Source organism: Acomys minous (genome assembly GCF_964271855.1).
Source record: "Acomys minous genome assembly, chromosome: 2".
NCBI lineage: Eukaryota > Metazoa > Chordata > Mammalia > Rodentia > Muridae > Acomys > Acomys minous.
In genome coordinates this window covers 70,547,213-70,615,398 of record NC_140484.1, presented here as the reverse complement: position 1 = coordinate 70,615,398, position 68,186 = coordinate 70,547,213, and the positions used below count along the sequence as shown (strand labels likewise).

General features: G+C 49.3%; 4 protein-coding genes and 1 long non-coding RNA gene across 19 annotated transcripts in view; 4 read left to right on the top strand and 1 right to left on the bottom strand.

Moving 5' to 3' along the window:
- TGFB1I1 (transforming growth factor beta 1 induced transcript 1) overlaps positions 1–5,475 on the top strand; it is an 8,330-nt gene extending 2,855 nt beyond the window's left edge. The window contains exons 2-11 of one of the 5 annotated variants that reach the window (XM_084764825.1): positions 15–130; positions 255–307; positions 409–551; positions 720–807; positions 931–1,036; positions 1,156–1,350; positions 3,831–4,004; positions 4,219–4,300; positions 4,513–4,661; positions 4,848–5,475. In XM_084764825.1, coding sequence (XP_084620951.1) covers positions 15–130; positions 255–307; positions 409–551; positions 720–807; positions 931–1,036; positions 1,156–1,350; positions 3,831–4,004; positions 4,219–4,300; positions 4,513–4,661; positions 4,848–5,114 — 1,373 coding nt within the window. In that variant the 3' untranslated portion in view covers positions 5,115–5,475. The remainder of the gene's footprint in view (positions 1–14; positions 131–254; positions 308–408; positions 552–719; positions 808–930; positions 1,037–1,155; positions 1,351–3,830; positions 4,005–4,218; positions 4,301–4,512; positions 4,662–4,847) is intronic. The other 4 variants (XM_084764826.1, XM_084764828.1, XM_084764824.1 and 1 more) reach the window with 4 other exon arrangements.
- An 11,222-nt stretch (positions 5,476–16,697) lies between these two features.
- Positions 16,698–23,243, top strand: SLC5A2 (solute carrier family 5 member 2). Of its 3 annotated transcripts, XM_084758409.1 has the most exons (14): positions 16,698–16,850; positions 17,366–17,437; positions 17,524–17,628; positions 18,402–18,566; positions 18,862–18,967; positions 19,783–19,863; positions 20,013–20,242; positions 20,540–20,675; positions 21,135–21,242; positions 21,369–21,519; positions 21,637–21,805; positions 21,882–22,097; positions 22,587–22,716; positions 22,800–23,243. In XM_084758409.1, the coding sequence occupies exons 1-14, from the start codon at positions 16,719–16,721 to the stop codon at positions 23,021–23,023; spliced, it is 2,025 nt and encodes a 674-aa protein (XP_084614535.1). In that variant the 5' UTR covers positions 16,698–16,718; the 3' UTR covers positions 23,024–23,243. The 3 variants fall into 3 exon arrangements, with proteins under 3 accessions (XP_084614535.1, XP_084614536.1, XP_084614537.1); XM_084758410.1 differs by lacking the exon at positions 17,524–17,628; XM_084758411.1 differs by lacking the exons at positions 17,366–17,437; positions 17,524–17,628.
- A 23-nt stretch (positions 23,244–23,266) lies between these two features.
- RUSF1 (RUS family member 1) lies at positions 23,267–46,641 on the bottom strand. The gene is made up of 13 exons (XM_084758437.1): positions 46,283–46,641; positions 45,746–45,860; positions 39,318–39,363; positions 37,145–37,177; positions 36,934–37,039; positions 32,540–32,641; positions 26,755–26,825; positions 26,489–26,673; positions 26,348–26,405; positions 24,926–24,996; positions 23,964–24,107; positions 23,786–23,863; positions 23,267–23,405 (listed from the first exon to the last, which is right to left on the bottom strand). The coding sequence occupies exons 1-13, from the start codon at positions 46,574–46,576 to the stop codon at positions 23,308–23,310; spliced, it is 1,401 nt and encodes a 466-aa protein (XP_084614563.1). The 5' UTR covers positions 46,577–46,641; the 3' UTR covers positions 23,267–23,307.
- Positions 44,316–51,561, top strand: AHSP (alpha hemoglobin stabilizing protein). 8 transcript variants are annotated; one of them, XM_084758451.1, is made up of 4 exons: positions 44,316–45,012; positions 50,592–50,766; positions 50,943–51,017; positions 51,230–51,561. In XM_084758451.1, exons 3-4 carry the CDS (start codon positions 50,943–50,945, stop codon positions 51,461–51,463), a joined length of 309 nt encoding a protein of 102 aa, XP_084614577.1. In that variant the 5' UTR covers positions 44,316–45,012; positions 50,592–50,766; the 3' UTR covers positions 51,464–51,561. The 8 variants fall into 8 exon arrangements, with proteins under 8 accessions (XP_084614577.1, XP_084614581.1, XP_084614575.1 ...); XM_084758449.1 differs by lacking the exon at positions 44,316–45,012 and adding an exon at positions 46,743–46,888; XM_084758454.1 differs by lacking the exon at positions 44,316–45,012 and adding an exon at positions 46,743–46,888 and having other exon boundaries at positions 50,592–50,818.
- A 950-nt stretch (positions 51,562–52,511) lies between these two features.
- On the top strand, positions 52,512–63,158 carry LOC311592955. 2 transcript variants are annotated; one of them, XR_014777549.1, is made up of 4 exons: positions 52,512–52,783; positions 57,885–57,948; positions 60,614–61,799; positions 62,125–63,158. It is a non-coding gene; the product is annotated as an uncharacterized lncRNA (long non-coding RNA). The 2 variants fall into 2 exon arrangements; XR_014777550.1 differs by lacking the exon at positions 52,512–52,783 and adding an exon at positions 57,030–57,372.
- Positions 63,159–68,186: the final 5,028 nt, after the last annotated feature.

Genomic DNA, 68,186 nt, shown 5'->3' with positions numbered 1-68,186 from the left:
GCCTCTCACCGCAGATGCCCTGCTCTCTGATCTGGAGACCACCACTTCACACATGTCAAGGTTAGGGGCTCCAAAAGAGCGCCCACCAGAGACACTCACACCTCCCCCACCCTATGGCCACCAACCACAGGTGAGATGAGATTCTGGGGTCTGGGGCAGCCATTAGGGCCTGGGTTGGTCTGGGTTTGGGGAAATCGGCGTCTGAGTGAGGCAGGGAAATATGACTGTCCTACATATGTCTCTACTCTCTATAGACAGGGTCTGGAGAATCTTCAGGTGCCTCTGGGGACAAGGATCATCTATACAGGTGAGGGGCCTGGGGACCGGGGCATGGAGATAGGGAAACCAATTGAAGTTCAGGTGAGGGGACTCGCCTACTCTAAACCCAGGTTCCCTCCTGTCCCTTAGCACAGTCTGCAAGCCTCGGTCCCCAAAGGCTGTGGCCCCCGTGGCGCCTCCGTTCTCCTCTTCCAGTGGTGTCTTGGGCAACGGGCTCTGTGAACTGGACCGTTTGCTTCAGGAACTTAACGCCACCCAGTTCAACATCACAGGTACTGGGGTTACTGAGCCAGTCTCTGATGGGGTCGGGGAAGGGCAAAGATGGGCAAGGATCTAAGGGATGTGGGCCTTTCTGAGGAGGAACCCAAGGACGTGGAGCCTTCACTGGGGGGATAGGCTGAGGATGGCTCTTTGCCAGTGTTATTCTCTCCTCTCTCCAGATGAAATAATGTCTCAGTTTCCATCTAGTAAGATGGCAGAAGGGGAGGAAAAGGAGGACCAATCAGAAGACAGCAGCACATCCACTGCGTGAGCCTGGGGTAGCTGGCAGGGCTGGGAAGGAGGTGACGGGGCCTGGATGTCTGAGTTACAAGAGTGTGGGGGGGTGTTATGCGGGCAGGCTCTGAGGTTATACCACTGTGTTCTCCACAGGCCTCCCAGCACATTCCAGGTCCCGTCAAAGCCTTCAGCCACCTCAGCCACTCTGGAGCTGGACAGACTGATGGCGTCACTCTCTGACTTTCGCGTCCAGAACCACGTGAGTCTGGAAGGATTTGGGCTGGGCTCACTAATCCTGCTTTGATGCTTCTAAATGGTGGGGTTTTTTTTGTTTGTTTGTTTGTTTTTTGACTCAACTTCCATGTCGTCTGACTGTAGCTTCCAGCCTCAGGACCACCTCAGCCTCCTGCAGTGAGCCCTACCCACGAGGGATGCCCGACTCCACCAGGACAGGCTGGCAAGGGCAGTCTGGACACAATGCTGGGCCTGCTGCAGTCCGACCTCAGCCGCCGCGGTGTTCCCACTCAGGCTAAGGGCCTCTGTGGCTCCTGCAATAAGCCTATTGCTGGGCAAGTAAGTGCAGCCCTGAGAGAGGAGGCATGTACTTGTATATCTACCTCTGAGAACCAGACCTGTGTTTCTCCCTTTGAAATATTTTTTTAATTCGTTGAGAATTTAATACATGTGTATAATGTATTTTGCGTCTATCCAACCCCTTCCTCTATTCCTTCCAGTGCCCCCATAATTTCTCCCAACTTCATGTCATCTTTTAAAAACTTACCAAGTACATGTATTGCTGCCAGTGTTGGTGGGGGTGGGGGTGGGGGGGCGTTGCAGGACCATCCTTCAGAGCATTGCACCTTCCAGGGCCACATGCCTGAAAAAAACAGAAGCACAGACGCACCCTTGCCTGGCAGCCAACAGCTGCCAATTGTTCCTCTGCCGGGGGTGGGGCTAACCGAGCCCCCCCTCCCCTTGGTGTGGTTTGAACTGGCCTGGGACTTGTAGGTCTTGTGAAAGATCCACAGCTTCTGTGGGTTCATGAGCACAACCCCCTTGCCGTGTTGAGAAAGTGCTGATTTGCAGAAGTCTCCTCCAAATTCTGGCTTTTTCAGCCTTCTCACCCCATCTTCTGATGATCTCTGAGCCTTGTGGGGAGACTGTGTGCGACAAATGTTCCATTATTCTCTTTGAATGAGCACCTGTGAAATGGAAATTGTTTTTTCTTGTGATGTTGAGGCCTGAACCCAGACCCTTACATTCTTTTTTCTTTTCTTTTTTTTATATTTTATTTTTATTTTTTGACAGTGTTTCATGTATCCCATGGTCTCAAATTCAATATATCATCAATGATAAACTCCAATTCCTGATCCTTTAGTCCTCCCCCTCCCCCCCCCCAAGTACTGGGATTATAGACATGTACCCCCACACACACACATACAAGTTTATTAGTTTGTGTATGCTAGGCAATCATTGTACCAATTGAGACACAGCTCTAGCCCAATCCTTGGAATTTTGAGACAAAGTCTTACTATGTAGCACATCTAAAACCCACTAAGTCTTGCTTTTAAGCTGGGTGTGGTGGCGCACACCTTTAATCACAGCACAGGAGGCAGAGGCAGGTGGATCTCTGTGAGTTCAAGGTCAGCCTAATCTATAAAGCAAGTCCCAGACAGCCAGGACTACAAGAGAAACAAACAAACAAACAAAACCAAAAAACTGACCAACCAAACAAACAAGTAAGTCTTGTTTTTACCTCCCAATTCTAGGATTTTCAGCATATGCCACTATGCCCGCCTAAAGTGGACATTATTGCTTATATTTTCTGTGTTTTTTAAAATTATTTTTTGAGGTAGTATCTCAACTGTAGCCTAAATTGACCAGGAACTCACTCTGTAGCCAAGACTGGCCTTGAACTCACGGCAGTCCTCCTACCTCAGCCTTCTAAGTGCTGGAAGGACAGGTACGAGCCACCATGCCAAGCTATGTTTGATGTTTTCTTTCTTTCTTTAAATCGTATGTGTATTGGTGTTTTGCCTGAGTTAACAGACCTCTGTGAGCTGCCATGTGGGTTCTGGGAATTGAACCTGGGTCCTCTGGAAGAGCAGCCAGTACTCTTAACTGCTGAGCCATCTCTCCAGCCTCCTATGTTATGTTTACTTAGTTTAAAAAGTTGTATGTGGCCTAGGGACTAAACCCAGGGCCTTTGCACACGCTAAATACATCTTTTGCTGTAGAACTGAACCCTTAGCGCCATGCCTATTTATGGATGAGAAAACAGAAACTCTTAGTGATAAGCCATAGGGTAAGAATTTCAACCTGGCTAGGATCTGGTGTGGCCCTACTGTGTGCCAGCCACTGTGCTAGTTCCTTTTCATAGCCCCATTCCGTTTACTCTTCCCCAAAGGCCTATTAGTTTTGCCTACTGTCTCTGGGCTCTCTTCCTTTTCAGAGTCTGGTCCAAGAGTCCTGGTTTTGGGATCACGGGTTGAGCAGATATGATCCAGAGTAGCTGAGCCTGGTGCCTTAAGTACCTGACTCCCATAACAGAATTGCTGATCCCAGAAGGCAGGGTGGTATGACTTCTGTGAGGCCCTAGGTGCCTCAGTCTTCATAGGTTGCTCCTCTACTAAAACTTACGTCTGCATTGGCATAAGGATCACTCCTTTCTGGCATGGTGGTGCTGCCTTAAGTCTAGCATCCTGGAGGTTGAGAGGTAGGAGAACAGAGCTACATAGTGAGTTTGAAGCCAGCACAACTTAGAAAGACTGTCTCAAAACAAAACAAAACAAAACAACAACAAAAAACTCCCTACACAAACTTTAAAGTAACTAAGCCTTTGAAGGATTGTGGTCCTAAATACACTATGCCTTATGTGAATGTAAACTCTTGGAGTAAAGCTGGAAGGCCGGCTTTGAACATTTGATTTTTTTTTTTCATCCTGATCCATCAAGGTTAAGACTGGGGAAAGGCCAGGTATATAAACCTTAGCTCACCCGGCACCTTTCATGTGGAGAGCCACTTTGACAGAAACCTCCCGTTCACCTTCGCAGGTGGTTACCGCCCTGGGTAGAGCCTGGCACCCGGAGCACTTCCTTTGCAGTGGTTGTTCCACAACCCTGGGAGGCAGCAGTTTCTTCGAGAAGGATGGGGCTCCCTTTTGCCCCGAGTGCTACTTTGAACGCTTCTCCCCTCGATGTGGCTTCTGCAACCAACCCATCCGACATGTAAGCTTCCCACCAATTTACCTGTTTCACTCAGCGAGGATCGGCCTCTCCCACCTCCAAGCCTACCGTACCCCACATCTTCTGTTTACCCACTTTAACCCCAAATTCCTTGAATTCCTTGTTAGTTCTTCAGCTCTCTCCAGGTTCCCGGAGGGAGGAGGCCGAGGGAAGAAAGGACCGAGGCAACAGTAGTGTCCTTTTTCATTTTCTGCAGAAAATGGTTACCGCTTTGGGCACCCACTGGCACCCTGAACATTTCTGCTGCGTCAGCTGCGGGGAGCCCTTCGGAGAAGAGGGTGAGAGCTGATATTTAAGAGCTACAGGCCCACTCTTTTACCCAACAGGAGTTTCCTTCTACTCCGCCTGCCCCTCCCTATTCACCCATGGGCTCCCACCCCCTCCCGCCCTTTCCTAGTTCTAGACCCTGCCCTTCCCTCCCTACTGCCCACACCCACTGCCCCTCCTGGATCTTTGTAGTCCTGCCCACATCTCCTGTCCCTGCCCCCAGGTTTCCACGAGCGGGAGGGCCGCCCCTACTGCCGGCGGGACTTCCTGCAGCTGTTCGCCCCGCGCTGCCAGGGCTGCCAAGGTCCCATCTTGGATAACTACATCTCGGCACTCAGCGCGCTCTGGCACCCAGACTGCTTCGTCTGCAGGGTTCGTGCTTGTGGGGAGCCGGCAAGGAGCCCAGGGTCGGGGGGGGGGGGGTGTGATTGATCGATCGGAAGGGCTGCTTCACTTCTGCGGGGAGGCTGCCCGAGTCAGGGCGGATGGATGTTAGTTTTCCACGCAGGTTACCTGGTCAGAGATTTACCTTATTTTGTCAATACTCCCTTCTGGTAGGAATGCCTCGCACCCTTCTCCGGAGGCAGCTTTTTTGAGCACGAGGGGCGCCCGCTGTGTGAAAACCATTTCCATGCCCAGCGCGGTTCGTTGTGTGGCACGTGTGGCCTCCCCGTGACTGGCCGCTGCGTGTCTGCTCTGGGCCGCCGCTTCCACCCAGATCACTTTACCTGCACCTTTTGCCTGCGTCCGCTCACCAAAGGCTCCTTCCAGGAGCGAGCCAGCAAGCCTTACTGCCAGCCGTGCTTCCTGAAGCTCTTCGGCTGACCTCCTCTTGGGATCACAGATCTCCAAAACCAAGCCGCCAAAAACCCATTCGTGAAAAAGACTGAGTCCCCCCCAGGTCCCCAGCTCTGGAGCTACCAGACATCCCTGGCCCTCTCCGCACTCCCGTCCCTGCTGTGGCCCAGCCACTGGACAGACCTACCTACCCACAGGCTTGTCAAGCTCTGAAAGGGCCCCACGCGCCTTAAAAACCGCACTAGCCTGGAATGTAGACCTCACTCTGACCTCATGCTGGTTCTTGTCACCCGACCTATCAGAGGTCAGGATGTCCCTGTCCCTCCGAGGCTCACTATTCTTGTACACTTTTTTTTTCTACAAACATAAAAACACGCTCCACACCTCACAGTGCCGGAGAACCTTGCTTTACAACCCTTGTCCGGTTCATACTCTGAGGGCTCTAGGCCACAGGCCTGTGGAGGAGCTGGAACTGCTCTCTCCCGGTTTGTTGGGGTGACAGCAAACATCAGATGAGGCCGTGGAGAGGCATGCCTGTGATCTCAACGTGGAGGACGGGGCAGACTATCCTCAGTTGCCTAGCAAAACGGAGGCCGGGTTGGGTTTTGAGACTATCTTAAACAAAACAAACAAACAAAATCCCCAAACACCTGGCAGTTCCCACTGCAATCCCAGCGTGAGGGAGGCAAGTTCAACACCCGTACAAAAGCAGTCTATTTGTAGATGGCGAGTTCCAGGCCAGCCCGGCTCTGGGGCTATGATATAAGAGCTAGTGTCAAGAGGGCCGGGGCGGAGCAGCGCCAGAAGCCCCAGGTTGGGTTTCTAGCACCCACAGCCATCTGTAACTCTTGTTCCAACGCCCCCTTCTGGGCTCTACAGGCACCAGGTGCATGCACGGCGCACAGACATACACGCAAACAAAACAGCCACACATATAAAACACACATTTTTAAAAAGGGTTGGAGAGATGGCTCAGTGGTTATGAGTGCGGCACATTCAGAAGATGTGTGTTCTGTTCTCAGCACCCACACGATGGCTCACAACGATCTGTAACTCCAGCTCCGAGGAGTTGAGGACACTACTACTATTTTGTTTTGTTTTGCTTTTCAAGACAGGGTTTCTCTGTGTTAGCCTTGGCTATCCTGGACTCGCTTTGTAGACCAGGCTGGCCTCGAACTCTCAGCCATCTGCCTGCCTCTGCCTTCCAGAGTTCTGGGATCACAGGTGTGAGCCACTGTGCCTGGCTTAAAAAGGCTTGTTTGTTTGTTTGTTTGTTTGTTTTTTGAGACAGAATTTCCCTGTAGCCTTGGCTGACCTGGACTCACTTTGTAGACCAGGCTAGCTTAGAACTCATGAAGATCTACCTGCCTCTGCCTCTGGAGTACTAAAGGCATGTGCCACTACGCCCAGCTAAAAAGACATTTTTTTCACATAGGACTTAACCACGGGGTCAAAAAAGGGGCTTTGGTGAAGAAAGGAAGACATGTCTCAGATCATAGGTCTGGGGTCCTCAGAGACAGGCCAGGCCTCGGTGCTCTCGTGGTGAGATATACAGGATTCTAAGTGCCAGCGAGTTTTTCAGGCACCCTCCACTTCTCGGTCTCTATTCCTCTTTTTGGTACTTAAGATTATTGGGTAGATCATTTGGACAATGTGGGGGCTACAGAATGGGAAAAGATCTTTACCAATCACACATCCGGTAGAGGGTCAATATCCAGAGCTGTTGGCTTTTCCTCGTGCATGGACCCCGGCATAAAAAGAGCTAAACACAAAGTAAAACCCAAACCCCGGAAGTTAAGAAAACAAGGAACCCGGTTTAAAATGGGGTACAGAATTAAACAGTTTTCAAAAGATGAAACACAATGGCTGAGAAACATTCAAAGAAATGTCCAACATCCTTAGTCATCAGGAAAATGCAAATCAAAACTACTTTGAGCAGCACTTGGGAGGCAGAGACAGGCAGACCTCTTGTGTTTGAGACCAGCCTGATCCGCAGAGTGACTTCCAGGACAGCCAGAGCGACACAGAAAACCAGCCTTGAAAAACAGAAAACCAAAATTGCTTTCAGATTTCATCTTACTTTAGTCAGACTGGGCAGGATCAATACAACAAATGACAGCTCATGCTGGTGAGGATGTGGGGTAAGAGGAACACTTACCCCTTGCTCATGGGAGTGCAAACTCACTTGTACAGCCACTATGGAAGTCAGTGTGCAGGTTCCTCAGGAAGCTGGGACTAGATCTACCTCACCGTCCAGCCACACCACTCTTGGGCATATCCCTAAAGGACACCACACCCTACTGCAGAGACACTTGCTTATCTGTGTGCATTGCTGCTCTACTCATAATAGCCAGACATTGGAAACAGCATAGATATTCGTTGATGGATGAATGGATAAAGAAAATGTGTGGTGGTGTACCCCTTTAATCCCAGCACTCAGGAGGCAGAGGCAGGCAGATCTCTGTGGTCTACAAAGCCAGTCCAGGACAGCCAGGGCTACACGGAGAAACCCTGTCTCAAAAAAATAATGTGTTACATTTGCACGATGGAATGTTATTCAGCTGTTTAAAAAAAAAAAGTTACGAAGTTCACAGGTAAATGGATGGTATAAATCACCCTGAGCAAGGTAACTCAGATCCAAAAAGACAAATATGGCATACAATTTCTTATTTGTGGATGTTAGCTCTTAAGCCTTCGTGGACATATATAATTCACATAGCCACAGTGGGTAGGTATGGAGTGGGTAGTAAGGGATTTGGATGGGGAAGATCTCCCAAGGAAGAGAAAACAGAATATATAGTTATGGAGAGACAGGAGAAAGATGACCAGGAGGATTAAACGGAGAAGAGGAGATAAAGGGGGATAAGAGAGGGAATGTAAGAAACAGACAACTAACTCTCGAGGGCATTGGAGGAGCTATGTGGAATCCTGCTACTATAGAAGCTTCCTAAAATATATACATATATGAGAGGAATCTAAATGAGGTCACCAAATAGTGGGGGAGACAATGCTTCAGCTAGACATCCTACACGACAAGGGAAACATCCAGTGCCAGGAATGGGTTACATCCACCTTAGTCATTGGCCAAAGGTGGCCCACAGAACCCATCAAATGTCTCAGGCTATTACCAAGGACATTGGTTGCTCTCCACAAACTGATGGTGGGGTGCGATGCTGAAGACAACGCTTACATACTTCATTCAACATGGAGAAGTCAAGCTGATGCCTAACAAGAGCCTTCACCCCTACTAACTAGTGTTCACAGTCCTGGAGGTACTCTGCAACGCTACCAGAGAAGAAAGGCAAACAGTAACCCAGACACCAACCCTTCCGTCTGTAATGTGATGACTTTACCTGCATGAGATGCAGTGCAACAGTGGCACAAGCATAGTGGGAGTAACCAACCAGTTTCTAGTTGGCATGGGATGGAACCTATGCCTTCTGCCTTGGCTCAGGTGGCCAAGAACCTGAGACTAAATGGGCTGTAGACCTAGGGGGAAAACCAAATACTCTGTTTTGCTAAAGCAGTGGTTTCCAACTTCCTAATGCTGTGACCCTTTAATACAGTTCCTCATGTTATGGTGGCCCTCAACCATAAAATTATTTTCACTGCTACTTCATAACCGTAATTTTGCTACTATTAGGAATTATAATGTAAATATCTGATATGTGACCCCTGCGAGAGGGTTATTCAACCCCCAAAGAGGTCATGACTCACAGATTGAGGGCTGCTATGCTAAGGAATGTAGCAATTCTCCTGTACCGACAGATCAGGGTCTCTCTCACTCAGCTATCACCAGAGAAACTTTTCCCTGCAGTACATGGGAACTAACACAGAAACCCATGACTGGACAATGTGTAGAGAACTCAGGCCTCCATGGCATGTCCTCATCAAAGCCCTCCACTCAGGGCTCAGCAAACCAAGCAGAAGAGAAAGCAAAAAGATGGAAAGAGACAGAGGGGATGAAAGACACCCAGGAAACAGTGTCTCCAGACACACCAGGACTGATGCACACATGAACTCACAGAGACTGTGGCAGCATGCACAGGGCCTGCACAGGTCCAAGCCAGACGGGGTCCCAGTGCTGAGAGGGAAATTGGACACGAGCTATCACCCCTAACCAAGAGGCTATCTTCAACTGATAACCGCTTGCGAAGGATAGATTGGTTTTTGCCAATGGAATCTCGCTGGGTGTACAGCCCACACCTCAGGGCAAGTCCTGTGCATGGCCAGCAGTAAGACGGCCAACATAAAATGAACTCACTGGTGTTAGGTTTCAAACCCAGAGCAAACAGCTGAGGTGCCTACTTAGCAAAGCAGACCTGGCCTCCAGCTTCTCCCTTTTATGTTTAATAAAAGAGAATGAGACAAGACATAAGGCAATAAGATATAAGGTGCCAGATATGTTGTGGAGGAGTTTATTATGAACATGGGAGGGTAGAAAGAAAAGGGGGAGAGGTACCCCAGAGAGAGAGACAGAGACAGAGACAGAGACAAAGGAAGAATGAGAAGAAGAGAGACAAGAAGAGGAACAGGGAGGGGCAAGGTAGGACTGTCCTTTTATATAGCCCTGGGCAGGGCCACGCCCCCCATGGCAGGTAGGCAATGACATCATAGGTAGGCAGACTGAAGCAGAACAATCCCAGCCACCCTCAGTCTCCCCCTGTTACAGGGTCTCCTGGCTGGCGTACCGTGCCCCCAGCTGTCCCTCCCTATATGATCAAGCCATTTGGGTTGCCCCCTCCCCTACTCTCTTTTTGGCCTCCTGGCTACACCTGGTTGCCCCCTCTCTCCTCTCCCCTCCCCTCCCCCTTCTTCTCACATGGCTGAGTCAGGTCTTGTCCACTCAGGACTCTCCCAGATGTCCTGCCTCTGGCCATGCTCTCCCACAGTCTATAGTAAACTTCTCCTCCGCCATGCCTAGGAGCAGTCATGTCTTTCCTTTCAGTTTTTTTTTTTTTTATTCAAATAATATTTTTGGAGGTTTTTTTTTCTTTTTTGTTTTTCATATGGCTTTGTTTGAATTTTTAAAAACCTTACTGGTCTTTTGCTTATATATTATGATTTCCTATTTTGTGTTTTATGGTTGTGTCTCTCTGTCTGTCTGTCCATCTGTGTGTCTCTGTGTGTATATGTTTCTCACATTTTTTCTGTTTTGTTTTATTTTGGTTTGTTTGTTTGCCTGTTTTCTAAAGAGAGAAAGAAAAAAAGCTTGGAGTTGGAAGGGTGTGGAGGTGGGGAGGATCTGAAAGGAGATGAGAGAGGAAAAGTCATCAAAATATATTGTATGAAAAAAATATTCTGAATTAGAAAAAGAGATTCTTGAGTGGGTCTGGGATGTCTTGTGGTGCTGAGCATTGGATGTGGGTCTTCAGGAAAAGCAACCAGGCCTCCTAACCACCTCCCCGGCCCTCTTGTTAGAATGCTTGACTCTCAGATGATGAGAGGCATTAGCCAGTTTCTAGGGCGGGTACCTCCTGTGACTGTGTATTCAGCAGGCTTGAGGTGTGTGTGTGTGTGTGTGTGTGTGTGTGTGTGTGTGTGTGTGTGTGTTCATTTGCACCTGGGTGTATTTATGAAAATTTCACCTGAGAGTCAGGGTTTGGTGAATAAACACCCCATTTCCCAGCCCATTAGAGGTCCATTCTGAGGTGCACTCTGGGCAGCACCTCCACACACACACGAGGGGCCAGGCTCCAGCTTCTTGTAGTTTCCACCCGGCTAAGCACTGCAGCCCTTTCTTGCCTCACTCCCTCTGCTCCTCACAGTCCTTACTGGAGTCACAGATCCGAGGACATTTGGGTGGCCTTCTACATCACGGTCCCTCCTCTCAGGACTATCCTCAGACAAGAGACTCGGGAAGCAGTGGAGAACCTTGGTGACTTACAAGTCACAACTTTGAAGCTGGTCATGTATGTACGGGCAGAGCACTCAGCATGCCTGCTTCAGAGGATAGTGTAGGCTCAACTCGCCTTTGAGCAAAATCACTTGAGGAGAGAAAGTTGCGTTTGTGCTGGGCATGTGCAGGCCTTTTCTGATCACTTCTTAAACAATTGCTATAGCAACCATTTTCATAGCATCCTCATCATTTGGTGTGTTATAAGCAGTTGTGAGATAACTTATAATATCTGGGGATGTGCGTGGGACTTCAGCATCCTTAGATCTTCCCAACTGTAGTGGGTGTTGGAACAAAGACCTCACAGGTACCAAGGGATGAGTATACTTTAATTATCTCATGAAGTCTAGGCTTAAGACAGTGGTGACCTGTGTTATTCTGTGCAGACAGCAGTGGGACCAGGACAGAAACTTCAGCTGGGTCCTGACCAAAACATCTTTTTTTCCATTCTCATGTCTTCAGAGACTGTGTCCCTAAAACAAATGCCGCATCTCCTCTGCCTCTTGTCCGGCCTTCGTTCAGCTCCAGCCTTTGCTCGTCTTACAGTCTGCTTTTGCAGCACTCGACACCCCTTGACCACAGGTTGCCGTACCCATTCAAAACATCTCAAGGATGCTTGCAACTGCCATAATCGTGCAAGTCCTCCCGACTCAGGGTGCCATGTTCTGACTTCCAGGCTGGTCAGTTCTAGAAAGCAGACGTACGGATATTTTCCATCGCTTCCTATATTCAGCTGTGCTAAGCAATGGGCCAAGAATGAATCCAGTCAGTCTGCTCTGGAGAAGCCTTTAATCTGCTGGAGAGAGGCGCTTAGACAAATACCAAAAGAAAAATAAATAAAAAATCCAGAACTATCTCAGAAAAGTCAAAGGAACCCACCTCCTCGCTCCACCTCTCCTTCTAGGGCTCGAAATCAAAGCCGGGGCGTTTGCTCATGCTGGGCAAGTGTTCAACCACACTATTGTTTACTCTTGTGTCACAGAGACCGAAATACCTGACAATAACTTAAATGAAGAAACAGTTCTCTTGGCTCGCAGTTTCACAGAGTTTATCCATTGTGGTAGAGATGTCATGGCAGACCAGCTCATTGCACACAGTAGGGGGTCTTCACATCGTGGCAGGCCAGCTCATTGCACACAGTAGGGGGTCTTCACATCAAGGCAGGCCAGCTCATTGCACGCAGTAGGGGGTCTTCATGTCATGGCAGACCACCAAGCTGAACAAGCAGGAACCGGGAACCAAATATTGTCTTCAAAAGTCTCTAGCCTTCCAAAATAATCTCACTCTCTAGGGCCCAGACATTTAAAACATGAGCCTGTGAGGGATGTTTCATATTTACACCAAAATAAGCACCAAGTGACATCTCCAGCCCTTGGTGGGGGTTTTTTGTTTTGTTTTTTGGTTTGAGACAGGGTTTCCCTGTGCAGCCTTGGCTGTCCTAGACTCACTTTGTAGACAAGGCTGGCCTTGAACTCACGGAGATCCGCCTGCCTCTGCCTCCCAAGTGCTGGGATTAAAGGCGAGCACAGCCACACCCAGCGCGCCCTTGGGGCTTTGAGACCAGATCTCATTGCATAGTCAAAGCTGTCCTTGAATTTAGGATCCTCACATATCCACCTACTGAGTGCTGAAATTATAGCTGTATACCATCCTTGGTTGAGAAATGTTTTTAAAAGAGGTGTCATGGTCTGGGTGTGGTGGTGCATGCCTTTAATCCCAACATTTGGGTTGAAAATCAGGCTGGAGAGATAGCTCAGAGGTTAAGAACATTGTCTGCTCTTCCAGAGGTCCTGAGTTCAATTCCAAGCCACCACATGGTGGTTCATACCATCTATTATGAGATCCAGTGCCCCCTTCTGGCATGCAGGCACACATGCAGGCAGACTACTATATACATAATAAATAAATCTAAAAAAGAAGAAGAAGCTGAAAATCAGGGTGCAGTGTAATCCCAGCACCTAGGGTGGCAGAGACAGGAAGAGGAGGAGGAGGAGGAGGAGGAGGAGAAGAAGAAGAAGGAGAAGAATTAGCTGAAAATTAATCTACCATCAGATTCAGTTATACCACTCTCAGGCACACACCCAAAAGACTTCACAGTTAATAAAAAAAATGAGGCGCAAAGGAATATTACTCAGCTGTTAAGAAAAAAAATGAAATCTGAAGGTAAATGGACTGAGCTAGAAACAATCCTCCTGTTTGTTTGCGGAGTGAGGTATTCCGCGCCCAGAAAGACAGACATTGCATGTTTTCTCTTAGATGTGGATATTAGCTTTTAAACCTTAAATATGTGTGTTTCCTTCATAGCATTCACAGAGGTTAGGTAGCTAAGTGACCAGGGACGAGGAGGGGGTTTTCCAAGGCAGGGGAAATAGGATATAATGGTATAAAGGGATAGAGGAAAATTAGAACTGGACGATTAACCAGGGAGGGGGAGGGGTACGGGTAGGGACAAAAGCCTTTTGAAAAGCCTGTGGGTCCCCAGAGCAGCTTCCTCCTACAACTGGACAGTGGGGGATGGGGGGAGGGGAGGAGGGAGGGAGAGACAGACATCCTAGACATCCCACACTTAAGGGAAGGCCCCATGGCCAGTAGATGCCCAACACAAACTCAGTGGTGTTTTTGACTCACAATGCTTTGTCTGGGCTTCCCCCTGCCCCCCCCCCCCCAGATCTTTTGCTTATATTTTTAAAAATAATTCTTTCTTTATATTTCACTTTAGATGTATTTATTTTATGTGTATGGGTGCTTTGCCTGTGTGTGTGTCTGTTCACCACATATGTACAGAGCCTGAGGAGGCCAGAGGAGAACATTGGAATCCCGGGGAACTGGTGCTACAGGCCATGTGGGTGCTGGGAACGGAGCCCAGGTCCCGTGGGAGAGCAGTTGTGCCTTCTGCCACTGAGCCACCTCGCCAGCCCCTTTTGCTTATATGTTACAGTTTCTGATTTTGTGTTTTTTATGGGATTTGTATGTGTGAGAATGTGTGTGTCTCTGTGTCTGTATGTGTTTCTTGTGCTTTTTCTTTGGCTCTTTTCTTCTGTTTGTTTTGTTCTATTTGAGTTTGTTTTTATTTTACTTATTTTTCAAAATGGTTTTTTTTTCTTTTTTTGGTTTTTCGAGACAGGGTTTCACTGTGTAGCCTTGACTGTCCTAGACTCACTTTGTAGTCCAGGCTGGCCTCGAACTCACAACGATCCACCTGCCTCTGCCTCCCGAGTGCTGGGATTAAAGGCGTGTGCCAACACACCCGGCTTACGAAGGCTTTTCAAATGAGAGAGAGAGAAAGCAAGCATGTGGATTTGAGTCAGTGGAAAGGTGCGAAGAAACTTGGAGGATCAGGAGGAAGGGAAACTGTAATCAGAATATATAATATGGGAAAATCTATTTTCAATTAAAAAAGAAGAGCCATATGGAAACCTACTACTGTAGAAGCATCCTAAAATATACACATTATACATTAATAGAGTTTAAATGGAGTTGCCATACAAGGAGGGGACAATGTCCCAATTAAACGCCACATGCTACCAAGCAGAAGGCCCAGGACTAGGAATGAAGCTCATCTTAGAAGTTGTTGGCCATTGGGGTCCAGTGGCCCCCTCAAACATAACAGGCTATCGCCAGCACTACTGGTTGCTCTGCATAACCTGATGGTGAGACCCCATTGCTGAAGACAGTACTATTTATGTCACTGAACATGGAGAAATCGAGGCATCTGACTGGAGGTCACAGTGCTGGAAAGAACTATACACACTATACACACTACCAGAGGAGAAAAGTAATCATCAGTCTCACCCAGCTACAAACCCTGTGGCTTAGAACAGAGACCTGACCAAAAGACACGCCCGTGGGTGCGTGAATACTACAGGAGGAACTGGCCACTTTTTGCTTGTATTTCAGGTGCACCCCGTGAAATGGAACCCATTCCTGACAGCACTAAAATGACTAAGAACCTGAAACTATATAGAGCATGGGCTCTAGGGAAAAGGTACTACAATAGTTCTGCCAAATGCACACAGCTATAAATGATTCCTAGTGACTATTGCTGTATCCATTGATCAGTGCATCACTGAAAGCTCAGTAGAGGAGCTTCTTGTAGTGGTGGTGGTGCATACATGGAGTGGACGGTACAGACACGGAGTGGACGGTACAGACAGGGAGTGGACGGTACAGACAGGGAGTGGACGGTACAGACAGGGAGTGGACGGTACAGACAGGGAGTGGACGGTACAGACAGGGAGTGGACGGTACAGACAGGGAGTGGACGGTACAGACAGGGAGTGGACGGTACAGACAGGGAGTGGACGGTACAGACAGGGAGTGGACGGTACAGGCACGGAGTGGACGGTACAGGCACGGAGTGGACGGTACAGGCACGGAGTGGACGGTACAGGCACGGAGTGGACGGTACAGACAGGGAGTGGACGGTACAGACAGGGAGTGGACGGTACAGACACGGAGTGGACGGTACAGACAGGGAGTGGACGGTACAGACACGGAGTGGATGGTACAGACAGGGAGTGGACGGTACAGACAGGGAGTGGACGGTACAGACACGGAGTGGACTGTACAGACAGGGAGTGGACGGTACAGACATGGAGTGGACGGTACAGACACCCATGACTGGACAGCATACAGAGTAAGAGACTTTGGAGCCATCAGCCTTAAGTGGGATGTTTGTATCACATGCCTCCCCTCAGGCCTCAGGATTCTAGGTAGAAGATAATGGAATGATGGTAAGAGCCTTGGAAGTCATCGTCAAGGAAGCAGAGTTCTCCAGACACCACAGGGCTGGTGCACATCTGAACTCACATGCGTAAGACCTGTGCAAGTTCAACTCAAACAAAATCCTAGCATGAAGAAGGGGAAGTAGGCACAAAGGCCCACTCCTAACCACGAAACGTTTGCAGTTGACAGCTACCGGGAGAGGGAGCTCAGTTTTCTTCAATGGAGGGACAGTGGGTATGTTAACTACACCCAGGGCAGGCCGCGCGCTCAGGGATAGTTGGCCAACACACAGGCTCCATGTTCTGTTTTCTTTCTCTGTTTTGTTCCTTCCTTCCTTTTTTCTTTCTTTCTTTCTTTCTTTTTTTTTTTTTTTTTTTTTTTTGAGAGAGAAAAAGAATAAGAAGTTGATTGAGGGGAGGAATCTGAGCGAAGTCGAGGGAGGGAAAAGAATATGCCCAAAATATACTGCATGAAAAAAAAAACCTTAAAAATAAATTTAAAATAATTCCTGGGATAGAACAAGAAGAAACTAGAAAGTACTTGGGTTGGGAAGGGCAGGAGAGTGGTCAGGGCAGTGTCATTTCATTCTGAGTTTTGTATGGCAGCAGTCAAGGCGTGGCAGGCTTGACAGTCGGGCCGAGGAGCGAGCACTCCCTCCTGACTGTCATGGGAGCTGTGGAGGAGTGCTGCGCAGACGAGCAAAGCTGTCAGAGTTGGGCTAGAACCTGGAGGCTGGCTGAGCCAGGCTCCCTACTCGGAAACTAGAGAGAGTGTGCTCAGGGAATGCAGGACATGGCTTCGCCTGGAACACTGGGTCTAGGAAGGACCGCTCCTGAACTCAGAAGGGTCCGGCGCCCCAGGACCAGCCTTCGGCCTTCATAGAACCTGATTCAGCTAAATAGAGCTGGAGAGGGAGGTTGAGACCTGGAAGACTTGTCGGCTCAGTGCTCCTGAGGTAACCATTAATCCCTCCCCTGGGAGAACCCAGGGACTAGCCCTTGGAGGGGCAGATGCTGGAGACCATGGAGGCGCACGCAGAGGAAGGCTCTGAAGTGGGGGAGCAGAAGGCCCTCATTGACAATCCTGCTGACATCCTGGTCATCGCTGCTTACTTCCTGTTGGTCATTGGTGTTGGATTATGGGTGAGAAGTTGAGGGGGTTTTGATACGGAATTGCTTCTGGGGCTTGAGGGTAAAAATTTAGGGAGACCTCCGAGAGGGGTGGGAGAAAGGTGCTTGGATATTTGAGAAAGAAACCTAGGTCCAGTAGGCAAGCAAGTCTATAATTCCTTGTCTTCGTACCTTCTGGATTGTGCAAAAGAGGGCTGGGGTATCAGTAGGTTGTCATTAAGCTAAGCGTCCTGAGTGAGGTCTCCGTTTCGCTGTCTGCGTGATGGCTGAGTGACAGGCCATATCTGGAGCCACCAGGTAAGTCAGGCTGAATCTTGGTGTCTTTAGGCTCCTGTAGCTGCCCCAGGATTGGGGCCTGGGTTGCACTGAGCGACTGGGAGGAGGTTGGGGATTAGGGCACAAACAATCTGGGGAGTCTAGGGCTAGTTAATCTTCAGCCTGAAACAAAGCTGAGGAATGTGTCGAGGAAGCTAATGAAGCCCAGAGATGTGCCCCAATCCCAGTTCCCCCCGACTTCTGTTTACCAGTCTATGTTCAGAACCAACCGAGGCACAGTTGGTGGCTACTTCCTGGCAGGACGAAGCATGGTGTGGTGGCCGGTGAGAGCGGTTGGGCCATGGGATGGCGGGGGGGGGGGGGGGCCCTAGAGGAGTAGCAGCCTAGCTCACTCCTATTTCTGACTTAGGTTGGAGCCTCTCTGTTCGCCAGCAACATCGGCAGCGGTCATTTTGTGGGCCTGGCAGGGACTGGGGCGGCAAGCGGCTTGGCCGTGGCTGGATTTGAGTGGAATGTAAGGTCTTCTTTTCTAGAGTAACTCACCCCAGTGGAAACTCCTGCAAAGATCACATCTTAGGGAAGCTGCTGGCATGGGGATATGAACAAGTTGGAACAGCCCAGTTTTGGAGGGGCGGGGCAGTGAGATTGGGCTGGGAGCCAGGATGGCAGGCTACTTACAGGCAGGCAGTAGGGTACTTCCTGTATGCACAAACATCAGCCCTCGGTGTGCCCTGACCCATGTACTCCACCCTGAAGTGGGGCAGGCAGTTCACAGACGAAGTACCTGTCCTGATGTTCTCCGACACTGTAGTCTGTGAGCATCTCTAAGCTGAATTGCAGTTCTTTGCAAGAACAAGGAGATGAAGGCCTGGGTCTGGGCTCACTTTGGACGGTTGGAGAGCTGAAGAGTTTGAGCCTTCCTGGAAGAGGCAGCTGAACTGAGCCTTTGAGGATAAAATTTTTGCATGGGTGGAGGAGGGGAGGCCGCCCTGCCCTGCAGATGCTGAGGTGGCTCTGAAGAGTCTGTGCACACAGGTTCATTTGCCAGAGAGGTGGGGAAAGGCCATAAAGACCTTCTTAGAGAGACTGGTCGGTGGTGATGCTCACCCAGGAAATGCAAACAAGACTCTAGATAAGGTGCCAGGAAGATGTCAAGATTCTGTTCCCTTCCTGTCCAGAGCCCAGGCTCTTCCGCTGTGGTCTTCTGGGTCCTGGGCGTGAGGACTAGGACAGGCCTGCCCAGGATGCTAAGACAGGCTCACCCTGGGCTATCCCTTGTTCCCGCAGGCGCTCTTTGTGGTGTTGCTGCTCGGCTGGCTCTTCGTACCTGTGTATCTGACCGCTGGTGTGATTACAATGCCTCAGTACCTCCGAAAGCGCTTCGGTGGGCACCGCATTCGCCTCTACCTGTCCGTGCTCTCGCTTTTTTTGTACATCTTCACCAAGATCTCGGTGAGTATGTGCGGTGGGCAGTACAGACTCTCTGGAAGGTACAACTGCCCAGTGAGATCTTCAGAGACCTCTGGAGGGGGCGGGACCAAGGAGAAAAGCAAGACTCAGCATGAGGAGTCCCCGGCTTGGGAAGAGCAGGCCTCTGAGGCTGTGGGCAGTGTTTACGACCTGGGAAGACTAGGTCGTTGAAAAATGAGTGGACTTTTGAGGTGTGGCCACATAGGATGCATGGTTTCAGGGGCAGGAGGTGGACCCTCCTTTGCCTCTGAGCTACGTGTTTGCTCTCTCCTGAAAGGTGGACATGTTCTCTGGGGCAGTATTCATACAACAGGCCCTGGGCTGGAACATCTATGCTTCTGTCATTGCACTCCTGGGCATCACCATGATTTATACTGTGACAGGTGACTGCGCACAGGTGGTGGTGGTGATGGTGAGGGTGGTGGGTAGTGGTGGTGGTGGTGACAGTGAGGGTGGTGGTGGTGATGGTGGTGACAGTGAGGGTGGTGGAAGTGGTGGTGACAGTGAGGGTGGTGGAAGTGGTGGTGATGGGCAGGGGCGGAAAGGCTGCTTAGTGGTAGTGATAGAGGGCTGGCCTGGAACATAAAGCTGGAAGCTGTGGTTCTGTTGGGGAACAAGCAAGTGGGACAGAGAGCTGTGGAAATGTGACAGTCCAGGTAGAATTAAATCTGTGAAAAATCTCCCAGTGTCCCTTGGTTTTAGATTGGAAGGTCAGGTACCCAGCTAGTGCGGGGTGAACCTCAAGAGTAGGAATGGGGGAAGTAATGAGAAGCTCCTGCCCTTCTTGGCTGGCTGAAGAGTTGACCTGCTCAGTCTCCAAGATCTTTGGCTAAGTCGAGTGCAGTCCCCAGGATCCCAGATCATACAGAGAATAGGTAGAGTGGTGCTGAAGTGGTCGTGGAGGCCTGCGGCAGGACAGGATGTGAATGATGGGGAGTTAGCCCCGCCCCACTGCCTAGCTGAAAAAAAAAAAACAGGCCAAGCAGTATGTTGTGGGAATCTTGCACCACATGGATTCCTGGCCAAGAAAGCATTGGTGGATTCTAAAACAAGTCTGCTTCTGGGTGCCCCAGGGCACATGGCTAGCATCGTTTTCATAAGATTTGTTCTCTAGAAGGGTACTTTTCTTATTCTCAAAAACCATGAGTGCCAGGGCCCAGCGGCTGTGCTGTCCCCCGCTGACTCGGGCTTGTTGCAGGTGGGCTGGCAGCGCTAATGTACACAGACACCGTGCAGACCTTTGTCATCCTTGCCGGGGCTTTCATCCTCACTGGTTACGGTACAGGGTTTACCCAGTGGGCAGGTCATGGGTCTTTGCTGTCCAGAGCTTTCAGTGGAGGGGCTGGGACGTTACTTGTCTCTGCCACATGGGTCCTAAGGAGGGCCTTCACACTTGGGCCCTATCCCTTCACAACTTTGCCTGCACAGCTTTCCATGAAGTGGGCGGGTACTCGGGTCTCTTCGACAAATACCTGGGAGCAGTGACTTCACTGACGGTGTCCAAGGATCCAGCTGTTGGCAACATCTCCAGCACCTGCTATCGGCCAAGGCCTGACTCCTATCACCTACTGCGTGACCCTGTGACAGGAGACCTGCCGTGGCCTGCACTGCTTCTGGGGCTTACCATTGTCTCAGGCTGGTATTGGTGCAGCGACCAGGTGAGGGCAAGGTGTGTGGTGGTATGCGCGCGCACCTGGAACCGAACTCAAAATGCCCCGCGCTGGTTGCTAGGTGACACCACCCTCTGGAGTGAGGGTGAAGGCAGGGCCTGACTGGTAGATTAAAACAAGTCAGAGCCCAGTGGTGGGAGGGGAGGGTGGAGACGGAGTGGGCTCTGTAGAGCTGGAGGCTGGTATGACTAGGGTCGGGGTTAAGGTTAGCGCTGGCGGCTGTGGAGAGTGGAGGCAAGGGGGAGCACAGGGACAGACAGTGGAGCTGGGTGCTTCTCATCCCAGGTAATAGTGCAGCGCTGCCTGGCTGGCAAGAACCTGACTCACATCAAAGCTGGATGCATCTTGTGTGGCTACCTGAAGCTGATGCCCATGTTCCTCATGGTCATGCCAGGCATGATCAGCCGCATCCTTTATCCAGGTACTGCCTGCACCTATCAGGCTCAACAGTACTGTGCCCCGCCAGCGACCCCTGTCTACACCCCATCAGGCTCAACAGTACTGTGCCCCGCCAGCACACCCCTGTGTGCACCTGTCAGGCTCAAAAGTACTGTGCCCTGCCAGCGACCCCCTGTCTGCACCACATCAGGCTCAACAGTACTGTGCCCTGCTATTTGCACTTGTCAGGCTCAACAGTACTGTGTACCAGTGCTCCCCCCCATCTGCACCACATCAGGCTTAACAGTACTGTACCCCAAAAGCGCCCCCCCACATTTTGTGCAAGTGTCTGTCTCTTATTCCAAGACGTGGGACCCTGGTATCTCAGTCCTGCTTCCCACCAGAAGGGCCATCTCTAGGACTCCGGGGACACGGAACTTCTTCAGTGGTCTGCTTGCAGGTCACAGCCTTTCCTAGGCACCCTGTGGCTTCTTTCTTGCAGATGAAGTGGCGTGTGTGGTACCCGAGGTGTGTAAGCGGGTGTGCGGCACTGAGGTGGGCTGCTCCAACATCGCCTACCCACGGCTTGTTGTGAAGCTCATGCCCAACGGTGAGGGCTGGAAGTGGGCTGTCCTTGTCCAAGCCTGCAGGGACCACCCAGGGCTCACCTAGTGCCAGTCCTTCGCCACCTTGGGCATGCTAATGGCCCTGGCCTGACAGCCCCTGTTGGCGACAGGTCTGCGTGGACTCATGCTAGCAGTCATGCTGGCCGCCCTCATGTCTTCTCTGGCATCCATCTTTAACAGCAGTAGCACACTGTTCACTATGGATATCTATACACGCCTGCGGCCTCGTGCAGGTGATAAGGAGCTGCTGCTAGTCGGAAGGTATGGCCAGGGTCCCAACCCCAACTCCATACCTGAACCTGGGTTGTGGGCATGGAACACCAGCAGGGTAATGGGGAAGGTGGGTCCTGGGTAAAGTCTGATTGTCTTCGACTGCAGGCTTTGGGTGGTATTCATTGTGGCAGTGTCTGTGGCCTGGCTGCCAGTAGTGCAGGCAGCACAGGGTGGGCAGCTCTTCGATTATATCCAGTCTGTCTCCAGCTACCTGGCCCCTCCGGTGTCTGCAGTCTTTGTGCTTGCACTCTTCGTGCCTCGTGTTAATGAGAAGGTGAGTAGGGCATGCACGCGCCAACTCTGGGTGAGGCCTGGGCATGCTGAGTGGGCTGACGCTGTTTCTCCTACAGGGTGCTTTCTGGGGACTAGTTGGGGGCCTGCTGATGGGCCTGGCTCGTCTCATACCTGAGTTCTTCTTTGGCTCGGGCAGCTGCGTGCGCCCCTCAGCGTGCCCGGCGCTCCTCTGCCGGGTGCACTACCTCTATTTCGCCATCGTGCTCTTCATCTGTTCTGGCCTCCTCACACTCGTGGTCTCCCTGTGCACCGCACCCATCCCTCAGAAGCACGTAAGGGCCAGCCTCCAGGGGAACTGGGAGCCCAAATGCGAACTGAACGGGATGGATGAACTGTTTCCCCATTAGCCAGTCTGCTTCAAGGAATGCCACAGAGAAAGACTCAAGAAGGCAGGGGGTTCAGTATGAGGTCGTATCTCCAGGACAAGCACATTTACTTAACTGGAAATTTGGGGAAGCAGAGCAAAGGGCACAGGAACGCACTGTGATCAGAACTTTAAGACCAGCCTGAAGAACTACACTTTTGGTGCAGACATAAACTTGGGGTAAAGCACGGAGCTGGGCAGGGCCAATGACTTTAATACTAGATGAAGATCTTGGGGTTCAGGGTAAAGGCAAGGCTATCCTGAAAGAGGAATCTGAGTGAGTCCAGGCAAGTGTGCAGGGCAGAAGGAGGGAGGCTGGGGAGGGCAGTGACAAAGCTGGTATGCCAGTGGGGTGGAGGGCACAACTCCCACCCGGTCCCTTCTCCCTGACTTCCAGCTCCACCGGCTGGTTTTCAGTCTCCGGCACAGCAAGGAGGAGCGGGAGGACCTGGACGTTGCTGAGCTGGAAGGCCCAGCCCCGCCCCCTGCGCAGAACGGGGACCAGGAGCACGCGGTGAGGATGGAAGGTAAGGCATGCCCAGGAGAGTGTCCTGGGCAGCTAGGGGAGCTAACGCCCTTCTAACTAACTCTGTACCCCCATTTCTTCCAGAGGGCCAGCCCCCTGCACCAGGCCTGCTCCGTCAGTGCCTGCTCTGGTTCTGTGGCATGAGCCGCAGCGGGTCCGGGAGTCCTCCGGGCGCTGCTGAGGAGGCAGCTCCCACATCCAGGCGGCTGGAGGATATCAGTGAGGACCCCAGCTGGGCCCGAGTAGTCAACCTCAACGCCCTGCTCATGATGACTGTGGCTGTGTTCCTCTGGGGCTTTTATGCATAAAGTCACACGTGTGGAGCAACACGAGCTGCAGCCAGGGCATGTCTGAACTTCACAAAATGTGAGGGATCCTGGAAAAAGGGGCAAGAACGTGGTAGGAAGGAACTGGTTCCCTTCCTCTTTACCTGGGGTTCAGTCCATCTGATTGGTTGTCACTTCCCACAGGATGGTGGCCAGCTAGTCGAAGCAGACCAATTGCAAAAATAAAGCTGTCCTTCTAACATCCTGTTGTGGCCAAGTGGTTGCTCTGGGGTCTGTCCTGGGCTCTGGGCCTCCAGCAGGGCTGCTCATATGACCTTCTTTTCTGGTGGCACCGGCCACGTGGCCCTCCACTCACCCACCTCTAGGTGGTGCTTGCCAGTCTTCCAGCCAGCAGCCTGCAGTCCTAGGAAGAGGTCACAGGATGAGGCAGGGTGGAGGTTTGGGACTGAGCCAGGGGTGGGTTATGTGAACAGAGGCACAGGCAGGTACAAGCCTTTCACACTAGGTAGGCTCCTCTGTTGGGATTATCTGTAGCAGAAAACGAGGCTAAAGTTTTATTTGCATAGTGAGAAATCAGCCACAGTGCACGAAAGAGGCAGAAAGATGTAAATGCTTTAAGACCAATTTGTTATAGACTACTGATCTCAACAGAGCGTCAGAGACCATCCTAAACTCCAACCCTGTAGCCATGGGGACAGAGATGCAGGCTGAAGACACAGACAGAAGCAGCCCTCCATCTCCCAGGCAGGACCCAAGGTTGAAGAAGCCAGGAGCTGATGTTACCTTCCAAGAACTTTGGGAACAGCGTGTCCAACACTCGATGTGTCTCCCTGACAATAACCCAGCTTTCTTTCTTAGGACCTGGTGGGGGTAAAATCAGGAACGCTCACCTCCTCAGAAGAAGAGAGAGCCACCCTCTCCCACAGCTTCTGTAGCCAACACTAGGCTATTAAGTTCTTACCAGCCCGAACCTGGTCCCTCAGCCCTGCGAGCGCTCCTGGAAGCGGCCCATCTTCCTGCAGGGCTCCGAGAATCAGCCCGTGAGTGGCGGCCCTTAGGACAGTCTCAGGGCCTGCCACTTGGCTCAGAGCGACCTGTACCTGGTCTGGAGAGACCGAAGGGAAAGAGCGGAAAAGAACTATTTTTCAAAGGCCTTCAAGCCGTCTCCCCGACCCCCTCATGTGCCTGAGGCCGTTGCAGACACGGCAGTGCCCAGTCTTCCTTTCCAACTTCAACTGCAGTTGTTTCTTAGGCTAAACGAAATGTTCAGTTTCCAAGTACAATTTCACAGTAGCCCCAAGAGGTAATTTCTTTCACCAGTGAAAAGTAATGCCTTTAGCACACTACACACAGTCAGCAATCCTGAGGACTTGTTTCCCTAAGAAAGGGCTCAGGGTAAGAGACAAAGTGATCTCCAGAGAAGCCAACGGCCATAGTGTTATGTGACTATGTTAGAACGTATAACTCACCCTATTCAATCCTTAGAAAAAAGCCACAAGGAATAAGGCAACCTCTGTAAGCTTCATGTAAAGACCAGTGGTTCTCAACCTCCTAATGCTGTGACTCTTTGATACAGTTCCTTATGCTGTAGTGACTCCCAACCATAAAATTATTTTCACTGCTACTTCAAAACTGTATTTTTGCTACTGTTATGAATCATAATGTAAATATCTGATATGCAGGATATCTGATCTGTGACCCTTGTCAAAGGGCTGTGCAGCCCCAAAAGGAGTCGGTGCCCACAGGTCAAGAACCACTGTTATAGAGGAATACAGTGAATTCATTAGGGCATGAAGCTATTAATTTAAATGCATCAAATTTTGGCCTAGAGCACTCACTCTCTAGGACTCTAGGCAGCTTCTAAACTGTGCAGGGATCGCAGGCCTGGAGTCAGGGGACGAAGGGAAAATGTAGCACACTCACTCTGTGACTGATTCCAGCAAAGGAGGTACGGCTCTTGATGCCCCTCAACCAGCTGCTTCAGCTCAGAGACGCTGAGGGAGAGAAGAGCGCACTGGGGCAGGGAGGGCAAGGCAGGACTCACTCGGCCAAACTGTCGGCTGCAGCTATGCATTCGCCACTGGCCTTCTCCTCACCGCCCATCTCCTCCTAGCTACTACCTTTCCCGCACTCCCACACCTTCTTCCTCCCCAGGCCCCACCCGCCTTCATCCATAAGCATCTCTTTTGTTGAAATTATTTTCACCTTTGCAGATATACATCATGCATGTTGGCCACTTATACCCTCCCACCCCCTCCATCTTCCTTTTCCCACAAATCCCTCTCTCATATTTATTATTTCTTTTGTTTTGGGGCCCACTGAGATTAACTAGGCCTTCTTTATGGTCATGGGCTGGGAGCTATGGCTCAGCAGTGGGCACACAACTGAAGAAAATGATGTCCCCTTCTCACAGAATCCATCAATAGATAACAGGCCCCTTCCTTGGCTGACTGGTATGGCCAGCCTTGTGTGGGCGCTGTGCAGGTAACTACAGCTGCGTGTCAGTGATGTACTGGCTGTTCTGTGTGGTGCTTAGTTTTTATCAACTTGACATAACCTAGAGTCACCAGAGAAGAGGGAACCTCAGCTGCAGAGCTGCCCAGACCAGACTGGCCTATGGCTGTGTCTGTGAGAGACTCTCTTGACTGAAGGTTGATTTGGCAAGTCTGGCCCACTATGGGTGGCACCATCCCTAGGCAGGCAGGTCAGGGCTGCATTCAAAAGCTAGCTGAGCATGAGCCAGCAAGGAAGCCTGTTAACAGGAGGCTTTTGTCTTAGTGCCTGTCCTAACTTCCCTGCATGATTGACTGTGATCTAGAACTACAAACCACATAAACCCTTTCCTCCCCAGGTTGCTTTGGGTCATGATGTTTATGACAGAAAAAAGAAAAAAGAAAAAAAAAAGTAAGCCACATCATAGCAGGTGTAGAAAATGGTATTTCAGAGCTCTTTCCCCTGGCTTCTGGCTCTTGCATCCTTCCTGCCCCTCTCCCACAGTGCTCCATACGCCTTAGAGGGGATGAAATAGGTGGCTTGTTTCAGGATGAGTCCACGTCCTTCACTTTGTGCATCTTGAGAGGCCACGAGTGTCTGCAGTCACCCCCGTTCACTGTGAGGAGGCTGAGGGCGGCTTTTGCCGATGGGTCTGTACAGGGTCTTTAGAAGGCAGTTTGCTGCTAACACACATCTACTCTGTTCTATTCCCTGCCTCCCCGAAAGCTCAGGCTCATCTCTAAGGCTGTACAATGGCAATAAGAAATCTAAAACAGGATATACAGTGAAACCTGACCAAAAAAATCAGTGCATGTGGGGAGTGTAGGAAGCAGATGGTACTGGGCCACTTACCTGGAGACCAAACGGTGTAAGGGAACACCCAGGGACAGAGACAGGGATGGCCAGAAACCTGTTGGAAGCTGGAGTCAGTTTGCTCAGGCAGAGTGGGAAGGCAGGGAAGCACAGGAACAGGGGACCAAAGGGTTGGGTCACCTGTCCACAGTGGCTCCATCTGATTGGCTGAGGCAGGCTCAAGTACCTCTCCCCTCTGAAGGAAGTGCTTTAGGACCAGCTGGAGGCGGCTCTCGTTCAAGGTCTCCAGGACGAGGGCTCGGACTGCACGGTAGTTGGCATAGATGTGGAGGGCAGTGAGGAGGATAAAACACCCGAAGCTAAGGCTGGGGCAAGAGAGTAAAGGAGCCAGTGCGTACAGGAAGTGGCCGAGCTGGGCATCCCCACCAGCCTCCCTCCCGGCTTACCTTGCGCAGTCTGATACCAGAGGAAGCATCAGGAGGCTTACCAGGAGCCCCACTAGGTTCACCACTGTCTCCTGGAAAACAGCAGAGAAGTTGAGCGTGAGCGGGCTTCTCCTCAAGCCAGGAGGACCGGCCTTAGCTGCTTTTTATTATAATCTTTACTGTTTCAGAGCCAAGCAGGGCTCCCTACCCCGATGGGAGTGCCAACTACATTTTTTATGTTTTGGTGAGTGAACTGCTATTTAGACGAGTCTGGGAATTTCTCAGCTCAGCAGACACAATACCGTTAGAACACCCTTGGGACACATCCTACACTGAGCACTTCTGGCTGGGCACAACTGGAGTTCTACAGTGCGTCGGAAAAGGTGGGTCCCACTTATTGTTTGGTATCCAATACTGGCAGACAAGGAACCCCAGCAGGGAACAGGCTTGACCTTTTGCTCGTGGACCAGTGTAACTAGAGCCTTCTAACGGCCGGAATGAAAGCCGTGCTGCCGGCTGCAGCTATGCATTGTTCAAGACAATGAACTGGGGTTTCCAACTGTTGGAATTCTGGGGACAGCTGGCCTTGGCACAGAGTAGGGACCCCCTAGGCTCATTTTTGTTCCCAGCTTTCCTTTCAAGGAGATAGGCTGAGGGGGAAAGGGCGTATGAAGTGGTAAAGGGGCGATTGAGGCAGTTAGGTGCTCAGAAGCAGAAAGGGCCTCTGTGTTTGTAGGTAAAGTTGGTCCAGTAGCCACGTGAAGTTGAAACAGCACACTGAGCGTGTGAGGCGGGGACTGAGGAAAGCTACCTTTGCAACGAGAAAGGAGCCAGGTCTTGAGGACTGGGGTTTTTCTTTATCTTGGCATCATCTAACAAACAGAAATAGAGAGGTAGGGGTGCGGGGGGGGGGGGCATGTGTGTTCATAAAAGAGCACACAGCTTTTTGGACTCTTTCCTCAGCCCACTAGCCCACTTCTGTTCTTGGTAGACTTTTCCCTTTTAAAATAATCTATTTCTATCTCATGCCTAACTTTAAAAGGTGTGACTTTTCCTCCATCTTCCCTCCTGGAGGCTGCTGGGAGTTTTCACTTCAGCTCTAATATAATTATCCTTGAGCTTGCCTCTCAGTCTGCCTCTGAACCCCTTCACTGAGGACCCTAAAGGGAACCTTAGTTTCCCTGTGACACGTGGGAACCAGGAAGGAACCCAAAGAGGCTCCCCTAAAGCTCAGCTACCTTGAAGCGTTCCATCTACAGGCTTTATCTTCTCTTCTGCCTCAGGCCCTGAGGCTCAGCGCCCAGATCCCTACTTTGCCCACAAACCCGGCAGATCTGTAAGGGCTGGGGGCTGTGATGGCAGAGCCCACTGTAAGGGCCCAGAGCCCATGTGAGAGTAGTGATGGCAGAGCCAGCACCCGCCTTCTAGGGGGCCTGTCTTTCTAAGGTGGGCGATGGGGCTACAGGATCTGTAAGGGCAGCAGTGACAGTCAGATCACGTAGGCAGAAAAGAAGGCCCCAGTGCCACTGGTAACCCACTCTGCCAGCACTCATTTGCGTATCCCAGTCTTCTCGACATTCCTTTTGTCGTCCTCATCCTTTAAAATTTCTAGACCACCACCCACCAAGAGGAGTGGCTCTGGGTACAGAGACTGCTATGAGCGGTGTGCCTGACCCCAGGGGTCCCCCAGGTGGGCCTGGGCAGGTGATTTTTTACAGGGGTGAAGGTACCATAAAAGCTTGTTGAGGCTTTAAATCAAGATCAACTCTTTTAACAACTTCACTTAAACAAAATGCTGTCTGTATATTCATAACAATTCTGGTGATGTCTTTTTTGCTTCAGAAGATCTACAAAACCAGAATGAGGCCATGCCAAATACCTCCATCTCATTCATAAACAAGTCATAATCTTGATAGTGGCAGACATTGGGTATTTAATTGTTGTTTTAACTTTATGTCCTATTTAGTCAACTTACACTCAGATGGTCCTGTAAAACTCTTAACTTCTGGCCTGGAAGTTTACAAGAGTGGGAACTCCAAATCTCCCCACACCCTACTTTATGCAGTGCCTCTTCTCCCCAGTTCCTCTTCCTCTTATTCTCCACCCCTCGGGTCTCTATCCAGGAGCTCTTTTATTAAGAAGGGGTGCTGATGTCTCCCGGGTGCCCCCACCACCACATGATAAAGTGAACGCCAGTGCCGGTCCTTACAGGATCTCACTGCCTACAGCTTCCAATGTTGGCACCTACAGGTGCCTCCAAGCTTACACTGCTTTTCCCTACAGGGACAGTTCTTACTGGGGACAGGAGTTTACAGTCTGGGGTTCTATCTCAACGGACTCAAAAACTAAAGAGTGGCACTAATGAAGGTGAACTCCAGAACTGGGTGGTAATGTGGGCCCAGGATGCTCAGGGAACTGAAGTCCCTGCAGCTGAGCTAACGCTGGAAGCTACTGGTTCACCTCGCAGATGTCTTCTCCATAAACAGAAAAACATTTATTTCCAAGTGAAATGAGCCTAGAGGTAAAATCCAGCCTTTAGTTTGTCCAATTTAAAGACAGTTACATAATGATCAAGCTGTGGGTGTCTGCCCAGTCTGCTCAGTCAGATCACACTCTGATTTTAAGATCAATGCCCTCCAACTTTATATTAAAATCATTATCTATAAAGACTTATTTTGGATTAAGAATTGCTAATGCTATCATAATGTGATCTGATTAATAGTCTAACCTAAGATGGACATAATCCATGGTATACAATCCAGCATTATATTTACATATGACTATGTGTTTACATATGCTCACATTTTTATTGTTTACACAGAACCCAACTGTCTTATAAGTAAATGGTCATATTAGTTAAAACTGCCAAGTTTAGCCAAAACTCTTTAATTTATTCTGTAACTAAAGTTTAAAATGAAAAAGGGGGTCAATAAACAGCCTTAGCCAAAACACTAGCTGCTTACTTGTTTCAGCTCTGACCTGTAAATGTCAAAACATTCTATGCTTGGAAAACAGACTGGCTTTTAGGATGTGATGTGTCCCGCTCCAAGGTGCAAGCTTCACTTTTGGGGACAGTCCCCTCATCAGACAGGGGATCCTCTAAGCTCTGCTACTCCTAAAATCTAAAACAATGATTTAACCCTGTGCCTTTAGCTTTTCTCAAGCAATTAATGTACTTAAAAAAAATGAAGATTTTGTTTCATCAAAGTAAGCTTACGGTTTCTACTAAATGTGACAGGCTTCTAATGAAAGAACTGACTCTTAAGTCAGGTTTATTTAAAAAACAAAAACCGTTGAGCCTCCCTGATATATTCACCAATATATTTTAAACTTGCCTTGATGTATGTATCCCTCTCTCTCTTCTGTAAAACTATAAAAACTTCATGTAAGTGCTTCCATGTTGGAGCATGGAATTTGGAGCAACCTCGTTTAGTGTTCCTAGGCAATGTTTATTCAAAATGGCTTCAGAATAAACTATCTTGTTTTGGTCTTTTGTTTTTGGATTTTGTTTTGTTGGTGGTAGTTTTGGTTTTTCTGAGATGGGGTCTCTCTGTATAGCCTTGACTGACCTGGATTTGCTTTGTAGACCAGGCTGGCATCAAACTCACAGCGATCCACCTGCCTCTGCCTCCCTGAGTGCTGGGAGATGCATTACCATGCCTGGCAGATAGCTGTGGTTTTTAAATTGACAATCTCTGCTCTCCTTACCCTGGTATCATCTAACAGAGTGCATGTGAAACAAAGCCTGTTAGCACACACAGGCGGTGGCTATAAAGACACATACTATATACTGCATGGCTGGGTGCTTTTTGGACTCTTTCCTTAGCTTGCTAGCCACTTACATTCTTGGGAATGCTCCCTCTCCCCCCTCATTCATTTGTTAGTTGGTTGGTTGGTTTTTCAAGACAGGTTTCTCTGTGTAGCCTTGGCTGTCCTGGACTTGCTTTGTAGACCAGGCTGGCCTTGAACTCACAGTGATCCGCCTGCCTCTGCCTCCCGAGTGCTGGGATTAAAGGTGTGCGCCACCACTGCCCAGCTCTTTTTCCTTTCTTAATACGCTATTTCCTTCCATGCCTAAGTGAAAGGGAGTTAAACTTTTCTCCATCCCTGCTCCCAGAGGCTGCTGGGATTCCAACCTACCCTGGGCTATGTATTTCTCTTATCTCTTAAGTTAAGTATTCCTGAGCTCCCTTCTGAGTGTTACATCTCAGGCAGTCCATGTGTCCAGAAATGAGTGCAAGCTGGACTGCAGAAGCATTTCTGGTGTTGGGATAAAAGCCAGCATTCCTCAGGACCTTGTGAAACAGGTTTTCTGTCCCTGAAAGGAATCAATTCCCCTGCCTCTGGCAGAAGGGACACATGGCACTCCAGTGACATCCACCTGTGGGTAAGTATCAAGTCCACGCTGACCTCTGGGCTCCTCAGCCCCTACTCACAAGTACTTGTTATGCAGCTCAAAGCCCCCACACTAGCATCCTGGCCCTTTACACCCCATCCTCCCTGCTCCTGCTCTTCTCACTGTTCCCTCTCCTGCTCTCTCACCTCTCACAGATAGCCCTGGCTCTGTCCATCCTGCTGCCATGGCCAGTCTACTTCTTTTCTCTCTGTTCTGGACTCTTCCAGATAAGATATCTCTGGATATTTTCTTTCTCTTATCTATAATAAAAACCTCCCTTCGATAATAAAGCAATTGTGTTAGTAGCTTCTTCACTGTGCCCCTCACATACACTGAGTCTGTTTCTAAATTCTTTTATTAATGAGACTAAGAGCCTCCAAAGGGAACCTCACTTTCCCTGGAAACAAGCAGAAAGTAGGGCCGGCTTTGAAACTGAGCACATGGTCTATACATGGTCTCACAATACAGCAACAAAGCTTGGGGCCTCAGGCAAGATGCTGGTCCAGGGAGAGTTAACAGGAGGAGCTGGGAGATGCGGGAGAGAAGAGCCTGGCTCTTACTTGATTAGTTCAACTATTTCCTGAGAGGAGGGACCTGGCCACGGACGTCTAGATGGACTTTCGGCTTTCTGCGCTTTCTGTCCTTGTCTGTGGAACGGTCACAATGGGTACAACAACACTGTAAAGCCGGGTGAGTTCCTGGAGAGAACACCCTTGACACGTGGTTAATGCTTTACAAGTGTTAGGAGTACAGAGCAGGGCTAGAACAGGACTGGATACAATGGCTTCCTAAACCGATTCAGTGTCAACAACCACAACAAGGAATAAACAGGTGAACAACAACAAAATCAGCCCTTCACATTTTGGGACTTGTCCAGGCCTTACTTTCCTCACCTGTTGACCTTACAGGGTGGGTGTGAATTGGATGATGAACGGTGAGCACCTACACAGAGGTGTGGGGCAAATCTAGTACCTGTGGAGGCCAGTTTTAGGGTGCCTCCCAGCCCCATTCTGCCCCATACTCCCCCAGTCAGAAGGGCAGTGGGCCAGAGAACTTCCAAACTACTAAGTGGGAGCCTTTGGCTAGTGATCCTAAGAACCTCACATGCTGAGCACACCTTGACTTGCCAACTGTGACCAGGACATCCAGCTCTCAAAGTGGGGTATAGCCTACAGAGGGCAAAGGTTTGCTCTCAGTGAGCAGGGGCTGGAATCAGGCTGAACTTCTCTCCAAAACTGTGCTGTCAGATCTGACCCCACACCTCAGTGACAGCAGAGGCAGCTACGGTTCCCCCTGTGTGTTCTGTAGCCTCCTTCCAGGGTACTCAGAGGTCTCTTTCCATACCTGCAAACTGAAGCCTGTCCTGGTTCTTTCCCCACTGCACACTGTTCCCCAGTGCTTGATGCTCACCTGGCTGCTGTCCTTGGCTGACACGTCAGCCATGTTGTTTCTTCGAGCTTGATGCATGGTCAGTGCAGCTCGAGTGGCCCCACCAGCCACACCCACAATGCACTGGGTGGGAAAAAGAGAAGAGTGAGGGTCAGAGCAGCCACGTGCTGTGGAAACACAGGCCCTTCTGTGGCTGAGCACATAAATAAGTCCCACCAGTCACAGAAAAACAGGTCTCCAGTGACACCTCCCCCCAGCAAACACTGAACCCAATCAGCCCTTGGCTCTAACTCCCATGATTTCGGGGACATGTTCCCTACCTTGTTCCAAGAGAAAATGAGAGTCTTGCCTGCCATTACCACCCTGTGACCTATAGCGAATTCCAACTTCCTTTCCCCAAAGACTTTTTTTTCCCTCTTTGAATCAGGGTCTTGCTATGCAACCTAGGCTGTCCTAGAACTTGCTACAGTCTTAATTCAGACCTGAGGGTGCTAGGATCACAGGGGTGCACCCCTGCAGGCCTCAGGGTGCTAGGATCACAGGGGTGCACCCCTGCAGACCTGAGGGTGCTAGGATCACAGGGGTGCACCCCTGCAGGCCTCAGGGTGCTAGGATCACAGGGGTGCGCCCCTGCAGGCCTCAGGGTGCTAGGATCACAGGGGTGCGCCCCTGCAGGCCTCAGGGTGCTAGGATCACAGGGGTGCGCCCCTGCAGAGACATTTTGTAACTCATGCTTCTCCTTTCCTTACTTTGGCTAACTTCTCCCTGACGGACAATGAGGTGCAGTCGGGGCTCCAATTTCACGCTTCTATTCGACCTACTTCTAAGTCCTTTCTTCCTCCAGGCCCAGTTTAGCTCCACTTAGCCTGTCAGGCCGACCCAGGCTTACTGCAGTGGCCCTGAATTAAGGTACTTCCATCTTTACTGAGATCTCTATAAAGCAAAGGCCATCAAGTAGAGTTACTGGCAGCTGGGTTCATCAAATCGCTTGTAGATGACAGATAAAGAAAAATATGCTGTGATAAAATCGGACAGTCTCTTGATGAAACTTATGTATAGCTGTAAAGGTGGAGGAACTAATTTGTTCAAAATCAAGAGAAAAGCGGTACAAGATGAGGCTCGAGTGACTGGCAGGAAACAGTTTGGCTCCAAGTAGAACCTTGGAAGCCTTGAATGTCCCCAAAGAGCAGTGGGTCAGATAAGTACCCTAAATGATTTCCACCTTTACTACTAAAATTTATTCATTATTGTGTCTGTGTGATATGTGGGATGGTGCAAGCATGGAGCTTACATGTGCGCATGTGGGATGATGCATTCATGGAGGTTACATGTGCGCATGTGGGATGGTGCAGGCATGGAGGTCACATGTGCGCATGTGAGATGGTGCAGGCATGGAGGTTACATGTGCATATGTGAGATGGTGCAGGCATGGAGGTTACATGTGCGTATGTGGGATGGTGCAGGCATGGAGGTTACATGTGCGTATGTGAGATGGTGCAGGCATGGAGGTTACATGTGCGCATGTGAGATGGTGCAGGCATGGAGGTTACATGTGCGTATGTGGGATGGTGCAGGCATGGAGGTTACATGTGCGCATGTGAGATGGTGCAGGCATGGAGGTTACATGTGCGCATGTGAGATGGTGCAGGCATGGAGGTTACATGTGCGCATGTGGGATGGTGCAGGCATGGAGGTTACATGTGCGCATGTGAGATGGTGCAGGCATGGAGGTTACATGTGCGCATGTGGGATGGTGCAGGCATGGAGGTTACATGTGCGCATGTGGGATGGTGCAGGCATGGAGGTTACATGTGCGCATGTGGGATGGTGCAGGCATGGAGGTTACATGTGCGCATGTGAGATGGTGCAGGCATGGAGGTCACATGTGCGTATGTGAGATGGTGCAGGCATGGAGGTTACATGTGCGCATGTGAGATGGTGCAGGCATGGAGGTTACATGTGCGCATGTGGGATGGTGCAGGCATGGAGGTCACATGTGCGTATGTGAGATGGTGCAGGCATGGGGGTTACATGTGCATATGTGGGATGGTGCAGGCATGGAGGTTACATGTGCGCATGTGGGATGGTGCAGGCATGGAGGTTACATGTGCGTATGTGGGATGGTGCAGGCATGGAGGTTACATGTGCGCATGTGAGATGGTGCATGCATGGAGGTTACATGTGCGCATGTGAGATGGTGCATGCATGGAGCTTACATGTGCGCATGTGAGATGGTGCAGGCATGGAGGTTACATGTGCGCATGTGAGATGGTGCAGGCATGGAGGTTACATGTGCGTATGTGAGATGGTGCAGGCATGGAGGTTACATGTGCGTATGTGGGATGGTGCAGGCATGGAGGTTACATGTGCGCATGTGAGATGGTGCAGGCATGGAGGTTACATGTGCGCATGTGAGATGGTGCAGGCATGGAGGTTACATGTGCGCATGTGGGATGGTGCAGGCATGGAGGTCACATGTGCGCATGTGGGATGGTGCAGGCATGGAGGTTACATGTGCGCATGTGGGATGGTGCAGGCATGGAGGTCACATGTGCGCATGTGGGATGGTGCAGGCATGGAGGTTACATGTGCGCATGTGAGATGGTGCAGGCATGGAGGTTACATGTGCGCATGTGGGATGGTGCAGGCATGGAGGTTACATGTGCGCATGTGGGATGGTGCAGGCATGGAGGTTACATGTGCGCATGTGGGATGGTGCAGGCATGGAGGTCACATGTGCGCATGTGGGATGGTGCAGGCATGGAGGTCACATGTGCGCATGTGGGATGGTGCAGGCATGGAGGTCACATGTGCGCATGTGGGATGGTGCAGGCATGGAGGTCACATGTGCGCATGTGAGATGGTGCAGGCATGGAGGTTACATGTGCGCATGTGGGATGGTGCAGGCATGGAGGTTACATGTGCGCATGTGGGATGGTGCAGGCATGGAGGTTACATGTGCGCATGTGGGATGGTGCAGGCATGGAGGTTACATGTGCGCATGTGGGATGGTGCAGGCATGGAGGTTACATGTGCGCATGTGGGATGGTGCAGGCATGGAGGTTACATGTGCGCATGTGGGATGGTGCAGGCATGCAGGTTACATGTGCGCATGTGGGATGGTGCAGGCATGGAGGTTAGAGGAGACTCTGGGAGGCCCTGCTTTCCTCCCACCATGTTGGTCCTAGAAACTGAACTCAGGTCAGTGGGCTTGGTGCTGCCACCTTGCTGGCCCTCTGGCTCCCACTTTCAAAAGAGCAGTGGGCTGTGTTTAGGACTAAAGGGGGTTGGACTACCTAGGGCAGGACTTCTCCAGCAGCGTGCAGACAGGGAGACCGGGGGCTGAGTGGAGGGAAAGCTGTGAAGAACTGAAGGTGACAGCTGATGTGGAGGTGGGATGGATTACAGCCACCATCTGGCTGCTGCAGCTGTGGAGGGAGTGCTGGTCACAGAGACTGAAACTCTGCTGAGAGAGATCTCAAAAACAAAGGGCGCCTCACTCTAGTGTCTGACAGATATGGCTCAGAGTTTGCTGCAGAATTTGACATGCCAGAAGTCACAATCCCCGGTCCACAGCTAGAGCAGGGTTTCTTTCGGGAGTTTCCTACCTTGCTAACAAAAGCAGGGGTGAAGGATAAGGTGTGTGCACCATTTACTGCTTGTCCCTAAACAAAGACTGCTTTACTCCAATACCAAAGGGCTCTGTGGCAAAATGCTGCTCGGATGTGGTGTTAGACAGACAGGCCTTTGAGATGGGTCCAGCACTGAGTCTCAGAGCTTTACTGACTTCCACATACCTGACAGTAGAGGGCTTTTTTTCCTGACCTCACTAGGCCTCTGGGCAAGTGAACCCCCATCACAGAGGGAAAGCAGCTTGCATCTGTGGTACTGCTGTGTGTGTGACTTGGTCCTGGGACACTCTCCCTTCACCTCGACTCCTCTCCTTCTTTAGGACTCCGCCTCGGGAGGGGCCTCTCTACATCCCAGACCTTTCCCCGCCTGGTATATACCCGGAACTATAATCCCATAAATATCTGCGTCATTATGTGTTGTTTCCTTTAAAGCCGTGAGAGTCTGTGGCCTGTGTCATCCATGCAGTAGGCACTAAAACAATGTTCCTTAAGACTGAAAAGTAGCCGGGAAGCTAGCCCTCAGATACTGCTGTCGGACACCTCTTTACCTCTCGGCTCAGCGAGTCCTCACCAGTGTGTGCTCCAACACGGCCTTGCACTAGCTGGCTGAGGTACACAGAGCATCTGGTCAAAGGAGGATCAGACAACTTGTCTGTGTCTGAGTAGACACATATGAACTTTGTCCCCTTTTTAGAAGAGCCTTCAGTACAAGGCCCAGGTAAGCCACACACAGCGTTGTGAAGGATGGCATCTCAGGTTCAGAAGCGCCCCAGAGGTGGATACCTTGGCTAGGTTGCTGGTACTGACAGTCATGGTGAAAAAGATTGGGTACATGGGAGCCATAATCTCTAGGAACATGGCTATATCATTGAGGATGTCAGCAAAGAGCCTAGGGGAAGGATCAGAGGTCAGAGGTCATAAACGAGAGACTTCCAGAACAGCGGGTTCTCCCCTCCCTCTTCCGTCCTCTCCCCTCCCTCCCCTCCCTTCTCACCTCCACTGCTTTGCATTACAGTCCAGTTTGCTCCTGTTGGGGATAAGAGGTTGTTGTGATTTGGAACAGAGAGAAAATGTTGTGGGCTGTACGGGCATTATCTTAAGTCATGGTGAGGTCTAAAGAGCTCAAGGTAGAAGAGACTCTGGGCAGCTCGAGCGAGTGTGGCAGGCACAGCTCTGGCTGCCTTGCCTTCTCCCCCTTCCCTCCGCCTTGCTAAACTGTTAGAGTACACTCCTAAAGCTAGCCCCAAGGTCCACTCCCTTATTTGGCCACTTTCTCCTCCTGAGGCTGACTACCAAGGTCCAGCTATCAAAGTATTGGTCAGCAATCAAAAGCCTTTCTGGCTCACCTAATTAACTTGCCCAGTTAAAATTAAACACCTCGTCCTAACACAGGCTTCCCCTTCTATCTTTATAAGGCTCTATTTTCCTATGTGCCACACCTGTCTCTTCTCTATCCAGAAGCAGTCCTTTGTCCCAGGATAAATACCCCTCTTCTTTCTCCCTTGCTCCCGTCCCCTTCTCCCTAGTCCTCGCTCTCTCTCCTGTCTTTGTCTCTTATCCCCATCCCTCTGTCCCTCTGGGGAAAACAAATCTCCTCTGTGCTAACAGCCTGGTGCTGGGGGTCCTAAGCTGATATACTTTCAACCAGACAGCAGTGACCTTGTCACCGCTAGATCACAAACACCCTAGCTGCTTTTCACTACCCCAAGAACTGGGCCATGCCCTCCCGCAGCTCTGTGATAACAGCAGGTAAGAAAGGCCTTGTAGACCTTCCCAACTCAGCTGCAACATAAGGCCATGGCCCTGTCCCGTGCTGGCCCCACTCCCCTTAGCAACAGACTGGGATGAACTAAGTTACATGCTGTGAAACTTGCTGCCATACCTCTGAACATCCTTGAAAGTCAGACCTGTTTGGGAGGGAGGTCTGAAGGTTTTTCCTTTTGGCTCCCCTTATTACACTATACAGGCGGCTGTCATCTCTCCTCACCTCGCTCTCTCTGGGCTCTGAAGTGAAGGTCTGCTCTCTTTAGTTGGGGCCACCATGCTGCCCTTGGTGGGATGCTACACCTTTCCTAATTGGTCTTCCATGGCAAGGCAGGGAGCTCTCCCTCATGATGGAGCTCGCCTGAAAGGTAATTTTGTATATGGCTCTCTGACCAGTGATTTGCTCCAATAGTCACTGCCCCGACACACGATCCTTAGCCCTTACTGGCTCCAAGGGAAAATCCTGCTTGTTGCTGGTCTCTCACTCTCTGGCAACCTTTGAAGAGGCTACTCCTGGACCACTCTCCTTTTCTCCTTGCTTCTTCAAAGGTTACTAGGCCTAAGTCCATACACTCAGGCTGCTTAATACCAAATTTGGCGTAACTGCAGGTTATAGATAGCTAGCGCAGGCTCTCTTGGCTCACAGAGCAATGGGTAGGCAGGAAGGAAGACAAAAGAAACGGCTGGGCTTCAATATCCATGCCTAGGATACTTCTGTAACACTGTGGGCGGCTACCTCACCTGTCCCCACTCTACAGTGATTCTCTGGCCATGCATAAGCACCTCAAGTTAATTTCATCCAGGCAGGGCACACCGTATGCTATATTTGCACACTGGCCTGTCCATCCAGGCAGGGCATACTGCATACTGTATATGCATGCAGGGCATACTATATACTATATATGTGCACTGGCAGGTCTGTCAAGGCAGGGCACACTGTATACTGTATATGTACACTAGCCCGTCAGTTCACGCAGGACACACTGTATACTGTATATGCACACTGGCATTGTTGAACAAATAGCACTCTTCCTATCTCAGGCAGAGTGAGCAAGCAATAATTGAGAAAATAAGTTCCCTCTTCTAGGTGTATATCTCATCTTGAAAAGTATCTTTGTCATCTTTTTCTTTGTAACTTGGGGGATTTAAACCAGGGCCTTGACCATCGTAGGTCAAATGCTCCACTTCTGAGCTATATTCCCAGACTTGCATCTCTAAAAAATGTTCAGTCCTACCCAAAAAGATTATGGGGATTACAGATTATATAAAATGCAAGTGGAACACGAGATGTTAAGCACTTTGTATATTTTTTTTACTGAACTTTTTCTAGTAAGTAAATGCTCGTGTTATTACCAATGCCACTGGGAAGCACTAGAGTCAGCTGAGCAGGAAGACACACTTACCCCTTCCACCAGGCAAAGATGATGCGGCCCAACATACCAGTTGAATCTGGGGGTGAGAAGAAGGCATCGGTAAGAGAAAGGAAAGGACCCCAGGAGTTCTGGCTGGTTCACTTCAGGTCACGTTGCACTTGGAAAACATCTGGTGTGACAAATGTTTGTCATAGTTAATTCTGAGGGGTACACTGAGGTCAGCAGCTTTTCAGCGTGTACAGAGTAGACAGGAAATCCTGTTTGCAGCATCATTAGACAGGCTCTCTAGAAACCGGGCTGCATCCTCAGCCTGCAGTGCTGTCAATGGCAACCAAACCCTGAGATGATGCGAATGCTTACATCTTGGTACATCTACCCAGTGGCAGATCAGACAGTAGTGAAAACCCACATGAGCTCACTGCTCATATCAACATAAATACTTAGTATTATAAACTTGTGTGAAAGACTAGTTCATAGCAACTACATTCAGCACAGTCCGCTTTTTAGGAGGCTCCACAACTGCAGTACTAAGGAATACATGGCTATTCCGTACAACTATTCAAAAGTTTGTCTAGTCTACAGCTGTTTCTATAACAAAATGGTAGAACCAAGTAGCTTTGCAAAAGGTAAAACTGCTTGACCCACAAAACGCCTGCAAATTCAGCCTGCCCCTATGTGGAGACAGCATCCAGCAGGCCAGCAGGAGGATTACAAGGACATGGTTTAGAATCAGACAACTGGGAGGGACTTCCAGGGTGGCACTGGAAAGGAAAGAGAGAAGGGGTGTGGGTGTGTGGAGGCCTCTATCTTGTTTGAGTAGAGAATGCCAAGAGAAGGTTGGATTTGCACAGCCTCCATGCTTGTGTGCCTTCTACAGCCATGCTGAAGCTTGGCCTTGAGGGATATCGCTAAGGACTTTGACAGACACCTAAAGTACTTTAAAAAAAAATGATACACACACACACACACACACACACACACACACACACACGTTCACACATACCAGAAGAGGGAATCAGATTGTATTACAGATGCCTGTGAGGCACCACATGGCTGTTGGGAATTGAACCCAGGACCTCTGGAAGAGCAACCAGTGCTCTTAACCACTGAGCCATCTCCCCACCTAAAGTACTTTCAACTATCATGATCATCCTGACGTTTGGGGAGGATCATTCTATTTCATAGACAAAGCAAGTACATCTCAAAGAAAATGTAAGAATAAACTGAAGCATTTTATAACAACTGTATTTCCAACTTTTCTGAAAGACAGATGTCATGGGGACATGGAGGTCTACCTTTCCTCACCACCACAATCTCTCAAGGATGTTGTTATGTGTGTGCCACTTTCCTACCCAGTCTGCTCTGCTTCTCCATTCCTGGCCCTTGCCTGGCCCTGGAATACCCATCAAAGAAACCTCACAGGTATCCTACTTCCTCTAACTCACTTGAACTTCTTGCCTTCAAGGACATATAAACAATGTTTGTTTTTGTTTTTCTGTTTTTTGAGACAGGGTTTCTCTGTGTAGCCCTGGCTGTCCCGGACTCACTTTGTAGACCAGGCTGGCCTTGAACTCACAGTGATCCACCTGCCTCTGCCTCCTAGTGCTGGGATTAAAGGTGTGCGCCACCACGCCCAGCTCTAAGCAAAATTTTTATGTTTGAGATTTTTATATTAGACCAGTTTGTCATTTTGAATATGGCAAGATTACTACTACTGATTCAGCGGGAGTCAGTGGGACAGACTCCATTTCTTCCTTTTAGCTGTGTACTTACATCAACAGGGCATATATCCTACTTGGGCCATTTGACAGAGACGAGGGGAGGTCTGTGGATCAACAGAAGCAGTCTCCAGGACCCATTACAGTCTGGAGGGTGGCACTATGATAAAATAATGACGCAATGTTCTTCCTATTATCTGAAAGTCGATGTTGCTACCAGAATAGAGAATGTGATTCTTGCCTCCTCTTCTCTGCCTTACAATGAACAGAGTTGAGGATCTACAACTGTCTCAGTCTAACTGGTGCATTAGTAACCACCCGTCCACAAATTACAAATGAATCTGCTGTAAAATCCCTACCAATGAGTTGCAGTTACCAACAGGTCACCAGCCTGTAAATTGCCTTTGTCTGGTGAGTTTCTGATCCCAATCCATTCCAGCACCACTGCCACACTTGCAGGCCTACGTCTTTGCGCCATCTTTGCCTGCTCAGTCCCTCTGACATCACCAACATCCCTAAAACAGCTCCCCACTAGAAGGTCCAGCTTCAGTTCAACCCAGCAGCTCATTCACCGGTTGTCCCTAGCCCAGCTTTGGTCTTGTGTAAGCAAATGCTGACTTTTGTCCCAGCAGAGAGCTGAGTACACATGGACTTTGGTATTACCAAGCATCACCTGTCTCAGGGTTTTGCAAACATTCTTCTCCAACAGCTGAATGGCCTATTGCTAAGGAAGGAGGGAACAGGCAGAACTTCAGAAAGATAGGAACTCTGGAAGAGAAAGAGACATGAAAAGATTTGCCTACCAGACATAGGAAGTCAGACATATGAAGCTAAAGAGTCACATGGCAGGACATAGATTAATATAGATGGGTTAATTCACGTTATAAGAGCTAGTTGGGAACAAGAGTAAGCTACGGCCTAAAGCCACTATTAAAGGGATATAAGTCTCTGTGTCTTTACTCGGAGCTGGGGCGGGTATAGACAGCCCATACAGTTTTAGAAGGAAGGGTTTATTTGGCTTACGATCCCAGGTCACAGGCCACCAAAGGAAGTCAAAGCAGGAACTGAAGTACAGTAGGATCCCCCTAGAGACAGGGACTGAAGCAGAAGCCATGGAGGAGAGCTCTGGCCCAGCGGCTCGGTTTGCTATCTTATCTACCCCAGGGCAACATGCCCAGCGATGGCACTGTGAGTGGACTGGGCCCTTCCACACGCCCAGGGATGGCACTGTGAGTGGACTGGGCCCTTCCACACGCCCAGGGATGGCACTGTGAGTGGACTGGGCCCTTCCACACGCCCAGGGATGGCACTGTGAGTGGACTGGGCCCTTCCACACGCCCAGGGATGGCACTGTGAGTGGACTGGGCCCTTCCACACGCCCAGGGATGGCACTGTGAGTGGACTGGGCCCTTCCTCATGCCCAAGGATGGCACTGTGAGTGGACTGGGCCCTTCCTCATGCCCAGGGATGGCACTGTGAGTGGATTGGGCCCTTCCACATGCCCAGGGATGGCACTGTGAGTAGACTGGGCCCTTCCACATGCCCAGGGATGGCACTGTGAGTGGACTGGGCCCTTCCATATGCCCAGGGATGGCACTGTGTGTAGACTGGGCCCTTCCACATGCCCAGGGATGGCACTGAGTTGACTGGGCCTTTCCACACCAACTATCATTAAGAAGGCTCCCCACAGGCTTTGACCAATCTCATGGAGGCATATTCTCAACTGAGGTTCCCTTTTCTCAGATGACCTTAACTTGTTTCAAGTTGACAACAAACACACACCACCAAGCAAAACTAACCAACCAATCAACCAGGACAGTGTGTATCTGAAAATGATTACATCATACATCCCAAAGCCAGGCATAATAGTGCATGCCTGTAGTCCAAAGTAAAGACATTGGGGCAGGGGGTTTATCTCCAGTGATATGTGGAGTTCTAGGCTAGCCTGGGCTATAGAAGATCCTGTGTCAAGCACAAAACAAGTAACACCCTTTTTTAAAAAAATATATAAATATACTTTTAATCCATGGCCACTTGTCTCTCATCAAGTTTATGTTCTGACTTCCATTTTCTTATACTGGATCATTAAGATAGCAACACACTGTAGAATCTCCACAAAATATAACAATAATAATTCTTAAGGGTATATATAAAAGTCAATTGTTGTTTTTTATTTTATTTATTTATTTATTTATTTTTGGTTTTTTGAGACAGGGTTTCTCTGTGTAGCCTTGGCTGTCCTAAACTCACTTTGTAGACCAGGCTGGTCTCGAATCTGCCTGCCTCTGCCTCCCAAGTACTGGGATTAAAGGCGTGTGCCACCAGGCCCAGCCTAACATACTTTCTTTTAATAATAAAAAAAAATCCAATTAAAAATTTTTTTATTCATTTTACATCCTGGTCATAGCCCCATCCCTCCCTGTCCCACCCTCCTTTCCTCTCTCCATATCCCCTACTCTATTCCTCAGAAAAGGGAAGCCCCCTTCCCAACCACCCTAGCTCATCAAATCGCATCAGGACTGAGTACATCCTCCTCCCCTGTGGCCTGGCAAGGCAGTCCTGCCAGGGTGAAGTAATCAAAAACCTGGCAACAGAGTCCATGTCAGAGACAGCCCCTGCTCCCCTTACTAGAGGGCTCACAAGAAGCCTGAGCTGCCCATCAGCTACATCTGCATAGGGGTCCTAGGTCCAGTCCATGCATGGCCCTTGGTTGGTGCTTCAGTCTCAGCAAACCCCTCTGGGCCCTGGTTAGTTGGCTCTGTTAGTTAGTTGGCTGTTGGGGGAGACCTAAGTCAGGGTAGGCTCCTGGGAGGGCATGAGGGGGACTCTAGCAGGGACTCCTAGTAGCAGGGGCCAGTGACTGAAGAGAACACCCTCTTCAGTGAGTGGGAACACCAACTCATCCACAAAAACTTCAATCTAAAATTCACCCTGCCTACAAGATGTGCAGGGATAAAGATAGAGCAGATAGAGCAGAGATTGAGGGAAGGTCCAACGAATGCCTGGCCCAGCCCAAGACCCGCCCCCTGGGAGAGACCCGCCCCCTGACACTATTAATGATACTCTGCTATGCTTGCATTCAGGAGCCTAGGGGGTTGTCCTCTGAGAGGCTCCACCCAGCAGTGCTTCAAAACAGGTGCTGAGACTCAAGCCAAGCACTGGGTGATGTATAGGGAGCCTTGTGGGAAGGTGGGGTGGGGTGGGGGGGGGCGTGGGGTAGGGTGGGGTGGGGTGGGGTGGGCGTGGGGGGGTGGCGTGGGGTGGGGTGGGGATGGGGTGGGGCAGGAGAAAAGGACCTGGAGGCGACAGAAGCTCTACAAGATGTCCTGTCCAAGGGTGCTACTTACATGGTGCTCTGCAGATAAACATCTCACCCTTAAGGGAAACAAGCTTTTTAAAAGTTCTTTCTAACTAAGAGGACATCTTTAATATTGCTGACAGGTTCTAAAGCGCATATACTTTCATATCTTAAAAAAGTCTCGGCTTTTCTTAAAAACCTGTTAGACATATACAAGCAGCACACTGCACTGGTGTGAAGAATCGGATGCTCAGAAATTACACTAAAACACCAATTACTGACCCAAGCTGCAACTGCAGTTTTGAAACTCAGCTAAAGGAGAACGATGGAAAATGTCAATTTAACAGTGTGATACTGTGAAACGGACTGAAACACTTATGTTCAAAACCAGGCCCTATAACTTACCGGATGTGCAACCTCGGATACTTCCACTTCCCCAGCTAGGAAGTGGGGGTAACGGAAATACCTGTCACACAGCTTCTATGACATATAATAGACATTGCCAAAATCTATCACCATCATCATCATCATCATCATCGCCATCATTAAAAGGAGCCGCGACGAGGATTACACGCCAGTGACCACTCTGTTCTAACACGCTCTTTCGAGAGCGCCCAGTTCTAACAGTCGAACATAAACAGAAGCCTCCTGATCTCCAAAGGATCCCGGGAGGCTCACCAAAGACGTGGCCAGGCCAATGGCAGGAGAGGTGCGCTTGCCCCGCCCCTAGGGTTCATTTAAATACCACCCGGAATTACCGAGAAAGACAGAGGCCAGAAGACTGCCTGGGCGCTCCCACACATCAAACAAAAGGCCATTTCCCTTTTCTTTGCTCCACTCTTTAGGCCGCACGGTGCTAAATAATCTTGCTTTTCTTGGTGGTTTTTCAAAAAGCTGTATGTTCTCAGCACATGGTTACTATAATCATTATTTACAGCTCTGTCTAGTGCCCAGAGGAGTCGGAACACATCTTAGCCTTTTCATAGCCTTTTCCCCACTGGAAGTATCCAACTTTCACCATCCAGAGAATGAACTGCATTTCTATGCAAGGCTGCGTAAAGTAGGATTAAAGTTAATTTAAGTATGACGGACCCAGATGACTTAGGGATTCTCAAGTTTGCTTGGGTAACAAGTTGTGTCACTTAGGCGGATTCACTGATGAGGCTATTCCGGAGAATAGAACATTGTTCTAGGCATGGGGGCACGTTGCTTGTATGTACCGTCCAATCAGGCTGCAAACCATAAACAAATGTACGTACACACACACACACACACACACACACACACACACACACACACGCCAAGACCGCTGCAGAACTGCAGGGCTAGTGTTTGCAGTGAAGGGGGTGGGGGTGGGGGGGGTGGGAGGCCAGAGCGAGAAGTGGGGGGGGGAGGGGGCGGGGTTTGAGATCAACAGGTAAGGCTCCTGGGGTCCAGCTCACCTTTCACCAGCCAGGTGGATGTGGCCGCTGAAACAGAGGCTTTGGCGTCGCCTACCCCTAAGCCCTGCAAGACTGCCTCGGTGGCTAGGGAGCCGGAGAGGCTGGAAGCAAAGGCCTGGAAAGAAAGGAAGGTGGCGTGAGGACGGGGTCACGCGGGGGGGGGGGGGGGAAGGGGGGTCCACGGGGCTTACTGTGCTGTACCAGCTCTCACTGGTGCTGTGTAACCTTGAAAACTGTTAGGAAGCAGGGCGTGGTGGTGCGGTGCACCCCTTTAATCCCAGCACTCGGGAGGCAGAGGCAGGCGGGTCGCTGTGAGTTCGAGGCCAGCCTGGTCTACAAAGCGAGTCCAGGACAGCCAAGGCTACACAGAGAGACCTTGTCTGGAAACCTCGTCCCTTCACACCCCAAAAAAGAAAACTGTTAGGGCACTGCGGGGCACCCCAGCCTTTCACGTGCAAATGAACACCGCAGTGGCCAGGTCCCTTGATCCTCAGCCATAAACCGCGCCCCCCCACGACAGTCGGTCGTCGGCCGGACCTGCACGGAATCCCACAGCTGGTAGGGCAGGTAATCCGGGCTGACGCTATCTGGGAAGCCCTGGGGCAGCAGCACGGTTCTGAGGCCCGAAAGAGCGGGCAGCGCTGCCCAGGGCCCCCAGCCTCCACCCGCGTCCTGCCCGGGTTTCGCAGTTGGGGCCCCGGAGAGCCAGCCCCGGCGCCGAGCCCGGTCCCAGCGCAGGCTCCCGTCGGCGGCAGCACTGCAGCCGCGCGGGGCTCCGGAGCCGAACTGCTCCGTACACAGCGGAGCCCGCAGGTTCGCAACGTCAGCCATCCCCGGAGCTCAGAGAGTCCGTCCGAGGCGGCAAAAAAGCAAAACGAACTACATTTCCGGTTTGGCTACGGCGGCCGTTGAAGGGCAATACTCTTACTATCTGAGAAATCAGATCGCCCCTGCCTTCCTGGGACGCTCTCCAGGACTGACCTTGCCTATCTGCCGATCTTGGGACCTTAGGAGCAATGTGGAGTCCCGTTGATTTGAATTCCAATAATCAGGAGAGGAAAAAGATGCCTTCCTGGGGAAATAGACCCCACTCATATCTCAAATTTTTAGCTGTGTAACTGAAGAATCCTCTCTGGGTCGCAGGTGCCTTTTTTTTTTTTTTTTTTTTTTTTTTTTTTGGTGAAGCTAGGGACAATATAATTTTTAAAAATTAGCTTGTGCGTCTGCTCCTATTTGCCACCTGCCTCCCCTGCTCCCTTGCGTGACTCCTACTAGGCACCCACGCACCCACCCACCCCTGACGCTGCTTTTGTCTCATGATTTCTGTCTTCTTCCTACTCTCCTTAAGATCCCTTCCCTCCTCGTGGTCCCGTTTCTAACTTCATGACCTATACCTCCCTCTCTACACATACACAAATTAAAAATTCAAATCTAGGACTTGCATATGAGAGAAAACATGGGACATTTGTCTTCTGAAACAGTCTTAAACTCGTTTTCCTGCAAATGCCATGACTTCACTTTTCTTTATGGCTGAATAAAATCCCACGTTTTGTGGCCCATTTGTCTACTGATTCCATGTCTTAGCTGTTGGGAGTCCTGCCGCAGTGAGCACAGATGTGCCAGCATTTCTGTGGTGGCACGCAGAGTGCTTTGGTGCATACCTACAAATAGTAGAGCTATAATCATATGGTAAGTTCTAACTTTTTCCTTTTGGTTTTCAAAAGTCACACCAGTTTACATTCTTAACTAGCAGCATAAAGGGTTCTTTGCCAACATTTGTTGTTGTTTTGTTACTGGGGAAACCGAGGTTCCCATGGGAACGTCTTAGTCTCTGTAGAGGCTGAGAGAAGGCTTAGTGGCTAGCTCGCTGCATGGAGTTCTTCCTGAAGATGAATGTCTGGCTCCCGGCACTCATGTTAAGTAGATCAGGCACCCTCTTTGTGGCCTCCACAGGCAAACACATGGATGTGCACTTACACACACACACACACACACACACACACACACACACACACTCTTTTTTCTCTTTAATAAAAGAATTTAGAAACAGAATGAAAAGGAATCTTGAGGACAGTTTTATTAGCTTAATAAGGAAACGTAGTACAGGCTGGGTGGAAATCCTGGCAGTTATCAGGAGGAGAGACAGAGAACAACCATGCCTTTTAAATCAGGCACGGAATAGAAGCAGACAGCCTGTTAAGAAAGGGTAAAAGCTCTCCAAGAATGGAAGTGGGCTAAACTGAGGAAGGAGTCGGAATACCTCCAGCCAAGCACAGTGTGGTCACTTAGAGCCATGTTTAAAGAGCAATAGCCTCTCTAAACATATGGGATGGAACAAATGATGCCCCGAACCACTGTCCTTCCCTACCTCTTGAGAGCATGCCCTCCTCAAAGGTTGTTGGCTGTTGAAACCCCAGGAAAAGGGGACTGCCTTTGTAAATTTTGTATACTTTGTAAACTTTGTAAACCCTCAAGGCAGGAAAGTAGCCAGGCCCCTGCCTCAGGAGCTCCAGCAGCCAGGCCCCTCCTCCTCCAGACCTCTCTAACTGTCGCAACAGCGTGTCCAGAGGCATGCTGTCACATATCACATGCTGGACATGCTGTCACAAAGATCATCTCCAGCTCCTCAACAGGACCCTTCCCAGATGCTGCTAATTTTAGGTGAAAAGTCTGAACAAACCCCCACCAATCCCTCAGCTTCCCACAGAAATCCACCAATCCTTGAGCTCCCCCAAGCTCAGGACTTGAAATCCCACCAATCCCCACACTGGAAATCTCTGCCCTAGAAAGTTCCACCTGCCAGGAAACCCTATATAAAGGCTGTGTCTGCGCAGTTCCCTGCTGTCCTCTCCTGGGAGCAGGGACAGCCAGCCCTGGGTTCATCCCTCCACACCCTGAACCCTTCCAATAAATCTCTTTTATGAGATTTACTGCCTGGTGTGACTGTCATCGGAAGAACCTAAGAAACAGCGAAGAGAGGTAGAGAGGGGCTGAGGCTCCTGAGCACCTCGGCTCTGCTGGGGATGCCCTCCTCTGGGCGCTGCAATGCCTCTGCTGAGGAGGCTTCCTCTCAGAACAATGTGTTTCCTGGGCTCCCAAGTCCCAGGACTCTGCTCCATCAGAGTAGGAATGCCAACAATGGTCTCTTTGGATACTGTCCGTTCTCACTCTGTGGGAATGTTTTCCTCAACCCTCACTCTGTGGGAATGTTTTCCTCAACCCTCACTCTGTGGGAATGTTTTCCTCAGTTCTTACTCTGTGGGAATGTTTGTTTTTCTCTTCATGGCTCTTTGACCGTTGCCCACTTTCATCCCTTCATAGTGTGCATTGAACGCTATTTTCTACACTCCACTCTGGGTGTCTCACCTAAACTCATTTCATAGAGAACACAAGGACTGGGGCACTGAGGGAAGACCGGGCTAAGCACGAGGACCAGCACCATCATTGCCTTGGCTGTCACAATCTTTAATTTGGACATTTCTGCCCTACTCTGCATGCAGGCATATTAATCATTAAGAACTATTTTGTCTAGAACAAGGTTGGTTTGACTTAAACCACCTTACTTCTCTTCCCTTCCAAAGCCAAAGACGTCAAAGTTAATAATGACTCAAAGGGCCCCTGGACATCACCAGTCTTCAAGTTTTTGTTTTAAAAAACATCCTCAGCTATTCGCTCTCTCTTGCTTGTTGCTCTGAGTTCCTTCACCCACACACCCGACAGGTTGTATTGCCACCAGTGTCTTTGTTTCCTTGGCTTCCTGGCTCTGCAAATAAGTCTTTTTCTTTGCCCCAGTACTTGTCCCTCAGTCGTTGGCTTTTTTTCAAGTAGCAAGTAAGACACCTTGGTTCACCAACACCCCTGGAAGCGATCCTCTGCCCTCCAGCCTTCCCCAAGATAGAATATTCTTTCTACAAGGCCTCTAAGGATGCTTGGGGTAAGAGCATCAAGAGGTTGCAGGGATGGTGTCAGAAAACAGCATAAGTGGGGGAAGTTGTACTGTGTTTCTGTTCATGCAGAGAGCTCCATGGAGCTAGAAGGAGAGCCTAAGCTGGAGGGGTCCCTCCCTCTACACTCACCCCTTTCCCTTTGTCTCCCCATTTCTCCTTCCCACCTGGTTTAGGGAATTGTCCATAAAATAGGATTTTCCCAAAATCAGAAAATAAAATATCATTTCTTAGCCTGGCAATTCTCAGACTACAGCTGCCCCCCCCCCACACCCTGTTTGGTGGTCAAGCTTGGCAGCAAGCATCATCTTGTGCCATCTTGACAGCCCAGCACGTGGCTACTTAGATGTCCTGTATGTTACGCATTGTTTAGAGATACTGATAAGTATTCAAAGGTAACTTTGGTCCACTGAGGCAAAGACATACTTTCATTTTTCCTTATAGTTGAAAAGGCTTCATTATGTATGTATTCTACCTTTGCTAAAAGTATTTATATAAGGATAAATACTTAATATGTGCTTGAGAAAGTGTCTGGCATGAAAGAATACATGTAGAACAAACTTCTTTTTGTAGAGCGAGGCGTTGTTTGGCTATAGCCTGGAAACTGGCCTTTACCCTGACTCTCTTTCCTCTGCCTCCTGAATGTGGTTTTGTAGCCTGGCTTCTAAACTGCTCTTAATGTGGCAGCTGTGGATTGGGAAAACAATGCCGTTACATTGTGTATGATGTAAAAGTGCCCATTAAGTAATGGGGTTTAGAAAATATTAGTTTCCTTAGCATTCCCAGACTGGCTTGGGGGTTGTAGAGGAAAGGCCAAATATATGTTCCTGGCTTGTTTCTTGCATTTTCTGTCTTCATTTATCTATTTTTTTTTCTTGGTATCTCTATCTTTCTAACTCCAGGGAGGCCTCACCACCCACCTTCCCCACCCCAGGATGAACTATCACGTTCCTTCAGGACCTCAATGCAGGGCGTTTCCTTCTTAAGCTGACTCCTGCCTCTGCCTACATCCAGCTTAGTGCAGAGGACGCAGAAGCCCCGAAGAGTGAGGTCAGCGCAGCACCCTTGGACCTGAATGTGAGCCCACGTTGGTAGAAATGTGGTTTCAGAGCAGAGCAGGACTCAAAAGGCAGGAAAGGAGACATTCCCTCTCAGCTATAAGGACTGTTTAACAGGGTGATGGTGAGGGAGTTGGGGAGGATACTCAGGCCTGAGGGAAAAGGATTAATCTCACCTCTCTCTTTAACTGACAGATGGCCCCTTTTCAGACCAATAAGGAGCTGATCTCTGCAGGAATAAAGGAGTTTAATGTTCTGCTGAATCAGCAGGTAAGCCTGCACGCATGCACTGTTTCAAAGGACAGAGATGGAGAGTGTGTGTATGCTGGGAGGTCGGGGAAGGCTCTTTTGAAATTGAAAGGGCAATGTAGCATTGAGCCGAATATCTAAAAACAGGGAGTAGAAATATAAGACCATCCTGGTGCTCCACGTCGCTGAGCACGTTCTCCTCCGACCGCCCTCTCTTCTCCCCTCACCCTTAGGTCTTTGAGGATCCTCTTATTCCCGAGGAGAGCATGGTGACTGTGGTTGGTGACTGGGTGGACTTGTACACCAGCTATTACAAGAAGCACACGCTTGGGGAGCAGCCGGAGCAAGTCAAGGCTCTGGAGGAACTCCAGCGGGAGCTGAGTACTTTGGGGAGCCAGTTTTTGGCCAAATATAGGAGCTTTCTGAAGTCCAAAGAAGCCCCAAAGAGTAAAGTGCCTTCCTCATAGCCTGAAGGATCGGGGCGTCATGGCTAAGAACCCTGAAGCCTTGGGTTCTGCAATGTCCTCATCCCCTGATGCAGCTGTACCTTGATACCCCAATAAAGAACAAATTTGGTTTAAAAGACTCCGGGTTCTTCCCCCCCCCCCCCCGTTGTTGCTAGACGTTGGAGCGTTTGATCCCTTTTTCTTAGTTAAGCATTTTAAAAGATGATTTTGGAGATTTAGTTCAGCAGCTCCAAGAAAACATTGGCTATTGCTAGAACAGGATGTATGCTCAGCCAGTCAGAGACTAAAGAGAAAGTTCTAGGAGCAGGAAGGTGATAGGAAGAAGAAAAGCAGATGGAAAGCCTCCGTATACTGTGGCTCCTGACTTGCTCTTCTAGCAGGAAGCCACTGCAGCGCCCCTAGGTCATCCGTGCCAGTCTTCTGCTTTGGTGTTCCCATCTCCCTCCCGTAGCTCCAGCCTGACGTCAATATTCTAGCCTCATCTATTACAAAGCACTCTCCTGGACACTCCGAGGAGCACCACGGTCACTTAGAGTTGGACAGGAGTCGGGGGTGGGGGGGTGCGGCTGCTGGCAGTTGTCTGGTTCATCCCTCATGCATCAGGTGGGAAGTCCCTTACCTTGGCCTCCAGGTCCCGGAAGCAGAAGCAGTCAGCTTCCCGACTGCTAATTTAGCTTCCCGTCTCCTGTCACTCATGGACTAAAGCGCCCCGCACCCCTCTTTTTGGAGCTCCAGACTTTTTACTTTAGGAAGTTTGGGTGGGTACAGACCCAGGTTAGTTTCTGTAGCTTAGGTGGGGCAGGAATGAAGAAGCAAAAAATTTAAGACCACAGTTCAGTCTCCTGTAAAAGCCTGAAAACACAAACAGGAAAGATGGGGGGAGGGGGCGTGCTGGGGTGTGGGGGGAGGTGCTTTCGTGTCATTTTTCATTTCATGGTTCTTTTCCAGTGGGAACATTTTGGGTGAATAAAATACATCTGTGAAGGCCAGTTTCTGAGGGCGGGGGCAGGGGGACAGACAGACAAAGACAGAGGGACAGAGAGTTGGAGGTTCTGGGGAGGTAGGTGTGGTTCAGAGTAAGAAGGAACCAGCACAGTCTCCCAGGCACCCTTCCAATTTTGAGGGGCCCCCCAATTTACTGGGAGTGGCAGCTTTTCAGAGAAACAGGACGCACGCCCTTCTGAGGGTCGGTCGGTTTTGATGGAGGATGGAGACTTTTCCTTGGACCCCGTGGCAATTCTCAGTCTGTTCATGGGAATCCGGAGCCTTTGCACAGAGGGCAGTACATGGCTTCACCCTAGGTCAGGACCTGGAGTAGAGGTAAGTGGGTACCGGAGTCACCGAGGAGCCAGTTAAGGAAGTTATTTACAGCTTTGCTGTGCACAGAGTGCCTGAAAAGACGGCTCAGAAGCCACTTGGCCTCAATACATGAGGATGATCTTTCTGTATAAGCCCTAGGATGCTATTTAGCCTTTCCCCAAGCATTCAGACCAGGGAAGAAAATAAATTAGTAGGTACGTCTAGTAAGGAGAACAACTGCACACCAAGCGTTCCATGAACTGTGAGCCTGAGAAGGTGCCTTTTAATTGTGTCCGTGTTCGTGCACTGTTACTGTGAGTTTAGTCACAAGTGCTCTGAGCTTTGTGTTTAGAGGTGGTGGATCTCTAGTAGTCCAAAGCAATACAATAGTAAAATGAGAATAAAATTTAGTGTAAAGAATGAAGATTCTTAAGTAGAACATTATGACAGGCAGATCTTGGCCCAGGGGTCCTGTTCAAACTACGGTACCAACCAAGGACAATACATGCAGTAAACTTCGAACCCCTACCCAGACCTAGCCAATGGACAGGACATTCTCCACAGCTGAGTGAAGAGTGGGGACTGACTTTCACATGAACTCTGGTGCCCCATATTTGACCACGTCCCCTGGATGGGGAGGCATGATGGCACTCAGGGGAAGGATAGCAGGCTACCAAGAAGAGACTTGACACCCTATGATCATATACAGGGGGAGGAGGTCCCCCTCAGGCACAGACATAGGGGAGGGGAGTAGGGTGAAAGCGGGAGGGAGGGAGGAATGGGAGGATACAAGAGATGGGATAACAACTGAGATGTACTATGAATAAATTAATTAAAAACAAATAAAAAGTTAAAAAGGAAAAAAAAAGAATGAAGATTCTTTGTGATATCAGCTCTTGAACCAATTCTAGAGAGAAGGCTACAGGCAGGGGGGAGGGGGTGGGAGATTGGGGGTAGAGGATAGGGGGTGGGGTGGGGGTGGGGTGGGGGTGGGGTGGGGGTGGGGTGGGGGTGGGGTGGGGTGGGGTGGGGGTGGGGTGGAGCTACAGTCCCACAGCATCCACACCCTGAATGGAGCCCTGGCCAAAGGCTGACTCTGAACATGAGCCACACCTTCATCTCTGATAGTCACCCTGCCTGCCTTTCACTCTGATCAGGACAGATGCTTTGTCCTTACAATGTCCCTGGGTGGCACACAGGCACACAGTGATCTCAGTGTAGAAATTGCTCTGACTTAAGGCACCATTCTCTTTTCTGAGAGAGAGAGAGAGAGATCAGGTTTCATAATAAAGCTGTATAAAATATTACTCTTAGAGTTAAATCGTCCCACAGGGTTTGTTCAACTTGCTGCCCTAAAGGTTCCGGTATGACATTTGAATGAAGGAATTCTCAAAGAGCCGCCTAACTTCAAAACCTACAAGGGATATAGATGTCTTTCAAGTGCCTTTAAGATGTGAAAGCAAGTCATGTAATTTTTGTATCTATTTGAAAATGATGTGTATGACCAACACATCGCAGCTGGTAGACACTGAAAAACAATGCAGATTGTTTGTTTATGCAGATAGCATTCTCTGAAAAGTAATTCCAAACGCTGCCACTGCATGCTAACACCAATTCAGATGGTGCTCAACCAACAAAGCCAGCGAAATGCTAAAGTGTTCACATCTGCTCTGACTTTTAAAATTACCCCCCCGCCCCCGCCACCCCCAGTAAAAGGTAAGAGACCGGCTGCCAGGCCAAGCAGGGCATTTCATTCCTGACTCCTTCTGACTGTTCATTGAATGTGCCCGAAAATGCATCGCCAGGCTGCAGGGCGGGAAGCCGGGTCTCTCTCGGGTTCCTCTGTTGTAACCTGGCAGCTATGAGCTGCCAAATCCTCTGCAATCTCTTCTGATGCTTCTGACAGAACGTCCCTCTCTGGAATGGACAGAAGGACAGGACGGCCAATGGCTGACTGGGGTGCTAGGGAGGCCAATGAAGATGCTTCTTAAATTACAGTCCCAGAAAAAGCCTCAGACACTCTTAATAAGGACAAAGGTTTCTTCTGATATTTTGGATTTCTTCTTCCAGAATGCTCTCGACGGCATCACTGCAATCGGCTTCCTCAGGGAGTGCACCCTTGCCTCACCCGCATTCCTACCTCACTCCCCACCCCCACAGAATAAAGTTTGCTTTGATTGGCCATAATTTGTGGTCAGTGGTCTTTTTCCTCATGTCAGTGGGATTAGCAGTAATATATACATACATACACACACATACATACATACATACATACATACATACATACATACAAAGGTGAATGCACCTTTCTTGATCTGTATTCAGTTTTTAGTAGGAAAAAAAGAGCAAGGAACATGATAGAACTTTCTAGTCATGATGGAAGGCAACAAGCATATAGCTTTTTTTTTTTTTTTTGAGACAAGGTCTCTCTTTGTGTAGCTTTGGCTATCCTGGAGTCGCTTTGCAGACCAGGCTGGCCTTGAACTCACAATGATCTGCCTGCCTCTGCCTCCTGAGTGCTGGGATTAAAGGTGTGTGCCACCACGCCCGGCTTGCATATAGTTTTAGTACAAAAATGCTTCAGATGTCAATGAATGAAAACAGATACCAAGCACTTGTGCACACACACTGTTGTAGATGTTGTTTCTCCCTTATTTCATGGCTTTGCATCCTTGTGACCAGTCCTCCAGTGTGCCTGCTGATTCTGAGAGCAGCCTAGTCATCACATAATAGTAATTCTTTCCTGAATCAGCCAGTGTCTTTTCTTAGCTATAAGAACAACTACAATGTAGTTTGCAATTCTAAGGGTGGGAAGGGTAAACATCCATTGACTTGCGTGTCAGGCTGTATGTAATCTATTACCCTTTCATTAAATAATATATTCAAATTTTTCTATCAAAAGTTAAGGAAAATAGAGACGGATCCGTTTGGAGTTTTGTATCACCACCAAAAGCAAATAAATAAAACTCAGATGTGAGATAATATACGACACCTTGTCTTCTCCTGTACCTACCAAAGGGCATGAGTTAGAAACTATTATATTTTCATTCTTTTTTTAATGTTCTTGTGTTTGTCTGTTTTCATTTTTCAAGACAGAGTTATTCTGTGCAGCCCTGGCTATTCTGGAACTTACTATGTAGACCAGGCTGGCCTCTAACTCAGAGATCTGCCTGCCTCTGCCTTCTAAATGCTGGGGTTAAAGGTATGCGCCCCCACTACCTGGCGAAATTATTGCTTTCTTAACCAGAACATTAGCCAGAGTGTGTATTGTAAACAGCAGCGACCTGAAGCGGTTTGTCAACCAGTTTCCCAACAGTGAAGACATAACTTTCATTCCCAGCCACCACTGGGCATTACAAAGGAAATCAAGGTAAAAAATGCCTTCTGGAGCGAGTGTAGCTTCTCACCAGCCCATCTCCAGACGATGCGCTACGCTGCCATTCCCACACTTGACTCTTGTCCAGCAAACACCACAGCCAGGCATGAGACATGGAGAGTTACAAAACAAGAAGGAAAAATGCATGTTCAGTGAATACTTTAACTCACAAAAATTACAAAGTGCAAATACTAGTCAGGCGCGGTGACACATGCCTATAAACCCTTTAATCCGAGAACTCGGGAGGCAGAGGCAGGCGGATCTCTGTGAGTTCAAGGCCACCCTGGTCTACAAAGTGAGTTCAGGACAGCCAAGGCTACATAAAAAAAACCTTATCTCACACACACACACACACACACACACACACACACACACTCACACACCACACAAGCAAATGCAAACACAAATTCTTAAGGGCTTTGGGCTTTGAAAATGGTTTCAACACACGGTAAAGGCTGTACAAAAATAATAGAAAACCAGGAATAAAAAAATGCAAAAAGAAGAGAAAAGAAAAGAAAAAACGTGATGTCTAGTAACCCAAGTTTCCAAAAAGCAAACCAGTAAAAACTCTATTACATTGCCCTTTCCTTGGTTCAAATGTCACCACCAAGCTAGTTTTCAGTCTACAATGTTACTGAACACAAGCCTGGAGAGAGCTGCTCAGTAGCACCCTGTGTATGTTTCCACCAGATGCTGTGAGATAATTGGTAATTGATGTTTTTAGCTCTCATTGTTCTAATACAGCTGATTTAATTACATTGTTACACAAACAACATGCCTCTTCAAGGAGAAATCCCTCCACACAGAAAAAAGGAAAACACTTTGGTTTAGGAACCTGGCTCACTGGGGCTAATGCCCAAACAGGAGTCAGCCCCCAACAGAAGATTTCATTAGCTCATAATCCACCTTAGGTTTATGCTTTGGATAAATCTCCTTTGGATCTGGCCCCAGGTTACACTCTCAACAATTTAAACAGGAGGCTGCAAGTCTGGCCACGTAGGCAAATGGGAGATTTACACAGCAAGGATATTACAGACCGCCAGAATTATTTTAGGTACCAGTGTCGTTCCTTTTCAGTGGTTGTTACCCAGGTCTGTCTTGGCCGCCTGGCAGAACTATGCTCTTCCTGTTAGGAGCACAGGGGACTTAATGGCAGACGGGGACTACTGATGGTTGTGATACCCAGCTACCCGATGGGCTGCCCATCAGAGGTCTGGGTCTTTGGTCATGCCAGGTGAGTAAATATTCACACCCTAGGCTCCCGAGTTTCGTGAATCTCCGGCAGCTCTGGTTAGCGGACTATTGACCTTTGTGTGACTTAAGGTCTCCTAAGCAAGTCTACTAGGGAGTCCTTGATAACATCAGTTTCCCTGCTTTGAGTTCCTTCTGTGCCAAACTTAGGTTCTAAAAGTCCGTTACATGGGGAAATCTAATCTACTGATCACTCCGTTGTTCTCCTAAAGACAGCTTAAGCAAACAGTTCGAGTACACAGCAGGGTGACAGTCTAGTGAGTGCAAGGCATGTTATCAGCTCTGTGAGCTAGTTCCAAAATATTGCATCACCACGGCGAGCAGAGAACAGACGCGTTCAAGTTGATTTCCAAACTCAGCTACTGCCAGCTCTCTGAGGAAACTCCACGCTGCGTGTCTTTTAGCTTATTTGATTTTATGTCACAACTTAATTTGATTAAATGTTGTCTGGAAGTCAGCAAGTCCTATTGATTGTCCCACCATCTTTACCCTCAGGTCTGCAGACACGTTGTCTCACTGTCCGGCCCTGGACTTCCTTCTGAGTGCTGCCATGAAAGCAGTAAGTGTCTCAAAATGATGTTAAATTCATTATTGTTGTTGTTGTTTACTGATAACCAAGTATTAGCTCTTTAACCTTTATTTTTATTTTTATTTTTTTTTATGGTGGGGGCAGGGAAAGGAAGGGAGAGAGGCCTGACAGGCTCTCTGGCCCTCTTCTCACTGTGACCAGGTTGAATAAATCCTGTTCACTTCTTTCCTATCACCCCCTCTGCCACCTTCCTACTTCCTGCTCTGCCTTTGCACTCTATGGGTTTTTTCCCCTCAGTTTTGCACGTGTTTATGCGTTGTGCACTCATTTTTATGAGAGAGGGGCTCCCTATGTATGCCTGCTAGGTGTTGGCCAGCAGCAATCCAAAGCCTAATTTGTAGTTGTTGCCTAAGATGAACACGAGGTGGCAAGAGGTTCCCACAGCGTGGGGAGGAGGGTGACCCGGCACGGCAAGCCTTGCTGTTTCCTTCATCCATCTCTTGCTTTTTTGCTTTTTGCTTTTTTTGGATTCACTAATTTTCTTTTTCATACTATGTGCTTTCTGTGGTTTTTTTCTGCAAGCCTGGTCTATAGAGTGATACCCTGTCTCAAAAACAAAATAATGATGGTAAAATTTAAACACCATCATAATAGATGATATTTAATAATGTCACTTACCTTGAAGGGAAAGGATGCTTCTCTTTCATGACTGGTCTGTTTTCATCCTGGAAGGAGCACACTTGTATGCTGTCCTGGGTTTTGCTTCCACACATACCTACATGCATGTATATATATATATATTTTGTGTGTGTGTGTGTGTGTGTGTGTGTGAGAGAGAGAGAGGGAGAGAGAGAGAGAGAGAGAGAGAGAGAGAGAGAGAGAGAGAGAGAGAGAGAGAGAGAGAGCATTTATCCACAAGGCCAACTTTCCTGCCCTAAACTGTTATTGTTATTAACACTTAGAAAATGGCTTAAAGGTATCATTTTGCTTTAATTAAATGCTTTTCAAGAGTACAAGCAATATTCCATTTTGGTGTCTGTAAGTGAGAACGCCACTGCTCTTGTTGCACTGTTCAGATCTCCACTGCTGCTACTAAGTATTCCAAGAAGCGGAGGATTGACCAGTATTTCATAATAGGATATGATGTAAAGACTCCATAAATGCATTTAATTTAATTTAGTTTTCATTTTTGAGACAGGGTCTCACCATATAGGCCACTGGTCTTGAACTCAGAAGATCCACCTGCCTCTGCCTCTCTAGCGCTGGGATTAAAGATGTCCAACACTATACCTGGTGTGCATTTGATTTTAAGTTTGGGGAAATCCTTTACTTTAAAGATATAAAAACCACACACAGAAGCACACTCTTACATACACACATACATTTTAACTTACAGAGATTAAAAATTATTTTGGTAGGTAGTGCCGAAGAAAGTGAGAGTTGTACGGATTTGTAACAGAACTCAGCATCCTCCCCCCCCCTCGCTCCCCCAACACACTCATACTCATCCCCTGCATCCGCACCCCACCCCCATCCCTACACAACATTCTCCAAACAAGAGAGTGCTAGAGGAGGCTGGGAAGTCCAAGCGAGACTGGCCTCTCTCTGGGGGAACCCTGGAGCTCTTTTCCACATTTCCTCCAAATGCCCTCTGCTACAGGCAAGCCTTGGGGTTGTGGCTTGTGAGGAAGCTAGCACCCAGTGTTGCCACCACTCAGGCCCCAGATTGTGGCGCTCTGGAGCTTTTCTTTCTTTCTTTTCTTTTCTTTTTTTTTTTTTTTAAGTCTCCACATGACCCTGTATCCTGGAATGGTATTATAGTCATGATCGGAAGTGGAGAGATGCTAAGGGGCTGGGCATGCCGGCCAGCCTGGCCACCTACGGGGAGCCCTGGAGCGAGCCTGTCTGTTCCTTTTCTCCAAGTGCCTTCAATCCAGAGCAGACCTCAGGCCCTTGGACATCTCCAGAGCTCAGCGTCTTTTCCAGCTGTCCTGGAAAAATATAGAGGGAGAGAGGCTTGCTATGTGCGTCAGACAGTTACACGTATCACAGGGTGAATTCATTCCCTCACTTACCACGACTTGCTGATGTTTGCTTCCCCGTGTCTGGCTCTCACCCTGAAGCCCCTGACACTTTCTGTAAGCCACTCTTCCAAGCCTACTCCATGGCACCCTGCAGTGGCCACGTACTCGGCCCTGAATTAAAGAAGTTACCTTTAACATTAAAAGAACCTTCTAGTACTGAGAAGCAAGAAGTCTTAGAAGAGAGTTTGATGTGTTGATAAAGGAAGCAAAGGAACAAAGTTGGAATGCTCCGGTGCTTTGTGGGTACTTTGAGGTAAGGAGGACATACCAATGATGACACAAGGCTCGAAGCAAGACTTCAAGGTCTACAAGAGGTGTCCCTCCTGTGTGTGTGTGTGTGTGTGTGTGTGTGTGTGTGTGTGTGTGTGTGTGTATGGGTATGTTTGTATATGTGTGTGTATTGGTGTGTGTGTGCATACATGTATATGTACGGGTGTGTGTGGTGTGTGCATATATGTGTGTGTTTGTCTTTGTGTGGGGTGTATGTGTAAGTGCATGTATGCAGACATGTGTATGTGGTGTGTATCTGTGCATGAGTGTATGCATGTGAGGTGTGAGTGTGTATACAGTGCATATGCGGTACACATGTGCCTGTGTGTATGTCTTTCCAGGTTCTCCAGCTGGAAAGACAGAGAGAGAAAGGGCTTCTGCCCTCTTGAGCAGTCCAGGCCACACTGGGAAAGAGAGGGTGGGCGTCTCTACAGCTATTGCTATGGCACTTCAGAGAGGGTCTCCTCCAAAACCACGCCACACAGCTCCTCGCGCCTCCAACCTCACTACCGTCAGGCTTTGCGGGAAGTAGCTGCCCTTGCATTTGTTCTTGCCTTGCTGAGAACTTCGGCTTGCACTCCCTTCCATCACCCAGACCGTTCCCATGGTCTCCCCGCCATGACGTCATCCCTTCCTAAAGGAATCGCAAATGCTGCACTTGGCTTCTGTAGGTAATGTGTCCTCTGTTGGAGGCTGGAAAACGATTGCTGGTTCCTTTATCCCTTCCTGAGCGGCCAGTGAGTGGCTTCTTTGCTGGGATCCTCTGTACAGTTGGACGAGGTGGCGAGGCAGGTCTTGACAGCTTGTGTCAGAAGCACATGTGTTTACGGCTTCTGTGTTTATATCAGCCGTGGTTCTGTCTTGACAGCAAACACCATATGGAGGGGAAGGAAGCCTGTCAGATGAATCCTTAAGGAGTCACAGTATCGGACATAAAATTTCGTAATTGCTCTCACTCCAAATAATAGATGCTGTGCTCTCACCCATACTAATGTAAAACTGTCTGACTCATGGTAATTTGCTCTGGTTCTGTTGGTTGGAAGGTGTGGGGCAGGGGGGTGCAGTGAGCAATGGGCTGTGTCCCGGGCCTCAGACCAACAGATGCAGCCTACAGACCTGCCCTGTCCACGGTGGCCGGGACCCCTCCTGTGGACATTATAATATTCATCTAGCATGACATTTCATAGCTACCACTTAGGATCATGTCTGCTCACCCACATGCACCCTCACTGCCCCTTCCAACCAGGAAGCCTTCCTCCGCACCCCCTTGGACCTGGTATACACCAACGCTAAATATTTCATGATATAGCTACTTATGAACCATCTGTGCCTAGAGGTCTGGAGCCTGTGCCCACACTGAAGGGGAGAGTTAAGGCAAGAGTCCAGTGCTGGCCTGAGACACTGAGGCACGTACGAAGAGGCCAAGCAGAGGAGGACTTGGCATGTGGCGCATCCATGTTGATCAAAGTGTTCACTGAAGAGAAAACCACATTTGTGGGTGACTTCCACATGGCATACTTAAAACCTGTGAGTTCCTATTAAAATACCATATTTTTCTTTTTTTTTTCTTTTAAAAATATTTATTTATTTATTTTATGTATATGACTGTTCTATCTGCATGTACACCTCCAGGCCAGAAGAGGGCATCAGGTTGCGTTATAGATGGTTGTGAGCCACCATGTGGTTGCTAGGAATTGAACTCAGAACCTCTGGAAGAGCAGACTGTGCTCTTAACCGCTGAGCCATCTCTCCAGACTGTAAAATACCATATTTTTCAAACCACAAGATGAACTTTCCCCCCCAAAAGTGGGGGAAATTAGGGTGTGTCTTATGGTCTGGTTGCTGTCTACAGGGCATCAACAAAGAGGTCACTTACCGATGTCGTCAGTGTGCCAGTTCAGTGTGTCCACAGGAACAGGAAGAGGCATGGACGGCATCACCAAAATATCCCCTCTCACACAGAGCTTGGTCTCTGTGTGCCCCACCCCCACCCCACCCCTTTGCTATTGTGCTGATCTGAGCTGAGTACCAATCTTAGCCTGCTGGGAAAGCAGGTGTGTGTCAGCTTGCTGCCCAGAGTGGGGCAGGGGGAGTGCAGTAAAATGTGTAGCAATAAGGAAGCTCTAGTGGGGCCTCCTTGACTCCAGTGGGGCCACATTGCTGTGCAGAAATCGTTCCTGGGCATACGGGAGAAGGCAGAACTGTTCATTCTGCATATGTGAGAAGACAGAAGGATTGAGAAAATGTGGTCTAAACCTCCTGGAGGGCTTCTGAAAAAAAAGCTGCTTTATTAGCGCTTGACCAATTCAGAGCACATTTTAGTGAAACAATAAAAAACAGATTTAAAGAGGTGAAAACTCATCTAGCTGTTATTATTCCTGGGGGTCTTATCAGCCAGTTGCAACCTCTCGATGTTTCAATCAACAAACCATTTAAAGTCTTTATGAGAGAGGAGTGGAACAGATGGATGGCTGCTGGGAATCATGATCTGACTCCAGCAGGACACATGAAAAGGCCACCGTCACTCAAGTTTGTGAATGGGTTAAAACATCATGGCAGTCAGTGAAGGAGGAAATCATTGTATGATCATTCAAGAAATGTGGCATCAGCAATGCCTTGCACAGAACTGATGATAATATCATATATGAAGATAGTGAAGAAAGTGACACAAGCGACTGTCAGCAACTGAGCTTCCTAAACGCCGACACTAGCAATGATGAGTTTTTGGGGTTTCCAGAAAACTAGAAAAGCGCTTGAGTCTCTAAGCCTTTCCTTCTGTTGAGTTAACATTGTTTAATATTTCTGCCTTTTGTTATATTTTAATAAATACCTTATTATGCTAGTACTAATTTGGTTCAGGATTTTTTTTTCTTGTTTTACTGCTCTAAAAACTGGGTGCATCTCATGGTCAGGTGCGTCTTATGGTCCAAAAAATACGGTAGCTCCCACCTTCCAGCCATTTCCTCAGGAAGGGAACAGTGAATATGCCTATTCCTTGCAGCTCCTGTCAGACATAGATGCCCGGGGCCTCAGGCTGGGCCTTTAGCTGCCAGGAGGAAAACACATCCTATCAGCCTTAGTCCTCAGCAGCCTACGTGTCCTTTCCACGAAGCTCTAGCTGTAGCTTCAGGACTCTGATCACACTTCCTGACCTCAGGGCTAGGTCTGGACATGGGTCACGCTCCCTGAACCTACTGCTGTGGTCATGAACCAGGCCTCTAATTTGCCTATGACTGAGTCAAGTGCCCACGCTTGACCTTATTGTAGTGGTGGGGAGGCTGGGGGGCTAATTGGCTGGGGTTGCATCATTTGCCCATTCCCACTTACCACTGGGACTGGTAGACAAGCAACTCTGATGGGCTTGGGGTGAGTAAGAGCCATCCCCAGCGCCTGGGAAGCACCTAGCATCTCAGACCCAGAGGGTTTGATGGGGATTTTTTTCAGACTTGGGGAGAGGATACTCCCTAGAAGAAGAGATGGAGCACACCAAATGGACTTACATCTGGGCTAAAACAGATCCCCCCCCCCCAAACCTTGTTTTTGGACATAACTGCCCAGGACACAGGCCTTCTTTTCTACCACGTTGCTTCTGGCCCTATCGGCTTGGGAGCAGCTGCAGAATGGAGCCAGATAATGCAGTGCTGGGGAGCTTCAGTCAAAGCCTCAAGCACACCTGGCCAGGGAGAGCTCAGAGAAGCTTCAGAAAGAATCTGGGTCCCACTCCCACATGAGCACGTTGTTTTTCAGAGGAGGAACTGTGGCTACAGAAAGGGTGCCCTCTCTATTTTTATGTCAACTTGACCCAAGCTAGAATCATCTGGAAGGAGGGAACCCCAGTTCAGAAAATGACCTCCATGAGATCCAGCTATAGGCAGAGCTGTGGGGCATTTTCTTAATTAGTGACTGATGTGTGGAAGGGCTCTGCCCGTTTGTATGTGGCACTTGGCTGGAGGTCTTGGGTTCTATAGGAAATCAGGCTGAGCAAGCCAGTAAGCACCACCCTCCACGGCCTCTGCATCACCTCTTGCCTCTTGGTTCCTGGCCAGTTCCTCCCTTGGCTTCCCTCAGTGGACTGCAATCCAGGACACGGAAGCCAAATAAACCCTTTCCTCCCTAACGCTAAGACAGGTGAGCTGTTCGAAGTAGCAAAACGGTCCACGGCTAGCACTCCATCTCCTGGCCTCGCAAACAAGAGCTCACCTTGTTTCCTTTTCCGACACCTCTTGACCTGAAGGCTGCTCACTTTCTGTCTCAGTTCCTGCTCAGCTGGGGAATGCACGATTTTCACAATTTGAAGCATCTGAAGAGTGGGTTTGCCTCACGTGGGAGAAGAAGAAAAGGAGGAGGGGGTGGAGAAGGAAGAGGAAGAGGAAACACAAACCACAAGTCTTTATTAGTTTTCAACTAATTATAAGCAGTATAGAACTTCTTCCAAGCCTCCCTAAGCAGAGAGAAAGAGTCTCCTCATAAATCAGTTTTTCAGAAGTGGTGTGGGCTCGCAAGTGAATAACATTATGCAGACGGAACAGTTTATATTTAGGAATAAATGTGATATTCATCCTATAGCACTTAATGACAAAGGAAGCCATGCTTTGAAAGAGAGGAAGGAGGGGCCGATGGGAGGGTGTGGATGGAGGAACAGGAAGGGAGAAACCGGAAGATGAAAGGGGAAAGAACTGTTGGGATGGTTTTGCTGCTGATTGCTTCGGGACAGCAGAACGCCTGACGCAACAGCTTAAGGAAGCAGAGATTTTCTTTGATTCATATCCCGAGGGTGGGAAAGCCTTAGTGACAGGAAGATGAGTCAGCTGGTCACATTGCATCCACAGGAGGAAGCAGAGTGGCAGATTGGGTCATCTTCTAAACAAAACAAAACACAAACTCCATGCCTGCCTTTCTCCTTCCTTCCTTCCTTCCTTCCTTCCTTTCCTTCCTTCCTTCCTTCTTCTTTTCCTTCCTTCCTTCCTTCCTTCCTTTCCTTCCTTCCTTCCTTCCTTCCTTTCCTTCCTTCCTTCTTCTTTTCCTTCCTTCCTTCCTTCCTTCCTTCCTTTCCTTCCTTCCTTCCTTTCCTTCCTTCCTTCCTTTCCTTCCTTCCTTCCTTCCTTTCCTTCCTTCCTTCTTCTTTTCCTTCCTTCCTTCCTTCCTTTCCTTCCTTCCTTCCTTCCTTCCTTCCTTCCTTCCTTTCCTTCCTTCCTTCCTTTCCTTCCTTCCTTCCTTCCTTCCTTTCCTTTCTTCTTCTTTTCCTTCCTTCCTTTCCTTCCTTCCTTCCTTTCCTTCCTTCCTTCCTTCCTTCCTTTCCTTCCTTCCTTCCCTTCCTTCCTTCTTCCTTTCCTTCCTTCCTCCCTTCCTTCCTTCCTTCCTTCCTTCCTTCTTCCCTTCCTCTTTTTCTTCTTTTAAGTTTTGTGCATGGGTGCTTTGCCTCCATGTATGTCTGTGTACCGTGTGTGTGCCTGCTTGGTGCCCTCAGAGGCCAGAAGAGGGCACCAGATCCCCTGAAATTCGAGTTACAGATAGTTATTAACTGCCACGTGGGAGCTGAGAATCAAAGCCAGGTCAGGTCAGAATTACCCTGGAAGAGTCCCTGGTGCTCTGACCTCTGAGCTGTCTCTCCGGGACTGTTTTCTTCTCTTTCTGCAGTTGGAGCCCGTGAATGGTGGGACTATATTTAGGTTAAGTCTTTTCATTTCAGTAAACTCAGCCCAGATAAACCCTCATACAAAGCTTGCCTTTCTTATGGTCATAAGTTCTGTGGATATTAGCTGCCACACCTTCCCAGTTCTGGTGTCAGCACCTGGGAGAGTGAAGCAAGGGTAAGGCTGGTGGGGGGGGAGGGGGGAGGCCGTGTTAGGGGAAGGGCAGGAGTGTCATCTTATAGACTGAGCCGCCTCAGCATTCAGTTGGAGAAACTGAATAGACCCACGTGTGAAGATTTCCAGGAGAGGCAGGCATCCAGATCTGGAGCTTGTGGGGAAGGCTTGGGCTTGCCCGAGGAAAGCCTAGGGTTGTCAGCACGCAGACATGGAGCCTTAGGCTAGGGGGAGCTCTCACCCAGCAGGTAGATGCCCCTATATCAGTGACAAGGACCAAAGACCACGTGCAGGACATGGGATACTCCCCATCTGGAAAACATGAGGTGGCTGTAGCTGTGAGTTCTGTCGGGGGTGGGGGAGGGGTGGGGTGGGGTGTGGGGGGGTGTGGTGGACGATGCAGAACTGGGTCAGACTGGGGCCAGGATCTGGTGGAATTTTCCAGCCCTGTGTTCTGTTAGGTGCCCCCAAGTGCGTTTGAAAAGGAAAAATTAAACTCAGTGGACCCCCATTTTCTAGTTGTGCTATTTCTCCCTTCTTGCTGGGCTGGGACTAAGAGCTGTTTATCTGAAAGGAAATAGGAGTCTGGCTCTTGCACGCTACGTATGCCCTGACTTGGATTTTCCAGTCCCTTTCATTGCCGCCTGACAGGATGACTAGCCTCGGGACCCCTCTTTTACACATGAAGACTTTGCTGAGTTTTCCAGGGCCAGAGTAATTTCTCATCTGAAATCATTTCTTTTCTTCCATCCTAACTGGATGGGAGGAGTGAGTGAGAAAATGGCAGTGTCCTCGGCATTGAGCATTGCAGCTGGTTGCTACCCAGGAAACTTAGGGGCTCAGCCAGTGCCATCCTCGGGATTCCTGCCTCTCCGCTGAATTTCCACCAGGTGGAGCTTATTAACAACAGCCGGGCTGTGGACAGGGGCTCCTCTCTGCAGTCTCACTGGCTGCATTTCTGGGGTCAAGCACAGACTTGTAGCTGTTTTCAAAAGGGCCCCAGTGGTTTGGGGGAAGAACCTTTGTGTATTACTCACCAGACAAAGGGGCTAACTCAGCCCCACTCCATGCTTCAGGGAGCTTCCACAGCCCTCTCAGAGAGGGAAAGAGCCGGTGACCTAAAGCTGATCTCTGGAAGACAAAGAAAGGTTTAGTCATCTGGCCAGGAAACGGAAAGTGGATCAAGCTAGTGTCAACCCACAGGCCACAAGAGCCTCTTGCTATAGGCGGCTTCAAGATAGACGGGTTTCTCATGAAGCTTTTTCCCTGGGGACCTTAATCACTTGTGTGAAACCCTCTGTCCTTCCATTTGGATAAGATCTTAATTATTTCGCCTCTTCTCTGGGGGCGAGGGAGAGTTGGTGGATATCGAACCAGATTTGCTTGGCATGTGTTTATCAGGCGTCTCTTGAGTGCGAGACTGCCTTCTGCGGTTGGCAGCTACACAGTGAACGGACGAGGCGAGCTCTTCACCACATGGGAGTTTACCTTTGTGGGTAAAAATAAGGTCAAAGGTGAACGAGCAAGGAGATGCCAGAAGGAAGTGTGCACAGCAGCTGTGCGTTCAGGGAGCTGCACCATGCTGTGGCTCAGAGTTGTGGGTCAAATGAGAACAGGTAATTAGTGGCTCCGATGTGTCAGATTATCTGGAATTGTGTGATCAAAAGGTCACTTCTGCCTCTTTGTGTCTTCCTATTACTATTCCAATCTCTCTCCAGGATCATTTTTGTTGTCTTGTGCTGGGGATGGGAATCTCATGTAGCCAAGGCTGGCCTCTAACATTCTACGTAGCCAAGGATGACCCTGAGTTTCAGCTCTTCCTACCTTGGTCTCCAAGTGCTGGGATTACAGGTGTGCACCATGCATCCTGGTTTAATGCGGTGTTGTGATGCAACGCAGGGCTTTGTGCATGCTAACCAGGTACTCTACCTAACCTGAGCCACATTCCGAGCCTGAGGGTCATACCTCAGAGACCTGCCGGACAATTGGCAAAGCCAGACCCTGGACTCAAGGTCACCTGGGAACAGTACCTCTTCTAAAATGGGGTCATCTAGCGGACAAGAAGCCTGTCTTCTAGGGGTCCCACTTATATTTTCTGGTTACATCA

Coding starts and splice junctions, on each gene's coding strand:
- SLC5A2 (XM_084758409.1), top strand. CDS start 16,719: ATGCTGGAGACCATGGAGGCGCACGCAGAGGAAGGCTCTGAAGTGGGG. Junction 20,243..20,539: donor GGTATTGGTGCAGCGACCAG/GTGAGGGCAAGG, acceptor TTCTCATCCCAG/GTAATAGTGCAGCGCTGCCT. Junction 21,806..21,881: donor TGCCTCGTGTTAATGAGAAG/GTGAGTAGGGCA, acceptor TTTCTCCTACAG/GGTGCTTTCTGGGGACTAGT.
- AHSP (XM_084758448.1), top strand. Junction 51,018..51,229: donor ATGTTCTGCTGAATCAGCAG/GTAAGCCTGCAC, acceptor CCTCACCCTTAG/GTCTTTGAGGATCCTCTTAT.
- RUSF1 (XM_084758437.1), bottom strand. CDS start 46,576: ATGGCTGACGTTGCGAACCTGCGGGCTCCGCTGTGTACGGAGCAGTTC. Junction 26,826..32,539: donor CAGCCAAGGACAGCAGCCAG/GTGAGCATCAAG, acceptor GCTGTTTTCCAG/GAGACAGTGGTGAACCTAGT. Junction 23,406..23,785: donor GTTCCCAAAGTTCTTGGAAG/GTAACATCAGCT, acceptor ACCTCTTCCTAG/GACTGCAGGCTGCTGGCTGG.